We start from the raw sequence: 72,089 nt of genomic DNA on the forward strand, positions 1-72,089 counted from the left end.
TTTCTAGCCTCCTGTAATTTCTACCTTTTATTTTATTTTATTTTTTAATTTTTTAATGTTTTTTTTATTTTTTATTTTTGAAGGAGAGAGGCAAACCATGAGTGGGGTAGGAGCAGAGAGACAGGGAGACACAGAATTCGAGACAGGCTCCAGACTCTGAGCCCTCAGCACAGATCCCAATGCGGGGCTCAAACCCACAAACTGTGAGATCATGACCTGAGCCGAAGCCGGACGCCCAACCAACTGAGCCACCCAGGCGCCCCTTTACCTTTTAGAGAATATGTTCGAAATGAAAGGATCAGGCAACCACACTGAACTGGAAAGTCTGAAAGTTCTGGAAAGTTCTGAATGTATCAACTTTCTGTTATTTTTTCCCACACGATAAACATATAGAGTAAATGTAGAGTTGAAACAATAGATATTATTTACTTTTATCAAGTTGCTCCTCTTCTTCCCTTTGCCCCCTGCCTTCCCTCTGTGCTCCTGTTGAGGTTCCCTCCTGTACCTGTCTCAGTGCCTGTGATGAGGATCAAATGATCTCATGTACATGAACCCCAGTAATAAAAAAATAGATGGCCCCAGACATCTAAGGCTGCTACTGTGAAGTAATAAAACTAATTCCTTAAACCATAAAATCCACATAAAATCCATAATATACCACATACCCATGTTTCCTTGCACTCACATTTCTACATCCATCTTTGCACACACATGTATGATCTACAGAGAAGAAAGTTGTATCGCCCTGGGGATAGCTGTGTGTAAGGCACACTAATACACACTTCCCTGAGTCTTATTGAATCCTCCTAATAACACCATGCAATCCTGAATGTAATCCTCATTTTGCAGGTGAGGAGCTCAGAGAGGTAAAGCAATGGTCATGCTGCTTCTTCCACTGGATGTGATCCCAGCACCATGGTCCCAGCTACCGTTACCATGGAGTTCCGCTGAGCCCCAAATACTAAAATCTTGAACTGAAGTGTATGGGTTTCCATGCTGGGTTTTACTTTCCTAGGTTCTGTTTTGTTTTGTTTGTTTTTCCTTTCAGGAGCTACTGGCAATGTTGCTCAGTCTTCCTGCACATGGAGAAAAACAACCTTAGACTCCCATCTCTATTCAAATATTATTACAAATAATGTGCTCTCTAGGATTCAGGCTTCCTGAAAATTCACCTGTGAGGAACTTTGATAAAATAAAAAAGGAGATCATATTTTGGGACCAGATCTATAAAGAACGCCCCTTCTTTGGAATTAATTCAACAAAAAGTTAACCCTTGGCTTCATTTTACAGCAGGAAACAGCCTGTTTAGTGTTGGTTTTTCTGAAGGCCTCTGGCCCTTCCTTTGTCTACAGAGGGTCATAAAGGCAGGTGCAAGCAGGGAGTCAGAGAGCAGACAAAACTGACCTTTAAAGTTTTGTTTCAGGCCAGTGTGTATGACTCCCAAAAGCATACTGACTAACACAAATAACTTTCGACCTCTGCCCTCCTCACTTGTGTCCTGTCTTTGTGGATAAGGCATTCATCTTTGGCCATGACACATCTTTTTAAGAGGGAGAGACTGTGTATTGAGTTATTATGACGATTGTGACCTTCTTCTGTGACCTGTTATTTTTCTCCACACAATGAACATACTGAGTAGATTCAGATTTAAAATAATATATATTGTTATTTACTCTAACAAGTCCGTAGTGTTTCCTTCTCACCTTACCTCCCGTGTCTTTACCAAGCTGGGTTTTACCTTTGTATTTTGTTTAGTTCTTTAGAACCTAGATATGGGGCCAGAGGTAGGATGAGAGACATAAATACGTAATTCCCTGGACATTCAGTATTTATGAGATACTAACCACGTGCTCAGTGCTGTCATAGGTACTGGAGGAAGGTGGAAAGAATGTATGCAATGGCAGCCTGTGAAGATCTTGCTTCTGAGACAGAAAAAGCCTTGCTCACACACAGATTCTTGCTTTGTTCACTCCCGCTTTGCTGCAGTAACAAAACACCCCCAAGTCTCAGTGGTTTACAGCACTTCTTGCCATGGGCTATGGTGCTGCTCCAATGTACCCTCTCATTTCAGAACCCGGGCTAAAGGAACACCTCCCATTCAGGACATGCCATTCTCTTGACAAAGTGCAGAAGAAAGACAGCTGGAGGCATCTCCAGATTCTTCTCAAAACCTCTGCTTGAACACAGAATGCATTATGATGTCACTGCTTCACATCTCATTGGTCAAGCATATCACATGCAGAGCCCAAAGTCATAGGGGAGTGATGCACTCACTACAGATGGGGACCTGCATGTCACAAGGATTAGGGCCCTGTAGGAAGATGATGGTAAAAAAAAAAAAAGTGTGAGTAATATAAGCTATCACATCCAGAAAATTCTCATAATGTAATTGAACTGCAGCGGGTGGCACTGATGATAAACACGCTACAGGCAGAGACTCATAATGACAGCAAGAGAATGAGAGCAAGGAGAAACTGGAAAGGCAGGAAAAACTAGAGGACAGAGAAAACAGAAAAGAGGCAATGAAAACTTGGATTTTCTTCAGCTAAGCATAGCATCATGGATGGAGGGATGAGGAAGAAGCTCAGGTGGACATGCCATTTTTTTGCTGCCTAGAATCTATTCAGTCCCTTCCTAATATCACTTCAAATTGCATTTGGGAAATATCTCTTTTTATTTGTGGGACTGTAAGAAAGAATGGTGGGGGCCTCCAGAGTCGTCTTCACTCACTCACTCACTCACTTCCTTTTGTCACTGAGAAGTCAACTGGTCACCACCTACTTTTGACCCATTGGACTCTTTATTAGGACCTTAAATGATGAATAGTTTGCTTTCAGGACATGAGAAGGAGCAATGGCTGATTTATTTCCCACACTGTGGCCATGCTATCATACCCAGAAAGCTCCTTCACTCTGTTCCTGTCCTTTCTCTTGTCCTGGTCTCCACCCTTCCCATACAGTTTGGGAGGATCCCCTTTACAATGAAGTTAACCAGAATGGTTTCTGCAGCATGTGACCCAAAGGGTGCTGATTGATACAAGACCATAGACATCATGGGAAAACAAAACTCTATTCTTTCACAGTGTTTGGCATTGAAAATCAGGGGGGAAAACATTTATTACAGAACATGAATGAGGGTGTTAAGTGGCTTGTCCCAGGTCACTTGGTGGCAAAACTACATCTGTTGTGTGAGAGCCCCCCAGTGTGCTGGAGCTCCTTTCCCATCTCCATGAGTAGGACTGAGCCTGCTCTAGGAATCAAGGAGGCGGTGTGGAAGGGAGGCATTCTAGAATGGCTTGGGATGGTTCTGGATGGAGTGGAGAACATGCTAACTAGAACAGGAAAAGGGGATTGGTGCAGGATGATGAATGACATGGGCCAGAAAGATTCAGGAAAAAATTTGGAGTGATACTTACAAAGGAATTAGAATAACACAGATCATAATTATGCTAGAATGTTAAATGAAAGAGAAACAAGACATTTAATCTAACATGTTTTATTCTAATAGAATGAAAAACTTATGTACACAAGAGTTTGAAATGACTTGGGTAAAAGTATGAGTGACTTTTTTTCTTTGTTCTACTTTTATGTGGTATCTTATTCTTCTTTAACGGGCATGAATCACTTTTATAAAATGAGGATAAATTCTTTGAAAATTAAAAATGCTCAAGAGTAAACAACAGAAATCTAGGGATGCAACACATTTATAAACAAAATGCTTTCTGCAGTTAACCTCCTGATGATTTACATGTTTGCCATTTCTCTCAGAGAGATGAGGGCCCACATCTGCTTAATATCATCTCTTCCACTTGGTGCAAAGCTTTGGCTAATATCTGCCAGAATTGGGATGGGTTAAGAAATTCACCTGGATAAAAAAATACCACCTGGATATTTTCAGCTCTCTCTATACAATGCTTTCTTTATTTATGTGCCTCAGTAACAGCTTGTAGCACCTTCATAATGCCAGTGAGGGATACAGCTGTTCCTAAATTTAAGAATGGAGAGACACAAAGGCTTCTGAAGCCTGTGCTGTGGTCTCCCTTTGACTAGAAAGAATATGAGGGAACAATGTGTGTGTTGGCAGAGAGAGGTATTATGAAACAGCCACTAGAAAGCCAAGCTGAGACAACCTTCCCTTGCTCCTTATCACGTGCAAAACAATCTCTAATAGCTGCTATGGAAAAGGAGGCGGGGCCATTTAGGATGACAGCCAAACACCTGCAGATCTTTGAGATTATACCTCATTCTATGGTTGTGGATGAAAGTTTGGCCACTTTGCTTTCATTTTTTTTTCATGTCATTCATGAATTATATTTTCTGAGAGTGCTTTGAATTTCCACTGACTTGCAAATAAGTGTTTCACCTGAGATTGACACTGCATCTTTTTGACAGTTGTAGACTTCTTTCTTCAAGAACTTTTGCACTCTGAAAATTGATGGATTATACCAAGGAAAGCAACCTAGGAATATCAAAGTAGGAGAACATTAGTATATAGAAAGTGACCATGTTTCTCATATTCCCTGTGAAGCAAGATGCTCTAATACACCAGTCTCTAATCCCCATGCAGGGGATATCTAACATGCACTAGGTGTATCCCTTTCCAACCCCAGACCCATGCAGGCACCCATGCATTGCAACTCTCTTTGTTACTAAGCCAGAACTAGCCTCATCATGAAATGATTCTAGGTTGTTACTACCAAGAGACCAAGAATTGAAACCTCTTTTATATGCCTGACTTCTCTACAGTTGTTAAACCTACCTGCAAAGGGGAGGCTCCAAGTGGCAGAAAACTGCTAGTTGTTTGTCAACATTGGATCTTTCTTAGAGGTGCAAACATGGCTCCAACTCCCTTGTAAGGTCCGTGGCTGTGTGTAACTAAATTCTGTCCAATGGGACACAAGCAGAAAGGATGCCATTGTTCTCCTGGAGGGGCAGAAGGAGGTCTTTTCCTCCTCACTGGCCAAGAGCTATAAACTAAAGAAGCTCCTATGCTCCCGGAGATGATAGCTGGGCTTGAGGATGGAAAATGCTTACCTGGACAGTACATCTTACTCTGGATCATTAATTTAAACAGAAATAAGCTTCCACCTCATATCAGTCACTGTACTTGTGGTCTCTTTGTACGGTGCCTTAGCCTGCACCTCTACAAATGCATATAGCCAACGAGAGAGCCCCCTTCCCTGCTTGTGCGCTGTTCCAGACAGCCTTCCAAGATCTTGAGACTGCAGAAAATAAAACACAGTCATTTCTTATGAAAATATGCTGCTTTGGAATGAAGAGCTAAAAATAAGTGAGTGTAAGTAAGTAATAATTCAGGAAAAGAGGAAAAGGTTGACTCCATTCCTGCTTTTGACCTGCATGTGGGCCAGGAGTTTGAAGGAAAAACACAGCCATCACTAAACAAAGAAGTGGGGAGCCCGATACCCTGAGTACCTGCAAGTTTGTCATTTGCACAAGAATTTGCAGGTAATTTCTTTTTCTGATTAAATGGTGTCTAACCAGAAGTTACTTTTTAACACAAACTTTTTATTTGACTGTTTTTATTCTTGCCCCTCTAATTTTGTTTACTAACCCTCATGGCAACAACTTTCCTTGATATTGGAGAACGTGAGTGTCCCGAAGTCCTCACTCTGATAGACACTGAAAGATGGACATAAGGCTGGATTCATGACTCTCTAAAATTTATTTTTTAAAAATTCACTTATGGAGCACCTGGGTGGCTCAGTAGGGTGAGAGTCTGACTTTTGATTTCAGCTCAGGTCGTGATCTCATGGTTTTTGGGTTCAGGTCCCATGTCAGGCTCTGTGCTGACAGCAGGTCACCTGCTTGGGATTCTCTCTCTCTCTGCTCCTCCCCGCTCGTGCTGTCTCTGTCTCTCTCTCAAAATAAATAAACTTAAAAAAATCCACTTATAGCCCCTGATATTACTTTTTCTGAGTGGAGGAGGCTCAGAATGACAGACTGCGGTGAAGACTCCCTTCCCCGAAGAGGATGAGGGAAACGGGACCTTCATCTAAATGTGAACAGTGTTCCTTTTGCCATTATTGATTTCTTGTCAACAAGACAACAATCTATATAAATTTGTCACGTTTTCTAACACCTGCTTTTTGGACAACAAAGAATTGCTCACATTTTTTTTTAAGCCCAGCTGGGAGAGAAACAATGGAGAGTGAATGGGAGACAACCACATGGCTTCTCCTAATGATGGGTGCTTGCCTCACCAGGGACTCCAGGCGAGCAGAAGCTCCTGTTGTTTTATGTTTCTTCATGCAAATGGCTCAATGGTGATGCAAGAGAAAGTATCACTGCCCATCTGGTGGAACACAATTCTTGTTGAATGAGAAAAAGAGAAAGAGTTGGTTGCCTTCCCCCACCCCATGCCCTTTGTGCTATGTAAGAAGCTAGAAAGTCTTACCTAGAATCTGACATCTGAGTAAAACCTCAAAAGTCAATAATGTGACCCAAACCTGAACCTTCACAAACAAGTTTCCAAAGCCCAGCTGAGAAGAAAGGGCAGGTGCACTATTTGATTGCATTTCTTTTTGCCACAAAAGATCCTACTTGTTTCAAGTCACTCTATTTGAAGTGCACTTTTCCTGTTGTTTTAATTTGCGTGTGTGTGCAAACCTCCTGAGAACAAGGACTCCCGTTGGTGCATTCCTGTCCCAGAGGCTTAATCTTGATGTCCCTGGTTTATACCCTCTCCTTTCTTCATCTCATTCCCTGCCGGTGCTTCCTGAGACCATCTTCCAGATCATTTACCTGCTCTCAAAATCCTCACCTCAGGTCCTCTTCCTGGGCAGCCCTAAGATCTCTCTCTCTCTCTCTCTCTCTCTCTCTCTCTCTCACACACACACACACACACACACACACAGAACACACACAGGTACATTTAAAAAAAACTCAGAGCACAAGAGCAGCTATGTGAAAAGTCCAATTTTATTTTCAGTGACAACTATTAATTTCAGCCACCATTCATTCCATTTGATGTCTCCAGGAAATTAGAGCTAACTCAGCACCCCCACTCATGCTCCCCTGGGAGTGTATGTAGTTTAGGAGCCCCTAGCCCTGTACCTTCTACTGCTCCCACATCCTGTTAGGGTGAAGTTTATACCAATAGGGATTTGGGGTTCTGTGAAGCTAGGTGCATCAGAATTTAAAGTTTGTGGCTGTTGAATACATGCTCTTGAGGTTTCAGAGGTGAAGTCTATGTTTTTAACCCAGTGCATATCATTTATTCTTCTTGAGAGCTGAAACCAAAGGGATTGATTTCCTGACATCTATTAAACAATACCGAACCTGGTGCACTTTACCCAGGCCTCTGTTGCATTTTCTACTCCTAGAAGATAAGACCCTAAACCAACTAGATTATTAATTAAAACTAATGCTTGTGGGGCACCTGGGTGGCTCAGTTGGTTAAGCATCCGACTCTTGATTTTTGGCTCAGGTCATGATCTCACAGTTCGTGAGTTCAAGCCCCACATGGGGCTCTGTGCTGACAGTGCAGAACCTCTTGGGATTATCTATCTCTCCCTATCTCTGTCCTCCGACTCCACTTGCACACACTTGCACGCACACACACTCTCTCTCTCAAAATAAATAGAAACTTAAAAAAAAGACTAATGATTGTTCATCAAGACTCACTTTAAAGTCCCTCACTTTGCTGTGCTCACTAATGCAAAGTTGTTGTATCATAAACTGCCCACCCAGGCTCTAAAACCCCACAGATACCCTCCCATGACTTTGCCATTCTGAGACATGGTCAAAACTCTCAAGGCTGCTTTCTTGACGGACATGGTCCAGAACTCTGAAGTTTGCTTGGTCAACAGGTTTTTTGGGTGATCTCCTGGGAAGTTAGCTGTAGATCATTCTTCTTGCTACATGGCAGTGAGTCAATACAAAGCCCTATCCATGGGAAATAATCATCTCTGTACAGAAGTCAGTGATTTATAAAAGGACAATAGATGGAAGAAGGGCAAAATCATGAACTGAAGAAACAACACTTTAAATTTTTTAATGTTTTTATTTATTTTTGAGAGAGAGAGACAGACAGAGCATGAGTGGTGGGGGGGAGGCAAAGAGAGAAGGAGACACAGAATCCAAAGCAGGCTCCAGGCTCTGAGCTGCCCGCACAGAGCCCAACACAGGGCCTGAACCCATGAACCGTGAGATTATGGCCTAAGCTGAAACCAGACATTCAACCGACTGAACCACCCAAGCGCCCCTGAAAAATAACACTTTTATGGACAAAAGGGAATAAGTAGCAAAAGCACTAAAAGTAACCCCAACTTCAGAGTCTCTAAAGCCCACCTGTCTGCTACCCTCTTAGGGCACACTGACATCAGGCTGGTGAGAGCAAAGTCTGGTGAGCAAGACGGGATGGAGATGTCTGTGGGCATGTCTAAGACTGCACTAAGTCAATCGAGATAGAGAGTCATTACAGAGCTGGCAAGTCCTAAAGCCTGAATTTACTTTGTGTGGAGGTGGCTCTGCTGATAGTAGGTAACAGGGCCTCTGTAGAAGTCCATGACCAAAGACACGGGAGATCATCAGGAGGCAGTGAACTGCTGTAGCTTCTTTCAGAAGTGGATCATTCCCACCCCCACCCCAAATCCAACAACATGTCAGCATGCACACATCCCCTTTTGTACAATGAACACCAGGACACCAGGCATCAGTCTTGGTCATAGAGTCAATGTGGTGTGTGCATTTTATATTTAAAATCCACATAGTTTGGGGATGCCTGGGTGGCTCAGTTGGTTAAGCATCTGACTTTTGATTTTAGCTCAGGTTGTGATCTCACAGTTTCATGAGTTCGAGCCCCACGTTGGGCTCTGAGCTGACAGTACAGAGTCTGTTTGGGATTTTCTCTCCCTCTTTCTCTCTCTCTGCCCGTTCCCTGCTCATGCTCTGTCTCTCTCAAAATAAATAAATAAACTTAATTTTTTTAAAAAAATTAAATTCACATAGTTTTATCTCAACAAAGCAGCAGTTAGGATGCCATCCTACATTCCCTAATTTCCCCCAGCCCCCTGATTCTCAAATGTTGGTGGGCAGAAAAATCTCTTGGCATTTCCAGACTCCTTTGTCGGAGATCAGATGAGTGTATCTGGAATGGGGCCCATGAATCCATATGTTTAACAGTACGTAGGTGAAGGAACTCCCGGGGAGAATACAACTGAGGCTAAAGTAATATGTTTCTGAGCAGGGCCGACCTTACATCCAAGCTCTGATCCTGGCTGGCTGTGTGGCCTTGGGCAAGTAACTCAAACTCTCTGTTCTTCATCCACAAAGTGGAGATCTTGGTGCCCACTCCTCATGTTTATTGAAGCTAGTAACAGTGAGGCTCTTGTAGCATTTGTGCTTTTGTTTGGTATATATTCATTGTCCAGGAGCTCTGGCTCCTGGCTCTGGCTTTGAGCAGGACTGTGTCCACAAGGAGCAAATAAGGTATTCGAAGTCCTCAGGGCATTTGGCACTACAGAGGGCAAGTACTTGTGGCTTGAGGAGGAGAGCTCCAAGAGGGCTGGTCTTGAAAATGCTGGTCTTTCAACTCAGTCCCACTTCTCAGGCATCTGGCAGCTCAAAATTACTGATGGACAACAGCACCATGAATTGGGTTGGGAGGTGTTCCATAAGCACCAGCCAGGTGCAGTCTTGATTCAGGCTCTCTGAGTGGCAGATCCTATGCCTGGGGTCCTGGTGGGAGTAGCTTGTCAAGGACATGCTCCCACAAGAACCGGGAAAGGAGTGGGGAGCAGGACAGGAAGGGAAGAGAGCCAAGCGAGAGTGTGCTCTCAGGTGAGTCCCCAACCTTCAGCCTGATCCCCCAGGGACTCCAGATTATAAATGACACTTCAGAGGGCTTTTTTGGCAAGTAGGTGAGTGGTCATCTCTCCCTACTTTCTTTCTTTCCTTTTATTAATGTTTATTTATTTTTGAGAGAGAGAGAGCGGGAGCAGTAGGAGGGGCAGAGAGAGAGAGGGAGACACAGAACCTGAAGCAGGCTCCAGGCTCTGAGATGTCAGCACACAGCCTGACATGGGGCCCCAAACCCACAGACCCTGAGATCATGACCTGAGCCGAAGTCAGACACTTAACCGACTAAGCCACCCAGGCGCCACATCTCTCACTACTTTCAAGATGATCCAGTGCTGGTAAAAGGGACCCAAGGGGTTCTAGCCAGGTGCCAGGACTGACGGTTCACTACAGATGCCATCCCAGGAGCTTTGTGTCCACACCTGGGGCTTCTGCCCCATCACCATCCATGGATTCTGACTACTTGAGTGGATGGCCCACCTTAGTCTTCGAAATGGGGACCAGGATGGGGACCCATAACTCATAAGCTCATGTGAACAATAAAAAAATACTTGAAATGTGACGAGCCTGGGTGGCTCTGTCAGTTAAGTGTCCAACTTCGGCACAGGTCATGATCTCACGGTTTGAGCCCTGAGTCTGGCTCTGTGCTGACAGCTCAGAACCTGGAGCCTGCTTTGGATTCTGTGTCTCCCTCTCTCTCTGCCCCTCCCCTGCTTGGTCTCTCTCTCGCTGGCTCACTCTCTTTCTCTTTCTCTATCTCAGTCTCTCAAAAATAAATTAAAAAACATTTAAAAATACTTGCAATGTGAAGACCATTGCGAATCATTATATTATTATACCCATGGTATAGTAATTTTTTACTATTTTTTTGAGCTACATGGACACAGTCAGCCAGTTTCATGTGTCTGAGCCTGCCCAGCAGTTATGAAATAGAAGTCACCATTCATTCAAGTGTTGCTATGTGCCAGGTAGCCCTCCATACCCCTTATATTAATAACTCAATCCTCAAACAACCTATGACTTAACATTATCATTAGCCCTGTTGAGGGGATATCGTCAATAATAATAATAAATATCTTGGCCAAGGTCACAAAACCTAACATTTCAACTCAAGTTCAATCCCAGAAGTCAGGATTTTAACCCAAGTCTGTTTCATGAACCTGGCCGAGTCTACCATGCTGCTTTCAGTATTTGTTTATTTTTTTTAAGTTTCTTTGTCTACTTATTCACTTATTTAGAGCATGAGCAGGAGAGGGGCAGAGAGAGATGAAGAGAGAGAATCCCAAACAAGCTCCACACTGTCAGCACAGAGCCCCACATGAATTCTATCTATCTCACAAACTGTGAGATCATGACCTGAAGTTGAAATCAAGAGTTAGACACTTAACCAACTGAGCCACCCAGGCGTCCCCAGTATTTGGTTATTTACATGACTCTGGGAGCCTCAGAAGTAGCAGCACTTTCCTGTTCACTCTAGTATCCCCAGCATCTGACAGAAAAATTAGACATTCATACACATTTGGAAAAGGAAAAGAATCATTTTTAAAAACACCTTGAAACACTTTAGTCTATGATTTCACCTGGACTAGAACAAGCCCAACAACTACAGCAAATTATGAAAACCCAGCCTTAGCAACTCATTTGGTCAAAAGGGACTGAGTGCCCATTGCATCCCTGGCATCATGCAATGAACAATGGTGAAATCGAATACTTTTCTCCCAACCCAGATTAAGCTTAACAGACTGAGCACGGCTGTCTACTCTGAAGGCTCCTGGCTGCTCCCTGTGTGATCTGCCTCAGGCCCCTTGCCCTCCAGGTGTGCCAGGAGCTCTGACATTGACAAAAAAGAGACCCAAGTCCATCCTCTGGCCTTTAGCATATTAACAAGGGAGCTCCGTTCCTCCTTGGGTCCCCTCCCCCTCTTCCCTTCTTCCCCTGTAATTATAACAGGTTAATATCTCAGATTTATGGTGAGAAAAAAATGTGCCAGCATGGATAGTGTTTCAGAACTAATTGTGAGTCACCGGATCAAGTTTCTAAAAGTTGAATGCACTGTGGAAAATATTCTCTGACCACCGAGAATTAGAATCACTTCCTGTGTGATTCCTCTGTGACTTATAGCTTGTAACTGTTAACTATTTCTAAGGCAAGGAATTTGCTTCAAATTGTTTTTCTTTTTCTCCATTTTCGTTTTCCAATGTATCGACAAAACCACCATGGTGTATTTTTGTTTAAGAAGAAATAATATAAAAACATTCTCCTCTGTTCTCCTCTTGAGTTTGGTGAGTAATTATGGTGATGAATAATTTTCCATTCTCAGATAAGGATGAAAAGGACTCTTCCTTTCACATCCTGCTCCTGAAGTACAGGTCTGGAGGCAACAGGGAGTGAGTGGGGTTTCAGAATTCCCAGGGGCAGACAGCCAGTCTCTGGCTCAAGGTCTCCACCCCTGGGCCTCCATTCCTTATCTATGTTGTCTCCCAAGCTGAGACATTTCTCAAAGTGAAAAGGACACTCTTAGAATTAGCCTGGGTTAGCTAGAAGCTGATTTGTCTCAGGTAAACCTTGCTCTGATGTCACCATGATCCCAGGGAAACATAAGATTCCTCCCAGCTAAAACATCCAAAATTACAGGCATTTGGAACCCTACTGTGTGTCCCACAAAGGCCCAAGTAAGCTCCATGAGCCATCATTAGCTATCAAGCTTTAGCAGTAAAGGAGAAATGAACTCTGTAGGGGACATATCCAATTCCGATTTAAATTTAATCTGTGTGGTCAATTATTTGTATAATAATGGAGGAAAATAAAGACTATTTCACCAAAGTCAACTCTGTAATTTTAGAGCCTTTAAGACATTTGAAAATGCCTTGTGCAATTATGTGGCGCTTAATACTCAGATAATGGAACAATGAAAGATGTATGTTTGCATTTTGTAAAATTAAACTGTATGCAGTTATTTATCTTTTACCTTAATTGTTTGAGCTTGTTTCTAATGTAAACTGTTGTAATTTTAAATAAATACAATAGAAAAAACTTTCATAGGTATCAAGAATCCAGAGTAAATTTACTTTGCAAATAGGCTTTGTAGGTATGTTTTATGCTGAGGATCTTAAACTGACACTTTCATTCAAAAATCTTTTGAATTACTCACTGTTTGCCTCTTTGAGGTCAGATGGATTTTGAGGAGGCTGGATTTCACAATGGAGTTTGGGTGACTTCATCTTATTCCAAGTCTTGGAATATGGGAAATGTACAAAATTGGTGTGCTGGAAGGTTGGAAGTACATTCTGGATTGACATTCATGCTTTCATTTTTTATGTTCTTCTTTCATTCCTGGGTCCAATTTGGTCTCCTTTCTAGTCAGATTTCTCATCTGCTTCCACTTTGCTAGCTTTATATATTTATTATAAAAAGTTGTAAGTATCTGGGGGTGGGGGATGAGAGAATTTATAATATATGAATACATTTGCTAATATTTAATATGGTCAATATGAGCCAAATATACTATTGTTTGAATTCCAATGTTGTGGGTCTTTCTGATGTGATTGTCATACCATGACAACAAATGCTTGTATGATAAATAAAGACAGAAGGTAAAGCAGAAATGATTCCCCCTGGACTTCAGAGCATTGCAGGATGATGCTCAAGCACATCTTGATCGATATTTTATAACTTCAATGTCACTGAGTCACTACAGCACAGAGCTTAGAAATATAAACTTTGAAACTTGATACACATTCCAGCTCTGCCATTTACTCACTGTGCAACCTCAGGCATGTCACCTGAACCCTCTGAACCTCAGTTTCCTTATCTGAAAAATAAGAATTGTAATCATACCCAAGTCTTGGAGGAAGGGGTTGTTTGTTTTATTTAGTGAGATTTGAACATATCAATATATATATTTTTTCATTTTATTTTTTGAGAGGGAGAAAGAGTAAGTGCACACATGCGAGCAGGGGAGAGGGAGAGACAGAATCCCAAGCAGGCTCCACACTCAGCATGAAGCTGTATGCGGGGCTTTATCCCTTGACCATGAGATCACAACCTGAGCAGAAATCGAGTCGGACGCTCAGCTGACTGAGCCACCCAGGCACCGCTGAATGTATCAATATATTTTTAAATTAACAGTACCCAACACAGATTAAGCCTTCTATGGGTTATGCATCGGGTAAAGTTTTATTTTGGGATAATTTCAGATTTACAGAAAAGTTGTAAAAAATGTACAGAGAACTATAAATTTTTCTCTCTACTTGTCAATATTTTGGCATATTTGGATATCATTATTAGTTTTCTATTGCTATGTAACTACCTATCATAAATTTAGCAACTTAAACCAGTGCACATTTATTGTCTCACAATTTTCAGGGGTCAAGGGTCCGTGTACAAATCTACTACTGGGTTCTCTGCTTAGGGTCTTGCTCTCGTTTTCAGAGTTCTCTTCCAAGCTTGCTGGTTGTCCACAGAATGCAATTCACTCCATTGTGGGACTGAGGGACCTATTTTCTTGCTACATATCAGATGGGGATCATGCTTAGCTCCTAGAGGCCTCCTGTCATTTTCTGCCATGTGAGCTTCCCACAGAATGTCAATTTGACCTCCAATAGAAGAGTATTTCTCTGAAGGTTCACCTTTAGTTAAAGGGTTCACCTGATTAGTTCAGGCCCACCCAGGGGAATTTCCCTTTTGATTAACTCAGAGTTAACTCATAGTCTGTCTAATCATGAGAATGGTATTCCATCATACTCACAGGCTCTGCCCAGACTTAAGGAGAGGCAATTATATAGGCATGTACAACAGAATTTGAGAATCCTAGGGATTATCTTAAAATTCTGCCAAATGTATATTTTTCCCTGAATAAGAGTAAGACAGACATAATTTGTCATCATCCCTAAATACTTGAGGATCTTTTTCTGTGATTAAAGATGTTATCTTACAAAACTACAATATAATTGTTAAAATCAGAAAATTAAAATTGACACAATCATCTGCTTTAGAGACCTTACTTGTCTATTGCAAATTATCCCCAAATTGTCTTTTATATTAAAGAGAAACAAAAATCTAGTCCAAGATACAACCCACATGTTCCATTTATTTGCCATGGTTCTTTAGTCTCCTTTAATCTGGAATATTTATCTAGTCTTTAATTGTTTTTAATGACATTGACACTTTTGAAGAAAACAGCCTAGTTATTTTGGGGGTTGATACTTTTTCATAATTAGATTTAACGGATACATTTTTGCCAGGAAAATGGTAGCAGTGATATTCTGTCCTTAGATTATCATATCAAGAGGCACCTATGTTAGTTGGTCCAATTATTGATGATATGGTTATTTGATCATATGGTTAAGATGGCGTCTGCCAGGTTAGTTACCATAAAGTTAGTTTCCACATAATTAGATGAGCATTATACAGGAGTAAAGAGTTAAGAGGAACAAAGAAACACAATAAACTTTCACATATTGTGCACGGGCTTCAAAGCATGTTGAGGGTTAGCCAGTAAACAAGTCTAAGTATGGCTGTCTGTCTGCTAAGCAACAATATCCTTGTCTTTCAAGGGTTCTGCTGCTGGGTCATGCAACTCTTTCCTATATCAAAATTGTCTCCCTGTCTGAGAATGATTCTCAACAAAATATCATCACATCTTACTTTGTTTCATCAGAGACTACGTTCATGGTCTTAATCTCCTCACTGTCCTCTTGGAATGGCTCCAACCTGGCCTCTGTCCTCATCACAGCACTAAGAATAAGACAAGTCATGTCAAGGTCACCAACAATCTCTATGACACTAAATCCAATGGATGTATCTCTGTCTCCATCATTTTTGAGCCTTCAATGGCATCCAACACAGTCAGCTACAATCTTCTTGAAATGTCCCCACCCCAGCATTCTTTGGCAACATATACTATGGGTTTCCTCTTGTTTTGCTAGCTGTTTCTCTGGAGTCTCTTGAAGTCTTAGATATTCTCCATGGGGACCACCGGACTGACATGGTTCTGCTCCATGTGGTAAGTCATCCTCCAGCAGGCCAGCCCAGGTGTGTGTCCATGGCAGTAGCCCAGGTCACAAAAGAGGGAATCACAGCATGCGGTGTCTTAAGGTCTAGGCTCAGTTCTGACCCTAAAACATTTCTGCCACACTTCCTAGGCCACAGTGAGTCACAGGGGACATTGTATAGGTCAGCCTTGATTCAAGGGGAAGGGAAATAGATTTCATATCCTGATAGGATGAGCTGCAAAATCTCATTGCAGAGTATGTGAATACAGGGAGTTGGGGAGAATTGGAACCATTTTTGCAACTAATCACTAAATCCACTAACAATAGCCCTGGATGAGAATGGCCCTAACTATACTTCCTGCTGCTTCTGTATTTTTGGTCAGGTGTAGTTCATGGTTCCTACAGATTTTGACACACTCATGACATACACTCAGATATTCTCGTGCCCTTTTTTTTTTGCACCCACCATTCCTCCCCCTACCCGGTTTTATTGAGATATAATTGACATATAACACTATATTAGTTTCTGGTGTACAACATAATGATTCAATATTTGTATATATTGGGAAACGATCATCACAATAAGTCTAATTAATATCTATCACCACAACATAGTTACACATTTTTTTCCTTGCGATGAGAACTTTCAAGACCTATTCCCTTTGCAACTTTCAAATATATAAGATAGTATTAACTATAGTAACTACACTGTGCTTGACATCCCCAGGACTCCTTTAGCTTATAACCAAAGGTTCATACCTTTTGACTACCTCCACCCTCTTCCCTCACCTCCTACCCTGGCTTCATACAACCACCCATCTGTAAGTTCTATGAGTTCAGTGCACTTAACTTTCATGTACAAGTGAGATCATACAGTGTTTGTCTTTCTCTGTCTGACTCTTTTCAGTCTCGTGTGCCTTCTGATAAAGACCTTGGCTTCTCCCACACTTGTCCATGGAAATTTCCTGCTGACCCTGACCTCTGTGGATTTCTGTTTCTGCCAGCTCTGTATTATATTAGGTTGTAAGGTTATCAAATGATGTGGAGACGAAGCTTAGAGAGAGGGGCACCTTGTTGATACCCAACAGAGCTATACGATTGATTACATAGAGTTCACTTCTCCCACATCAGAATTTTCTAATTCACCCTATTAGCTCCAGCTCAAGTCATTCACTTCCTTTGTCATATTTATCAGTCCTAAGGCATAAAATAAAATAAAATAAAATAAAATAAAATAAAATAAAATAAAATAAAATATTTGGGGTGTTTTTCCTTTGGTTGAGAAACCCTCTGACCCTCTACTATTTATTCTTTGAAAAGACAGATTCACATTTACAAACCAAATGAAATTAGAAATGTAGTCTGTTTTCTTCAATGTTGTGCTAAAAGGAAGTTCAACCAAACTGGACACATTTTTGGAGATAGGCTTACTTGCCATGTCTTTTCTATTTATCATGGCATCCATGAAGGCTGTGAGACCCACTGGGGCATATATATTCCTTCTAAGTGTATCATTGGAATCACCTGGGTTGCTTAGAAATAATCATGGCTTGTCACCACCCCAAGGGATTCCAAGGGTCAGAATCACCTGTGTCTGGATAGAACACAATTATCTGTACTTTTCAAAATCTCTTCAGCCCCTGGAATTTTGATGATCAACAGGATTTGAATGAATGCTGCTTGAATTATCCCTCAACCAAAGCCCACCTAAATGCCATACAGGTGGAATGATTCCTTGTTCCTTTTAAAAAAAGTTTTATTTATTTATTTTGAGACAGAGCAGGGGGAGGGATCAGAGACCAGAGAGAGAGAGAATCCCAAGCAGGCTTTGCACCATCAGTGCAGAGCCTGACATGGTGCTCGATCACATGAACCATGAGATTATGACCCGAGTTGAAATCAAGAGTAGGCCGCTTAACAGATTGAACCATCCAGGCATCCCATTCCTTGTTCCTTTTAAATAAGTCAGAGAATAATGTCCAGAGTATCAGGCATGGTGACTTAGATTCTGCATCATGTATTCTCCGGGTAATGTTTCAGTCCAGCTCACCTTGATTCGTTTAGAGAATTAATCATGACCACATTGGTGACCCTCTGCCCTAGTAGAATTGAAAATTAGGAGGTGGGCTACTCTATAGGTTCAGGATAATAAGATTTCTTGTCATTCTACAGGAGATGAAAGGAGGTAGTCTACCTTTGGAGGCAGATGGGACAGACTGTCACAAAGAAATGATGGAGCTTTGATCCCAGGCATCATGAAAAGTGTTCTATGGCATCCGTGCAAAGGGAAAGAAACAAGTGGGATGTGATGCATAAGATCAAGTACTCTGTTAATAGTGCAAGATTCAAAAAGCTTTTGGCTTTAGGGTCTTATGTGAACAAGTCTCTTTCAACAGACAGGAAATATGTCAGTGCAGTTGTACCAGACTTAAAAAAAAATGAGGGTAGGGGGCCTGGGTGGCTCAGTTGGTTAAGTGTCTGACTCTTGGTTTCAGCGCAGGTCATGATCTCACTGTTATGAGTTCAAGCCCCACATTGGGCTCTGAACTGAAGGCATGGAGCCTGCTTAGGATTCTGTTTTCCCATTTGTGCCCCTCCCCTTCGCGCTCTCTCTCTCTCTCTCTCTCTCAAAAATAAATAAATAAACTTAAAAAAAATGAGGGTAGCATGTAAAATATGCAAGCCATTTTGTCAGAAAGAAGGAACTAAAACTCTACATTTCGATGTGGTTTTGTGTGTGCCGCAAAAACTTGAAAATTTACATAAGAAACTAGGAATATGACTTACCCAGTTAGAAGTGTGAACTCTTGATAGGGGTGGACAAGAATGGGACAGAGATATTTTTATTCTATCTCTTTTGGCATTTTTCTGGTTTCCAAACCATGTGATTTTAGTGCTTATTCAAAAATTTAATAATACTAGTCTTATCTATTGAGAAAATACCTAAAGAGGCAGTTCCTGTGAAGTCAGCAAAATGTTTACATTAATTGTGTTTTATCAATCACCACAGCATTTTTGTATGTTTGAAACAGAGTAGTGCAGATTAGCTCAAGACATATCTCACCAGGCTATGGCTGATGCTAGGAGCACATATGATTCACGAGCCCATCTTAATGACTCCTTCACGTGCCATGTTCCAGGGGAACACTGGTCTCCGGAATGCCCAACTCACCTGACATTCCTGGGTCACTCTCCTCTCCATAAAGCCAAGTGTTGGACAGATTTACAACTTAATATCCCTAATGTTGAAACCTTATAATACTTGTAACAGAGCTAGTGAGATGCTTAAAAAGAGCTCAGAACATTTGTTTCTTTCTTTCTCCCCCAGGGCATGGAGACTAGCTGGTCTCCCTTGGCTATATTGCACCTGTGGAGAGAAAGGATGGCCTTCATTATTCTCCTTGTGCTGGTGTGTCCTGTGCTTTCTGATATGTTAATATTTCCACAAAAAAAGCAAGTTGTAGCTCAATGTTTTGGGCAAACATAATCCCATTAGCAGCTGTCCCTCCCTTAGCGGCCACATCAGCCCTTTGCCATATCATCCTGGCTTCTTAGCACCCACAGGCCACAGTGCTGAGTGTTATGAAGGCAGCCTTTACTTACAGACCCATCTGGAACATCACAGGCACCTTCACAGATTAAAAAGCCTTAGAGTAAAATAACTTTCTTAGCTTCATTTGAACCAGCATCTCCAAATTCACTTTCTACTCAAGTCTTTTTTCAAACAACACCTGCAAGTACCCCAAGAAGCTCTGACCTAAATATTATTAACCTCCTCCAAGGAGACCGGGCAGGGGCTCCTTACCTCCCATGGGTCCTCAAATCCCAGGAGCAGCAGGCTTTCTCTGCAGTACAAAACACATCCTTAACTCGGTAAGTATTCCTTTCCTCCTGTCTGACGCACTTTGTAGAATATAAAGGTGGTGGGTCACACTTGAATAACAAGGACAGAGGCAAACCTTTAAAGCCAAAACCTCCCCTCAGGAAAAACAAAACAAACAAACAAACAAACAATAAACAAAACAGTGGAAGAAACAGAAATCTGACTCTGGTTGCCTATCATTTAAAGATTCCAACGAGCTTTCTTCTATTTGAGGGAAAAGCTCAAGCCTTGCTAAAAGTCTATAACATGTCAATACACGTTTTCAAAAGAAACCACTTCGCTTTTGACCGCAATTGCTTCCATCTTGGCCGTGTAAAAAGCCAAAGCGATGCCTTTTTTTTTTCCTTCTACTAAACCAATGGGAGACATTCCAGCTGGGTCCGCTTGCTCTGACCTCTGTGAAGGGCAAGCAGTCCTGTCCCTGTCACTTGTGCCTGTTGCCCTTGTAATGGATGGTGGTGAAAACCCCAGGCTGGCTGTGTCTAGACAATACAACTGAGCCAGCTGGGGAATGAGCAAGTCAGCACTGCCCATTGCCTTAGCAAAGTACCAGTGCATCCCTCCACCTGAGCTTCTGTGGTGCATCAGTTTGGTTGTTAAAATGACTAAAATTATTCAGTGGTCCCTGTTCCGGTTGGCTAAAAATGCCCTCCATTCAAGGAATGTACTGTGTGGTTTGCCACATTTGGGATTCTCAGCCTCTTTGGGGATGCTATCTTTAGCCTCAAACCCCACATCCATTCAGTGCTGTTAAGCAGATCTCCAGGGTGTAGGTGACAGTTCAAGCAAGGGTATTTTCAGATCTATTAATACCCCTTGGTCACCAAGTGGCATTTGTTTCCCATATATTTCCATGAAACAGAACAGCAAGGGCCAAGTTTTCTCTGGCTTATGAAAAGGGGCTCACTCTACTGAGACTGTTTGCCTAACTTAAAGTTAAAAACCTAATGGGTTTCTCGGTCCTGCTCGGATGAATTCATCCCCGGATGAATTTTTGATGAACTGGGAAATCACATCCTTGAGGCAGGGAACGGGGTGAAGTGAGAATTTAAGCCAGAACTCTGTGTATGCAGGGGAATGCACATGAGGATGTGGGGGAGGGGAGTGTTTTATTTCTACAAGTCTGTTTAACGGGTAGGTCTAATGGGGAAGAAGGAGGACACTACTAAGCTTTCCAGTTGATCCTGATTTTTCATGAGAACCATCACACAGGAGCAGTGAACCCTCCCTTTCTGAGAACAGCCACCAGGTTATTCCACTCATGACCTAGCGCTTCTAGAAGCAGGTAGACTTCTCTGCTGCTTGCCGACAGTACCAATTTGGGGTGGTTAATTTGGTTTCTGTTTCACACTCCTTATATGTACAGATGAGACTCCACGTGAAGATTGAGTGCTAAATGTTATATTGCATATCTAAGAGCAAAACATCTGGCGCAAAATGATCTTTCCATACCTCTTCTCCCCTCCCTCTTCCTCCCCACCCTCTCCCCCCCCCACTGCCCTCTTCTCCCCTTCCCTCATCTTTCCCTCCTCCCTCCTTTCCTACCTCCCTTCTCCCTGTGCTTCCAGCCTGCCCAATCCATGTCACTTGTCTGTAGTCTGTAGTGGTCTGAGAAGGTCACTGTGGAGGGGATTTCAGAGAAAACTGGTAGCATCTGCCCAATCCCTGACTCCACAGAGTGTCCATCTTTCTGTGGAACACAGTAGGATTCAGTTTTGTTTTTTGAGTTTAGAAATCCAAGGGCAGAAACCCAGCTGTCCAGGGACTGGAGGAGACTGTCCTGCTGAAATGCCACCCATGTGGCTGTGCTCTCCTCTCCGTTAGATGGCGCCATTTTACTGCAGTGCGGCCATGAGAATCCTTGCTCCGTTTCAATTAGTATTCCTTGTGCAAAAATAAGAAAATTCCTTCATTATGCTGGTGGCTGGTGGCAATGTGATAATTAAGGTGGTGCACCAGCATCTCTATTATAAACTCCATTTCTCACATAGGGTTGCAGCTCAGCAATAAAAACTTGCTAGCAAGGTCTTAACCTTAGGACATTTCAAGATAAACATTGCATTTAGCTTTTAGAGGGTCTGTCTTCTTCCTAATTATATATGTCAAGTGTCATCCAAGAAATTTTTTTTCTCCATGTTACCGCAAAGGAATTATGACTTTATGTAGGATTTTGATATTCTCAGCAAGGTATCAATTTGTGTTAAAATAAAATGCAAAATGTGAAAGATATTTCGATAGAAAATTGAGAGCAACATAATCTTTTGAATTTTGAGATTTGGGCTCCCAAAGATGGGTTGTGCTTAATCATTTCTATCACCTCCTCCTTTTTTTTTGTTTCTGGGCAAATCTAACAATGAGGCAAACCTAACTAACTTCTGAGACCATCAGAACATTCCTTTGGGAATTACCTAAATAATCCTTTCATTTCCTTGCTACACTTTTTCAGTAGCAACGTGATCATGGAATTAATGCAGAGGTAACTTCACACTCTCAGCCACTCTGTGGGACAGGAAAGGTGTCTGGCAGTTACACTCCACGTGCACCCAAGGCAAGACTCCTGGATGTTTTCAGAGCAATCCCCATTTCAGATATCCTGTCCACTTATTAAGCATGGTAGCAAATCATGTGTGTTCTCTTTTGGTCACAAAAATACCCGGTCAGATAAACATCTGGACCGAAAGGGGTTTCCAATCTATTGAACAATACCTGAAAATTTTCACCCCCTGCGCCTACATGAGCCACCCCAAGTAAAATCTCTGACCAATGATGGCTTTCTACTACCTGTACGGATGCTTCTTGCTTTAAAATGATTGACAATTGGAAGTTACTTAAATGTTTTCTATTTAATTTTCTGAGAGAATACCATTAAAATTGGAATTTGTGAATTAACATAAATGAGTAAAATCCTAGGTTTTAATCATTGATAAGGTTTCTCTGCTCTATATTCACTTTGTGTGATCAGAATAAAATGTTTTGGGGAGACTGGCTGGCTCAGGTTGGTAGTGTGTGCAACTCCTGATCTTGGGGTAGTGAGTCAGAGCCCCACGTTGGGCACAGAGTTTACTTAAAACAAAACCAAACTAAAGTATAAAATTCATCAACAAAAAAAAAAAAAGAAGAATAAAATGTTTCAGGTGCACATTTGAACTGATTCACATAGAATGATATCTGAATGTTTGATACTAACCTTGATGCTAGCTGTTATATATGTTAAATGAGAACAATTTGCTTGACTGAAGAGACTCAGACTTGGGACTAGAATAAAGCAGGTTACCGTTACAAGAAGAAATGTTCTAGAATTTGTGCCCCTGAAGAGCCCCAATGCATTCCAAGAGAGGTCATGCATCCTGGTGTTGGAGGTGAGACCAGAAGAGAGACTATGTAGGGGCACTTGGGTGGCTCAGTCAGTTGAGTGTCTGACTTCTGCTCAGGTCATGATCTCGTGGTTCGTCAATTTGAGCTCCACATCGGACTCATTGCTGTCAGCACAGAGCCTGCTCTGGATCCTCTGATCTCCATTCTCTCTGCTCCTCCCCCAATCATGCTTATCATGCTTTCACTCTCTCTTCAAAAAAAAAAAAAAAGAAGAGAGAGAAAGGGAGATTATACAGTGTCACTGAGGACTTTGCAAGGTGCTAAACAGAGAAACTGAGCGTGAGTGGACAGAGCTGAATGTCTTTTGTCTTCCATGATGGGGTGCTCCTAAACTAATATCACCTCTTATCTTTTCACTTCCTGTCAAATAGTAAGTTTGGATTTGCTTTTAAAATTTTTTTTCAATCTCAAAGTTTGGCCTCAACTTGAATTGCAGATGACTCATAGAGAAAGACATTGAGGTGTAGGGGTGTGGAGGTGATTACTCTGAGTGGCAGGTAGACCCCAAAGCCTTGTAGCGGGATCCAGAGTGAGTTAAGGGCTCCCTAAGATGAGCAGGGAGGTTGTCTGTGGCTTAGTGGCCTTTATTTGAGGTAAGGGATAGAATTTTGCACACTCTGTTGTGATTATAAGACACAGTTTTTTCTCACAACCCCAATTTCAAGCCAATAATGTGTCTGGTCAACTCTCAATTTTCCATGATTATAGACACAAGGATCAATCAATGACTATACCTCTCAGAGAGTACAGAAGATTTGAACTTGAACTTTCTGGAAGTGTCAACCCCTGCTACAAGCCAGAGTGAATTTATTGATTTTTTCCTCCTGGGCACCTTCTGGTACATGTACAAATGAGCAGAACCAAGAATGAAAGAGAGAAGAGAAGGACAGGAAACACATACAATTTGTTGTCTCTGCTAGTCTCTGTAGTTACATTGAAAAAAAAATGTTCACAGATGACTCATAAGAATGAGAGTAGAATTACTTTTGTTGTAACTGATATGGACGATGGAAAACAACTCTTTTCTCTCTCTGGTATTGGTTTCAGACCACAGTGTCTATTTACAGAGATAAAGACAGAAAGAGGGAAAGAGAGAGAGAGAGAGAGAGAGAGAGAGAGAGAGAGAGAAAGGGAGAGAGTGAAGCAAGCAAACTAGATTTTGAAATGTTAGCTTTATTGAAAATCAAGGTGGATGACCAGGAAGTTTCAACTGGGTAAGACTTGGCAAAAGGGAGGTGGGAACAGAGTAGAAGCAGGGTTGTAGTGACAGGGATGTCCAGAGAAAGTGGGGGTTAGTTAGGTATATGAAGAAGAATGATTGAGTCCAGGTTGCTGCACTGCAGTGAATGGCTAGGAAGAACATGGCAGCTGTCACTCATAGGTCAGCTAGGAAAGTCCAGAGAGGGGGAAAATGTATTGCTAAGAGGCTTTTGGGGATAAACTGCTATTCAAGTAAGTAAGCTGAAATAGAAACTAGGAGACCTACTGACATTTCAGAGTTTAAGTGGCTACAGATAGAGTAATTTTCACCTGAAAACATTGATGTGAAAAAGTGGAACCATTGTTGGAGACTGTACAAGGTGATTTTATAACCAAACAATGTCTATTGCTAAATTTACTTGAACCCTTAAGTTCTTGAAGATAAAACAAAATGAATTGTTCCCAACTTCACAGTGGTGAAGTGGTCTCAAATAATAGAAACAAACAAACAAACAAACAAACATGTAGTCCAGAAATGGACTTGACCCCCTTCTTTGCCAAACTCCTATTCATCCTTCAAGACCCAACTCTACATGTCTCACTCCTTCTGTGAAAGCATATTCAGTTCTTTTCTCATACCCAATCTTCCTTCTGCAGCATTTTGTTCATATTCCTTCCACTGTGAAATGTACTCCTATAGAACACTCACTAGATTAGAAAGCCATTCTTCTTGCTAGACTGAGTTCTTCAGGATGAGATCTTATTCAATTCTGTATTCTCAGTGCTTGGTACAAACCTCACATATAAGACTAGATAACATAACTAGACATTGGCTAACAGATGATGAATGTATACACAGACGCTGGAAAGCTCTTGCTCTATGGTTAGTCTTTTATACTTGAGTGGCTATGGAGAAATCACCAATGGCAAAAAGCCAGAAAGTTGTCATTGTGGCTGCTGCAGACGCTTTTGGCCAGTTTCCACACAGTAACCTAGTTTGAAGAGAATGCCCAGAAACCAACCTGTGTTCCAAAATGAATGCATAGAACTTCTTGGGGGGTGGGATATCAATCTGGTTGAGGATTTCATTCCATTATTTGCCCCAGGACTCAAGCCAACCCTGCAACTCTTGGAGTAAAATGACTGCTCATTTACAGGAAGCATTTGGTGGCTGGAGATGTGGTCAGTCAGCAATGTATTGTTCAGATACCTGGTCTCTGTTTCCTAGGAGATTGCACGTTAAGTACCTGCTGAATCATGAGCTTCCATTGGGTAACGATGGGCTTCTCTGACAAGATGTGGGAGGTTTGGCTGCAGCAGATACTTGGCACACACTTGACTGCCTGAGCTAAGATAGAGAGAAGGAAAGGGAAATGTGCAGCTTGACTCACTGAGAATATATTTTCATAGGATTTGCTTCCAAGGGTGTGTTCCCAGACCAGAAAGAGCCAAATTTTTTGCTTCATTCATTTGCTTTTTAGAGAGAGAGAGAGAGAGAGTGCAAGTGGAGGAGGGAGATACAAGGAAAGAGAGAGAGAATCCTAAGCAGGTCCCACACTTAGAGCAGAGCCCGACACAAGGCTCGATCCCGTGACCCTGAGATGATGACCGGAGCTGAAGTTAAGAGTCACATATTCAACCAACAGAGCCACTCAGACACCCCCTACTTCATTCATTTGTAATAGTTCTCCCACTCTCCCTTTATGTTATCATATGAAACTAACTCCCTTTTATTTCTTGCTGCCTAGATTTAATGACCTACTTGTGAGTGAAAAGCCAATGCAATGGCACATCTTCTAAACCAGGGGTAACTTTATAACAATCTACCTTAAAAAGGAGGTTAAAGGTCAATAAATGAAAAACAGTAAATCATGGGTCAGTTTCAGTGAAATGCAGGAAAAATTTTCAGCATGGCAGAGAAAATAAATTGGGAGATAGTTAAGCTATCATGAAGTCATGATAGTCAACCATGAAGCTTGAAATGTAAATATAAACCCAGATTCTGTTTTCCAAATGTTCTTCATTCTCCCCTTAAATAGTCAAGATAATTGTCTATGATACCTGAAATCATTAGCACTCCAAGACCCTGCAAAGGTTAATGGCAAGAACCAACAAGGACTTGGGGACTTCCACCTATGAAATAATGCTGAAGACTTCATTTGAAATTCCACATTTCTGCTTCCTAAAATAAGCAAGAAGCATTTTGGTAGGAGATATTTTAAAGGCAGGAGAACCAGTTGGCCAACTCAAGGAAGAAAAAAAAAACATTAAAGACTCATCCAGAACTTTGTGGATTTTGGTTGGTCATTGGTTTGGTTTTGGATGACTAGGCTGAAACTAAACTACCTGGGAATACAAAACTAGTTAAAAATTGGAAAACAGGGGCACTTGGGTGGCTCAGTAGGTTGAGTATCTGACTTCATTTTAAAAAGCTAGAAAACAATGGTTTCTTTAGAAAAAAAAAATTCTTTATCCAGCTATCCCACTGGGAAGCCATCCTCTTTCTATCTTGGGTCTTCCTTCTCCTCGTGTCTTAAAATTTCATACCCTCTGTGAAGCTCCTGAGAAATCTAGTTATTGCAATGCACCAAAGCATAGTACACTCATCCTTTATCTCTATTCTCTGCCTCTTTGCACGTGAACTTGGCTTAAAATGAAGTATGGTGGTCAGTTGACTCCTGCAGGAGAAGGGGCCCTGATGGCCACCAAATGTACTGCAAGCTTATATATATTATAACAGCAGTTGAAAAGTCAAACTGTTGATCAAATTATATAGTTGTTAATTCAATGCCAAACTAAATATATGTTATCTTCCCCACAAAATTGGTTAATTTAAAGAAATTAACTTTTTTTCAACAAAATGAGTAGACACTGATGAGTATTATAAAATATATTAGGATATCACATAGGTGGTACTCTAAATAATTTATATCAGAAAACATTAAAGGGCATGTTTTCAAAAAATATGTGATGCCATGGGGAAGTGCTCACATATTATTTAAAGGAGAAAAGAAAAAAAAAGAAAGCAAGAATCTACATACAATATGACCCTGAATCTGTAAAAATGTATATGTGTATATATCAAAATACTAATAATGGTGATATCTAAGCTGTATTTGCAAATCACCATGTATTACTTGTGTAAATAGAAAAGAAGCCAGAAAAATAATGTTCCCTTATTTTAACGAGCTATAAAGAAAATTATGACATGGGACTTTCTAAAGCTTTGCTTCTATTAAAGGAGCCTAATGGCTCATTGTATAACAGCATTTAATTATGAATATTTGCTTTAGATATTCTGCCTGTGTTTAACATAAATACTTTGCTTCAACACATCCATGTGTAAGAAGAGATCAACTACACAAAAATACAAGGGTAAAGTGAAAAGAATGTTAGACACCTCAGGAAATTTTCTAATGTGGTCCTTCCCCAGCCTTCATTCAGAATATGAAATTTCAGAAAGGATTTGTGAGTAAGAAACTGCTCAGCTTATCGAGGAAGAAAACATCTACATAAAAAATTCAACCTGTTAGCTGGGTTAGATCAAGTGCATGTCAATTCTATAAAACCACAAATGCAGTCTATCCATAAAATAAATCACACTACGATGTTTAAAAGTTGAAATTTTTCTTGAGAGTAGTCCTCTTTTCCTATGAATGAGAAGTAGGAATTCTTTCTTTTTAACACATCTTCCAGGAACCATAACCTATGTGACCTCATTTCTTTGGAAGACGGTTTCATCTTCCCCCACCACCAAGTCCTACGTATGAAAATGCGGCCTTCCCCGTGGTGAATAAAACCTCATTCGAATGGGTGCACACTCTCGCTCACATTTTGAAATATGTTTGCATAAGAATTTATTTATGGCTGAAAAGGTCCGTGAGGTTTCCCCCGCCCCCCGCCTTTTACTCTCTCAGGGATTTGTGATATGGTGCCTGCATTGAGTCTATCACATAAGCTCATACTCAGGCAGACGCCTCTGTGTCCTGTGCCTTTACTTCCCCATATGCCAAGTGGTCATCCTGATTCCTTCCCCTTCTTTTTTTTGAAATATATTTTTAATGTTTATTTCTTTTTGACAGAGGAAGTGTGTGTGTGTGTGTGTGTGTGTGTGTGTGTGTGAGCGGGGGAGGGGCAGAGAGAGAGGGAGACACAGAATCTGAAACAGGTTCCAGTCTCTGAGCTGTCAGCACAGAGCTTGAAGTGGGGCTTAAACTCACGAACCATGAGATCATGACCTGAGCCGAAGTCGAACGCTTAACTGACTGGGCCACCCAGGTGCCCCTGTCCTTCTTAAGAGAAATGGGGATAACAAGGCAAGAGACCTACAATTTATGGAAACATTTTATATGGTTGTCTTAAACTTGCAGATTTAACATTTACTAAGGGCCATGCATTAATTGTTCATTTGCAGAGGGACAAAGTTGAATAGGACAGACTAAGAGGCTGGTGTATAGAAGCAAACACTCAAACTACTGAATCAAACCAGCTGCACACCTAATGACCCCACCTGCCTGGCTTTTGCTGTAATTTGGTGCTTATTCCAAAAATTCCCAGAAATGTAGTGGTCACCTCATGAGGCTGGACAAGGAAACAGGGGTTGCTGGTTATAGAATGATCACAGAATTGATGGAATTCACTTTCTCCTTTAAGTGATATAGTACTTGGTTGAAATGAATTGGGAGACATTATAATCTATGGTGGTCTTTTCAAATTTAGGGATGTGTGACTGCCTCAGGATACATTTCTCTCAAATATAAAGATTCCATGACAAATGACTCCATGATAGTAGGGACAGAAAATAATTTAACTTTTCCCTCTAAAAACTGTTACCTAGGTAGAATTCTAACATGAAGGAAACAACCACCTCTTAAGTATAAAGCCTGCTTTGTTTGTTGACTTGCAAGACTTCTGCCAATTTAGGCAGAACTAAACTAATCTTTGCAGAAATCATGAGGTTGGATGCCATGGTGAGCCTGACTTCGAGCCCTACCTGCATACAGAGGAACACCTGGAAGGGCATACCTTAAGAATAGATGGAGCTTGGGTCCGTTTAACGAGCGATGTATAGGGCAGTCAGAACAGCAACTGGGCACATTGCTAGAAGCCAGAGACATGGCCATCCCACCCAGCTTTCCTACTAGCTCTGGATTTCTCTGGCTAAGGGGCTTCCGAGCACACCACTGGAGGTCTGAGTTAGACTTGGGAGCACCTGCCTGCAATGTTCTGGCTTCCATTTCTTGGCAAGCAGAGGTAGAATAATCCTATCTCATCAAAAGGAATCTCTAATGAATGGGCTCCTCTTCTGCTCAACCTCACCTTCTGCCTCCTTACCCCCATTCTGTATGGACCTCAGCTGCAGGGAGGATGGAACTGGAAGCCAAAAAAGAAGGAAACTTGCATCAGTGCATAGAAAGCTCAGCCACCTGTCTAAACGGAATGTTTCCGCCAGGCTGAGGTGGAGAGACAATGCCTCCAGCTGTTGGGGTGGGAAACCCATCATCCTTCAAGGGAAGGGCTCACTGGTGTTGGGGCTGGGGATAGGCTGTGCATCAGTTCTGAGACTGCCCCTGGAGAGGAGGTGTGGAGGTGTTGGCTTGAAGTCCTGCCTCCTGGGTGCAGACCCTGCTGGCAGATTAAACAAGGAGAGGGTTGTTTGTGTGGACAAACAGAACCCAGACGGAGGTCCCAGTGCGGGAGGAGCCCTATTCCCTTTCATCCTGGGTGGGATGGTCGACTTGAAAACTAGGAGACTGTTCGAGGGAGAAGATTCCCATACTTCTTGGAAGGGTAAACACTTTTCAGGTTCTTTCCCAAGGGTTGACCACCTGTGTGCTTTCCCATCTATTCATCCTTTCCATCAGCATTCACTGGGTGCTTGGTGCACAGTGTTAGATGCCGGGGGTGGGGAGGGGGAGGACAATATAGCTTGGCCTCTGCCGGCACAAAGCCCTTACTCACCTTCCAAATCTTCATAAACCGTGCCTGCTCCACCTGGTTCTCTTTTCCTGAGATGTGATTCCCAAACTCAAGGACCAGAGGTGATGAGCACTGCTCTCACCTGGCCCTGGGGAATCAGGTGTTGTTGACTGTTACTAAGTCGTAGGAAGCTAGGATGGGAGAGACCAAGAGTTAAGCTGGTCAACACCCTTGTTTTCAAGTGGGGCCTGAAATCAAGGCATGCAGGAAATTCAAGGCAAGTGAAATCAGACCCATCTCCCTGACTCCTGACCTAGTACTCCCTGCCCTGTGCCTGGTGCATTCCACCTGCAGGAGCCTTCTCTCTACTGGCCCAAATGTGGCTGAAAGTTTTATTCAAATATGAACAGAAGGGAAGTACTCATTTAGACAACTTCTTACTGTAGTTACTATTTGTTAAGTAGTTTTGGAAGACACAGCCTTTCCCCTTAAATAGTTCAGCAGCTAGTAAATGTACTAAATCAGTAGTAGCCAAATCTCCCTTATGACGATGCCAAATGCCACACATGCCTTCAGTATGAAGATTTGTCTTGAAATAGGCTTTTTCTCCTGAGACCAAAAAATAAATATGCTTCCAGGGTTTTCTTCTCCGAAGCATTTGTTTCTTTAAAAAGCAGGTCTTATGGTTACATGGCAAATTCTAATGATGATTCTCATAAATTATTAGGTACAATTGAAAACTAAACATATAACTCTTCTTCTCTCTTTCAAAGCAGAGATACTAATTTTTAAAAACAGTGTTATGAAATCTTATATTTTGTATTTCTCTGTAATCTCCATACTTCTTACTCTGTCACAGAAAGGAAAAATGAGTTAACAACAACATTTGACATGGAATTTGAACTGTTTTGAAATAATTTCACTCATTTGATCCTGAGGAAGTTAGGAGATTGGCAAAAGAAGCATTTTAACCCCAATTTTTGGTCTTCAGCATTTTTTAAAAAATTTCTTTCTTAATGTTTATTTACTATTGAGAGACAGAGAGAGATAGAGCATGAGCATGGGAGGGGCAGAAAGGAGGAGACACAGAATCTGAGGTAGCCTCCAGGCTCTGAGCTGTCAGCACAGAGCCTGACGCGGGCTCCAACCCACAAACCGCGAGATCATGACCTGAGCCGACGTCGGACACTCAACTGACTGAGCTACCCAGGCGTCCCTATGGGCTGCAGCATTTTTTAAAAGAAGAAATATATTTAAAATTTCAGGGGACTCCATATCATCCAGCAAAGTGGTGGCAATGCCTGCATTAGAACTTGGGCCTTTTGATGATTAGTTTAGAGACCTTGCTGCTCAGCCACATTAAATGTACTGCCGTCATCTTGCCATTGGTCTCCTTTGAAGATACTGCTGTGTAAAACTTTTGATTACAATAGCATATCAATATAAGAATAGACAGGTTAAAGGAACAAAACAGAAACCTAGAGAGTCTAACATGTATAAAAATCCAGGATGTGATAAGAGTAGGTTTCAAAATGATAGAAAAAGAAAAAAAATAGAGCTAATCATATAATTCATTAAATATGAGGGAAAAATAAAATTTAAAGTCCTATGTAATATCAGACATGCACTCACATGCATTCCAGATGAATTATAATTTCTTTAAAAAAAGATAAACAGTGTCATGAGTTCTTTAAAAAAAAAGATAAAAACAAAGGGGATAGAGGAATAGATAATTTCACGAGAAGAAAGTGTTGTGTAAGCATAATAGCAAGCAGAGATAGCCACCATGTAAATGAGTGCTGTACTGATTATGTAAAATATCAAATTTCAAAATACACACACATACTACGATATACATAGCAGACAAAAGACTAATGTCTTCCCTATATAAAATATTTTATAAATAATTTTTTTAAAAAGAAAAAAAGAACCTTATTGCACTGTTGGTAGGAATGCAAACTGGTACAGCCACTGTGGAAAACAGTGTGGAAGTTCCTCAAAAAGTTAAAAATAGAACTACCCCATGATCCAGTAATTCAACTACTGGGTATTTACCCAAAGAAGATAAAAACACTAACTTGAAAAGATATATGCACCCCTATATTTATTGCAGCATTATTTACGATAGCCAAAATATGGAAGCAGCCCGTGTCCGCTGATAGCTGAATATATATATATATATATATATATATATATATATATATATATATATAGTATACATATATAATGGAATATTGCTCAGCCATAAAAAAGAATGAACTCTTGCCATTTGCAACAACATAGGTCTAGAGAGTATAAGGTTAAATGAAATAAGTCAGTAAGAGAAAGACAAATACCATATGATTTCACTCATATGTGGAAGTTAAGAAACAAAACAATGGAACAAAGGGAAAAAATAGACAAACAGAAACAGACAATTACCTATAAAGAAAAGACTGATGGTTACCAGAGGAGAGGTGGGTGGTGGGATGAGGGGAATAAGTGATGGGGATTAATAATTTATTTATCATGATGAACACCAGGTGATGTATAGAATTGTTGAATCACTATATTGTACACCTAAAACTAATAGAACACTATGTTAACTATACTGGATTTAAAATGAAAATAGATACATGATAGATAGATACATAGATAGGTAGGTAGGCACATCAGTAGATCAGTAGTTTTGGCGAAAGATAAGAACAGGCAACTCATCAAAGAAGAGTAAGAAATGAATGATAGATGAAAACAATGATCTCATTTGTAATCAAATTTCAATAATTTCAAAATTTAGCATTTGGATGCATATATTCAACGTTTATCCTATAAAACTGGCCAAAACCATTTTTAATGAATATTCCCTTAGTAGAAGTGCAAAAAAAAAAAAAAAAAAAAAAAGTTAAGCATTCATGACAGCTCATGGAAATGTAAACTGGAAAAACCATTCTTAGGGGTAATTTTACGATAAATATAAAAGCTTTAAGAATACATTTTGTAGGGGCACTTGGGTGGCTCAGTTGGGTAAGCATCCAACTCTTGATTTTGGCTTGGGTTATGATCTCAGGGTTCGTGGGTTCAAGCCCCGCATAGGGCTCTGTGTTGACAGCAAGAAGCTTGGTTGGGATTCTCTGTCTCCCTCTCTCTACTGCCCCACCCCTCAAAAATAAATAAATAAACATAGAAAAAGAATATGTTTTCTATTATCCTGGAGTAGCCAGATGGGGCCCAATGTACTCACTCGGATCCTTATAAGAGAGGGCAGGAGAATTAGGAGAAGTTAGTCGAGAAGGAGAAGGGAGGATGGAGGAGAGATTCACAGATGGAGGAAAGAACCCCAGCCAAGGAATGCAGACAGCTGCTAGAAACTTGGAAAGGCCTGACACAAATCCTTCCCTAGAGCCTCCAGGAGGGAGGTAGCCCTGGTGACATCTTGATTTTAGAACTCTGACCTTCGTAGCTGTAAGAAAAGAAATTTGTGCTGTTTTAAGCCACTAAAAAATGGCTTTCTCTTTGAAGTAGGATATACGATGTCAGGATACGAGACCCTCCTAAGGATTCAAAGAGGTTGGCAGAGAGATGTTCACTGTGGCATTGGTTATAATTGGGAAAAAAAGGGAAACAATCTAAGTATCCAATAGTAAAAACATCTAACAAATCGTGGTGCGTGTGCACAAGATTGGAGTCACATGAAGATAGTAGATGTCATGTTGTCAACAAACACTTAATTATGGAAACAATTTGCAATGTATTTCTAAGGGAAAAATTACCAGACTATGTGTATTTCTTCATTTATCCAACACGTTAAATGCTGGGCTTAATTACATAAATAATAATAGTTTATATCTATATGTAAAGAAAATAGAGAAAAGACAGGAAAATAACAAAGATTACTTTTAAGTGTTGAAATCATAAAGAAGAAAATGGAAATCATCCATAATTCTACCATTGTTCACTTTAATAAACATGATACTTTGTAAGTCAGAGTAATAATGAAGATTTAAGATTTAACATGCTTTAAGATGTTATGTTTTTTAAGACCATATTTTTTGCTCTTTAATATGGCATGCTTTAACATCATGCTTTTTTTCTGTTATAACATGCCATGGTTTTTATTTTGCAAAATGCCTTTCTCTAAGAGTTTAATAAGAATACAGTCAATTGATAGAGTTCCAGTTGCTTTCTTTGCTTTTTCTCTGCTCTTTTTTTTCTTTTCTTTTTTCTTTTCTTTTCTTTTCTTTTCTGTTCTTTTCTGTTCTTTTCTTTTCTTTTCTTTTCTTTTCTTTCCTTTTCTCTCTTCTCCCCTTTCTTTCTCCTTTTCCTTTTCCTTTTCCTCTCCTTCCTCTCTCCTCTCCTCTCCTTTCCTTTCCTTCCTTTCCACTAATTACCCTGAGCCACTTTGAACTAATTACCCTGAGGGTCTGTCATCTGTCCTCCATCAATAATCCACTGAAAGTGGTCTCCTAAAGATCAGCAACTATTGACCACTGTGAGCTCCATCAATTTCCCCCACATCCTCCACCTGCATTTCCTCTTTGAACCAGGCCCCCTGCTGATTACCTACCAGCTGCAGAAAATCTCTCTTGGTTTCTTTATCTGCTACTGAAATTTGCATACTGCTCAGGGTTATGATGCAATATTTATCTTTTCTAACCCCTTGTCTCTCATATGTAAACTTACTGGTTCTTTTAGTTACAACTATCTTTTCATATATGTGACTTCTTTTTTAAATTTTTTTTTTCAACGTTTATTTATTTTTGCGACAGAGAGAGACAGAGCATGAACGGGGGAGGGGCAGAGAGAGAGGGAGACACAGAATCGGAAACAGGCTCCAGACTCTGAGCCATCAGCCCAGAGCCTGACGCGGGGCTCCAACTCACGGACCGCGAGATCATGACCTGGCTGAAGTCGGGCACTTAACCGACTGTGCCACCCAGGCGCCCCTCATATATGTGACTTCTAAACTGGAGTCTCTAGCTCATCTCTCTCCTGAATGGATACAACCACCATTTCCTCATCCCCATCACCAGCCCTCACCTTTTATCTCTGACCAATTGCCATAACATCCTAACTTGTCTTCCTGTCTCTAGCTTCATGCCCCTGCACCCCCCCCCCCCCCACCTTCTGCAATCATAATTCTAAATCAGGTGTGGTCAGAGCTCCCAAAGACCCAGATCAAAACTTGGGGCATATAAGGAATAGCTACTCTCCCTTAAAACTCTGTACAAACATCTTCAGGAAAGCCAAGAAATATTTTTAGAACTTAAGAAATATTCAAATCTGTGATGGCTGTGAATATGAAATGTGCCCCCCCCCTTCCCAGAGTTGTGCAGTGCCCGACTTGTACAACCATATGCAGGGTCTCCGGTACTGGTCATACATTCCATAGTCACCACATCAGAACAAATAGATTGAAAGTACCTGTAAAGGTCATTGATCCCAATACTTTAGACCGTCCACATTTCCAACAGTCTTTTGGGCCTGCGTGAACATCTCCAGTGACTGGGAATATGCTATTTCTGAAAGTATCTCTCTGTTTTCCCTTATTGAGTACAGAAAATGAACGTGCTGCCTCTTGAGATTGTATTTATTGGTAAGCTGGACATACTTTAGGATCATTTGGAACAAGAAATCAGAATAGGATAGGGGTAAAGGGCATAAGTTGAATAATCAACAGAGCTATGTCAGAGTGGTTTTGCTATTTGCTAATTGACCTTGAACAAATTCCTTAGTTTCTCTATCCTTAGCTTCTTTATCTTGTAAAATAGGGATAATAACATCACTGCTTATCATCTCCTTTTAGGATTTTGAGAATTGAATGAGGTGATTCCCATAGCAAAGATGTTGTTAAGGTGCAATGTTAACTACCAGGCATTCATTTGCTCCTGCCCAGGTAGATTTATTATTATTATTGAAGTATAAATGACATAGAATGTTATAGTAGTTTCAGGTGGACAACATATCACTTTAACAATTCTATGTTTTACTCAACACTCACCTTGGTAAGTGCAGTCATCTTGCAAGATGCCCAGGTAGTTTTTTCACATTTTCTTCAACTTTCTGTATCTTACATGATGGGTGGCTCTTCCCAGGTCCTGAACACATTCTTCTCAATGCAGCCCCTCAGAACTAGGTGTCTGGACTTTGGATATCTCCACATCTCAGAGTGGTAAATTCACCCCGATTTTCATTTAAGACTCACTATTATTAATGCAACCAAGAGTTTTGGTAGATGTTGAGAGAGCCACATGATACTTTCAACTTCTAAAGCGTTTACAGAAGAGGAAGCTCCCAGGTGCTTTCACTAATACCTGCAGCTCTGCTATATCAAAGATCCTCAGGCCTGTTTTCCTCTTTCTGTGCTGCAATCCATGACTTCCAAGCCTGCTGTTAATAGCATGCACAGTTGTCCAGCATGTGGCCAAGCAAATTGTGTGTGTTTGCCTGTCTCCTTTTAGACTGTGAGTTCCTCAAGGTGTCTTATTCTCTTCCTTGTGACCTACCATGCCCAGCGCATCACAGATAACCCACAAATATTTATCACATTTTAGCTCGGTTTTGATTTTAACCTTTACTGCCTTCATGGGTAGAAATAGTCTGAGATGGGGAATGACCTAATTTGAGTTAATATTCATGTGTTTTCCATTTGTTCCTCAGAATCCTATGCAATTCTCCCTGACAGCTTGTCTTTGGCTTTCTAACAGTCTTGGTGGTCAGTTTTTGTTTTCTTTCTTTATTTTATTGTTTTTTTAAGAGCTTTATTAAGATATCATTCACTTGTGATGAGCACCGGGTGGTGTATGGAAGTGTTGAATCACTAAATATTACACCTGGAACTAATATTACACTGGATATTAACTATACTGGAATTTAAATAAAAACATTTTTAAAAAGATAGAATTCATATACTGTAAAATTGATTCAAAATGTAATGTTCAGTGGCTTAAGGACTTGTGCAGCTATCACCACAATCTAATTTTATAACATTTCAGTCCCTGCTCCAAACCCCCAACCCATTAGCAGTTATTCCTCATTCTACCGCCAGCTCCAAGATCCTTGGCAATTGCTAGATATGCCTATTCTGGATATTTCACAGAAATGAAATTATATACTATGTGGCCTTTTGTGACTGGCTTCTTTTACTTGCCATAATATTTTCAAGATTCATCTGTTTTGTTTTGTTTTGTTTTCTTTGCCAAGTAATAATCCCTTGGGTAGATATGCCACATTTGTTTACCCATTCATCATGGTTCCCACTTTTTTAGCTACCACTTTTAGCGCTGGATGGATCTAGCCTAAAGAAGGCTCCCAGGAAGACAAGTAGAGAGTAATTTTCATACTCTAGTAAATGGCGTATTCACCAATGCAGCAAGGTCAGAGATGGCCCATGGCTTGCCCATGTCCTCATCTGGGAACTCAGATCTCTGTCTCTTGGTGATTATTCCTTCATTTCTTAGTTATTATTATTATTTTTAATACTAAATATCAATATTCAATTTGTTGTAGACACACTTTACTTCCTGAAAACTCTGTAACTCAGCCTTGAACATCTTTGAGTGTGGGAAAGAATGGGCCTATTGACTTTGTGAGATCATTTACTCAACTGTGAGCCTCTAGTTTTTTGGTGTTTTACAACCACTTCAGACCAGAAACAATGCTGTGTACAATACTCTAGGTTTCTATGTGTGTGAACACAGAATACTGAAGGAGAGATTCTCAAGTGACTTATTTCCTTAAATATATATTACTCCCCCACACATGTACTATTTTTTCTTACTCTTTTTCTACTGTAGACAATATGGCAATTTCCTTTCAAACACTGGAAAACCTGGCCATAGTTTTGGTAGTAATGAGATGCTTTCTCCTTATTTGTGTTAGTTTCTCAAACTCCCACTCATTTAACCTCAAAAAACCTCAACTTAACTCTGACCAAAGAAGTTGCTAAATACGCTTAATCATTTGTAATTACTACTTGTAATTATTTGCAAACTGTACCCAAATAGGAAGTTCCTATAGGATCTGCTATTAAAGCTTTGCATTATTCTATGTGGTTATATTTTTTTTTGAAAAAGAATTATTTTGTAGGCTATAAAAGCAAATGTATAAACGTGTCCTATAAGAATGTCCTTTTATATTCTAATTAAAAAGTATTTGTATCTGTCAAATAGTTTTCACTGTTTCTTTTCTCTGACTCAAGATATTTTTCTGCTCTACAGTGGGCAAAATTTCCAGACTAGCTCCAATGAAAAATAAATACATTTTAGAATATATTAATATATGCTATGATATTATATGTATCAGATATAATAATATATAATATATATATGCACACATATAAAATCCCCATCACCTTTCTGTGTACTTTGCTGTAAGAGAAAGTAATCTCATTCTGCTCCTTCATTTTCTACAATGAATTTTGGGGTGTGAGCAAGTGGAGGTGAAAATATCAATACAGATGCCTGCAATTGTCTCTAAATGTTTTTCTGCACACTCAAAAGCCTCATTATGAACAGAAGTCTTATGTTCCTTCACACACTGATGAATGTTGACTTAGCTTGAGAAGAAAAACTAATTAAAAATTTTGTGGAAAATGCAAAACATGGTTGATTCAAACAGCCAAAAGAAATTATCCCCCTGTAATGTAAACTACCTATGAAGTGTGGAAGTTCCTCGAATCAATTATAGTTTTTAGAAACCAAATAAATGATCTTCATCTTGTGCCCAAATGATGAAACAGAGGTTTGGTGGAAGCATACTTCAAATTCAAGTGTTCACACTGGTTTTTAAGATTTTACTCTTTTTAATTGTTAGGTAGTTAAAGACTGAAAGTAGCTAAACAGGATGTTTTAATTCATGGTGATGGAATAAGATTCATGAAGTCAGATTTTATTTTATTTTGTTTTGTTTTGTTTTGTTTTGTTTTGTATGTTTTGTTCTTTCTTCTTCACCAACCCCTCATTCCAGAGTTTCATTTTGGAGTTTAGCAGAGCCAACTGCTTCCCAGCCCTGTTCTCACCAACCCTGTTTGCTGAGCTCCACGGGGTTTGCCCACAAGTTCTACTTGAGTGAATCGTATTTGGACAACTGTATATTTCATGTAGGTCTTTGGCAATGACTGGGCCAAGGTCAGTTTTAGATCCTACTGAAATCATACAGTGACACTTGAGATAAACAGAATGTTTACTCTCTCCATGTGAGCTGAGGCTGATATGTAAATTTATCCTTATTCGTTCATCAAATTTGCATTTCTCCTCTTAGCCAAACATGACAGGGTTCCAAATCAAACAGTTTTAATGATGGTCAACTCTTTATGACCGATGGCCATATCAGAGGAAGAGAAATAGCAATTTAGATTAAAATGAAAAGCACAGCCACAACATAACCCTCCTCTCTAGGTTAGTGGTAATTGGATGAACTTTCCGTACAAGAGGTGTTTTGATGCTTCACTGCTTAGCAGTAATTACCACAGTCTTCCAGCTTTGTGTGTGCCAGTTCAGCCCCATGTTATCTGCTATGAACACACTGCACTCACCTATCACCAGTATTTTTTTTTCCTGGCTGAATAAACCAAGTACCTTTAAACAGATCCTTTATGTTAAAAAAGGAAGAAAGAAAGGAGGCTACAAAGGGAAGGCTTGATCTTTTCTGCAAAGTGGCTAACGCTAGCAAGGAAGAGATTTCTTGGCTAATGCCAAGAAGAAGATGCAATAAATAATGAAGAGATGCAATAAATAATGACAGTATCCAAAGTGGAATGTGAAAATCAAAACCTTGGTTTTTGTAGGCAAGGGCTGTTTTCCTTAGAGATTATTCTGTTTCCAGCATGTAGTTCTACAAAGGCGAATGGCCCTGGGGCAGGAGCCTGTGTTCCTCACTTACTCCAAGGTGAGCAGGAATCTCATAGGTAAGAAGCCCAGAGTATCCAAATAGCCTCTGGCCCCATGAAAAACCACTACCAGAGGCTTAAATCTCTCTGATGCAGTTAAACAAGGGTGAGCCTCTGAGAACGTGAGGGATAAAATTAGTACCTGTGTTTGCTCTCCATTCTTTCTAAACAAAAGGAACTATTTCTGTGTTATGAGTTTGCAGAACACAGAGGGGATTAAGCAATGAGACCACACAACTAATTCCTCTCAGGCTGGGGGCTGGGTTAAAGACTAGGGCCCAGCCCCCAAGAGCAGTGACAGCCCACCGGTTTGTTATTCCCTCCTGAAATTCGGGTGGTTTGGGCCTTGCTCAGGGAGGAATAGGGCTGGATGCTCACTGCATAGCCCTTCTTATGCTGTGTTTTGTTTCTGTACCAAATGCGATGTTAGCAAGTTCAAAGCAAAGGGTCTTGGAGGCAGGCCGCACAAAGAAGAAAAAGTGACATTCTTTCGGGGGCTCCCGGATTCTGCTTCCTGTAAGGAATAAAAAATGAAGACTGTTGGCTCTGAGCCTTGCTAGGTTACTGAAGATCTCCCACTTGGAATGTCAGACACATCAGTAAACGGCTTGATCCAGCAACAGAGCTAACATAATTCACACCATCGATATAACAAGACGAGTGTCTCTGCCCAACTTCAGTGCTTGTCTTATGAAGAAGAAGACAGAGAAAAAGAAAGAAAGGAAAAGAGAAAGCAAAGAGGCAAGGGGGTGTGGGTGAAAGGCGGGGGACACAGTTTCCTTTTCAGTGTGGCTGTCAAATGGCGATCTAATTGTGGCCAGGCTGCAGGAGAGCAGATAGCTTTTCTGAAGCCTGCAAGTATTTCTGCCATTCATGAGGCCGAAGGATGCCACACACAGTCTGTTTGTTCAACATAAGCAAACAGATTGTAAACTGGCTGATAATTTTTGTACTGACAATGTCATTTACAGCTGTCAGCCTTTCGTCTGCCTTGTTTGCTTTATTCAAATATGAACCAAGTGGACCTCCCTTCCAGCGCTTTCTTCTGCATTAAAATCACATCCATTCCCTTCCAAGCTGTCTTATCTAAAATTCATTGGAGGCCAATCAGTTGGCTGAATGCTTTGTTGTTTCCATGGAGGCAAGAAGTCTAGTGTGGACTTTTGGGGATTAGGAAGTTTCAGATTTATAGCCTTGAAGTGTGCATTTCTTTCAGTTAGGTTGGCTTCTTTTGATTGCATAGAGGCAGGAAATTTAAATGTAATTTTATGTCTGAGCCCAGAAGAGGTGCTTACGAAGTGTCATCACGCTAGCTTGCAGCTTTTTGCACCAACACTTGGTGTCTCCTCCTCTGATTTAGTCCTTGGAATGTGCCACCTTTGGGGCACCTATTGGACTTCTTGGCTCCCCTTCCCCCCACCCCCACCCCCAGGTCATAATAGCTCCTCTGCTGGCCAGCACCACTAAGTCTCACCTCCTCTCCAACATAGCCTGATTTGGGTTGCCAGCTTGCTAGGGCATCACCCACAAACCTGGATGCCTCCTCTGTTATTAGGGAGGTCCTAGTACTTTCTGTTAAGAATTCCCACCAGACCAGCTGTCTGGTGGCAGGCAGGTGGCTGCAGATACTGCCACTTTGCTGAGTGGATGAGGCATATCCTTAAAAACAAAAAACAAAAAACAAAAACAAAAACAAAAACAAAAACAAACAAGGGTTCAGCATGGTCACCTACCTCACTGCATCTGGTGCTGGTAATCTGGCTGTTGCATGCTCCCAGTTTCAGGAGGCACTCAGCTGTTTGTACTTCAGTCTCATACTTTAAGGACAGCATCAACCCAGAGGCAACTTTTCTGACAGATCGTTTGCTGCCTTCTTTGGGAAAGAGTGATCTTTCAGAAAACCTGTGATTTCTTGGTCAGATCCCAAGTACCACGGCCATGTATTAGACAATCTATTACTTAAGTTGGAACCTTTAAAACATAGTACCACTGGCTGATGTACTCTAATTTGATTTATGACCATGGCAAGATGCTTAAACTCTCACCTCCTCAATCTTTAAAATGGGCCTAATGTTAACCCCAATAAACGAATACTGAGAATAAACCATATGTATCAAGAAATGAACCACAAATGCTTTTACATACTCAGGAAAAGTGTTAAAATCCAGCCCACCTCAAATTTGCAATTTTTTCTTTAAGTCGACTGCAACCAACCTCATATATTTGTTTAGTACCAAATATACTAATGTGTTTACTATGTGTTTAGTACCAAATATAGTTTAGTATAGTATAGTTTAGTACCAAAAATAGTTTACTATATGTTTAGTACCAAATATACTAATGTGTTTACTATATGTTTAGTACCATATATTTGTTTAGCTTAAGAAACAAACATTCTAATAGATGTACTGAATGGGTAAGATGCATGAAGTCATTTGAGAAGAGTTTGAGATAGTATCCGATCTCATGTTAGATGGAATCTGGCTGGAAATATAACAAAATTCAAATTTCAGAGAAAAGAGCTTTCCATGGAGGCTGCTAACTGGGGACTATTCATTCTATTTAGTAAGAGCCATCTATTGAAAAGCTGGTGATTTTAAGTGATAACAAGTATGCTATTATAAAATAGACTATATTATTTCCTCTTATGTGAATAAGTTTGTTGTAAGGACTGTGTTGTGATATACAGACATGTCTATTCTTTCTCTTTTTTCAAGTTTATTTATTTTGAGACAGAGAGAGAAACACAGCACACAAAAAGGGAGTGGCAGAGAGAGAGAGAGAGGCAGAGAGATAACCCCAAGCAGGCTCTGTGGTGTCAGTGCAGAGCCTGATATGGGGCTTGAACTCACAAACCGTGAGATCATAACCTGAGCCGAAATCAAGAGTCGGACACTTAACCGACTGATCCTCCAAGGTGCCCCAAGATGTGTCTATTCTTTAACACAGAAATTTATTACCAGTTTATGGTCCCAATGGTTATGACATGTCCCTGCTAACTTAGAAGGCCACTATCTTCCTTGCAACTGAGTCTTAATTCCCCAGGACGCCAAAAGATCCCTTCTTGGTGAGAAAGCATTAGCCTTTGCTTATCACCTTTAAAACTTAAATTCTACTCTGGTGTGTGTGTGTGTGTGTGTGTGTGTGTGTGTGTGTGTGTACGGGGGGTGGTATTTAGCAGGATGTTGTCAACATCCTGCCATTTAAAGTACTGTTGAGATTATTACAATTTTAATACTGTTAATTAAAACAGAGCTGGTCTATGTACTAAGTTTTCCATTAAATGTAGATGCTACAGAGCTGATCAATCACTAAAGTATAAATCTAGCACCTATCCCTCATCATATAAAAAGCACAGTCCTATCTATACCCTTTATATGCAGCCCCCAAAGCAAGGAGCTGGAATACTGACATTTTGACACCAAAACTCAATTGGTGACTCCAATTGACATGAATGGAACTGAGAAGTGTAAAGTCTTTGTTATTCTGCATTCATCTGCTGCAGAAATATTTATGTTTGATTACAGGATTGCTCCCCTAGACCTCACAGGAGATGCTATTAAATACATGCAATATTACCCATCTTACCTTTTTAAAAGTCTTAAATTGCTAGATGTTGAAACACAATTTGGATCCAAGGGTTTTGGACAGTGTCGTGCATACCTGTTAAAGTGTGTCCTGTGCAACTCCATGGAAAAGTAAGGTAACGCTCATCCAAACCATTAAACTTTGTGGCTAATGGTGCTTTGCTGTGAACAAAGAAGGACATCATAATTAGCAAAGGAAGATATCACTCTATTCATATACAAGAATGTAGGGAGGGAATGAGGATATAAGTTGCTACTATATGAACCAATTTGGCCTGAGCAGTTGACAGCATCAGTTTAATGTCTGGCACACAGTAGGTGGAGGAAAGAGAAAGAGAAAGGATAATAAAACAAATCAGACCAAATCGAAACACACATAGAAACTGAATAAAGGGTGCACGGTATTTCTTTGTACTATTATTGCAACACTTCTATGAGCTTGAAGTTAAATCAAAATATTTTTTAAGTCAATAAAACCTCAAGGGGAACAGCAAAGAAAGAGAAAAAAGAAGACTCTTGTTGGATGTTTCCTCTCCCTATTTCAGGCGGCTGAAGCTGAAGCAAGGAAACAGGAGAGGCACAAGAAGGGAAAATAAAAGAGAATGGAAGAACAGAGAAGGACAACTGGATGGTAGGAAAAAGAAGAGAATCACAGCCAAGAACCGTGTTTTAATGTAATCTAACTCTAGGAGTAGCTTACTGAGTACCCCTTCATCTGTGCATACCTCAGTTTTTTTAATCTGTAAAATGGGAGTAACACAGAACCTACTAAGTAGGACTGCCATGGAGACTAAACAAAGAGTTCAGAACATGTTTGGGATGTAGCAAGCTCTCAACAGACATTGGTCATATTTACTGTTGTGATGCTAATTGCTGTTATTATTGCTGTGTCCAGGGCTGGTGTGCCGAGAGCTCCACATCCATTACCGTTTTTTTCTTAATATCCCTAAGAAAAACTACTTCGTGGGCAGGTGAGCAGGTGAACAACTAAGCTAGTCAGTCCTTCCTCCTCCTCCCTCTATGGGCATTTGCCCACAGGTAGTGGTGTCCTAGTAAATGTATAACAACAACTGACTCTCTGAAAAAAAAAGTGTCTCTGTGTGTGTGCCCACATGCATGCATGTGTCTTTATTTGTTTAGTGTATATTTCACTGGTATAATGAATGGGTAGTATGCAATTTACAAATCATAATAAAATATAAAATACTCTTTATTTTAAATTACCTATAGCCAATTGATTCTAAAAGAATGCTTTTGTTGATTTTGCTGAACTTTTGTATGCATACCCAACCTATGATTGTAATTCAACTATGAGTTTTAAAAATAGGCTACAAATCCTTGGTTACTACTAGATTCAATAAAGAAGCTGTTCCTCTCATCTATGAGCAAGTGTAGCTCCAACATGAATGTCATGTGATATCTTTTGTTGCTATCAACTACTAAAATGAAAAGTAAACCATAAAAACATGTGTTAGAACTTCATTTATCTGTCAAATGGCCTAAGTGGCTTCTTTACTGAATTGGAGAATAATTTTCAGATACTGGAAGAATATTTCCTCAAATGTGTGTGCTTTACAGTACAATGTCTATAAACACAGTACACTCTGAAATGTAATCTGCTCCATTAGTATCTTCTCCAGCACTTTCTTAAATCTCGTCCACAAAACAATAAATCAAGCTCTGATCAGTAGCATTTGTCAATTGTTGTGGTTAAATACGCTCATCAGGGCAGACTGCAAGCTGCCAACATGATGTCACTAAACAGAGATTTGGGAAGAGACACCATAGTACACCATTATCTAAAGGTTGCATAGAGGAGGTAACGTGGGAACTTGAGGTTTGAAAAATGGGTAAATTTTTACAAACATAGGCAAGGAAAGGGCACTTCAGGCAAAAGATACATCTAAAGTAAAAGCCAAATAGAAAAAACATTTCAATGGGGTGCTTGGGTGGCTCAGCCGGTGAAGCGTCCAACTCTTGATTTCAGCTCAGGTCATGATCTCATAGTTTGTGAGATGCAGCCCTGTGTCAGAGCTTGGGATTCTCATTCTCTCTCTCTCTCTCTCTCTCTCTCTCTCTCTCTCTCTCCTCTCTCTCAAAATAAATAAATAAATACACATTTTTTTTAATTAAAAAAAAATAAAAACCATTTTGACCTCAAGAGACTTTGAGAGACCAGGTGGGAACATGGAAAGGAAATCTGGAGTCAAACTCAGAAGGACTCTAAATGACTTTCTTATTCTAAGGATTTTCCTTTTACCTCATAGAGGTTTTGTTTTCTTTTGTTTTTGTTTGGTGGGGGATAATTTGCGTGTCTGTATCATTCTGGTTTATCGTTTTGTGGAATGGAGGCCAGCAGGAAACAAGATGGAGAGTGTAAAATGATCAGATTAGATCTTTAAGGACATCACCCTAATACGCTGGGTCCTGGAAGGGTTGGGAGCTGGCTAATGAGGTGAAGGGAGTTAGGAATAATTCACAAAGCCAGCACCAGAGGGAAGGAGACCCTGTACCAGGTCACAACAAGGAGACTATGGGTTCCAGTCACCAGGATCAGACCTGAGTTATCTGGGCTTGCCATGTAGAGGCGGGTAGTGACATTTTCTAATGAATGAACAGTTGAAATGAAAAGCTGGGAGTGACAGGAAGAGATCTCAAGCAAGTGTATTACCTGTGAAACAGCTTCGAAGAACATCAAGTTCCATATGAACACAACACATTCTTGATCAAAGTAGGTAAGCCAAGATACTATCTGATTAACCCAGGTCTGATGAGAAGTTGAAAACACTGATTGCAATCAACAATCTTTATAGGAACCTCTTGAAGTAATGTGGATTTATTGGCAACTACTTCTAGTGACTTTTGACAGTTTTACTGGATAAAATAAAAGAATAGAAACTAAAAAAAAGGTAGTAATGTGGATATCAAGAGTTGTTTTTTGGAATCTTGGTCCCATTTTTTTCTGGATACCTCTTTTTTCCTTATCATTCCAACACTAACATCATTCTGTCACTACTCCCAACTCAAGGAACTAATAATATGTAAACAGTCTGGAAAATGCTTTTATGTAAATTCCCAATTTAAGAAATGCTTCTAAGGAATCCATCTGGGAGCAATTTGGGTTTTTATTTATTTTTATTTATTATTATTATTTTTTTAATTCTAAGCTTCCTTTTCTTCCAGGTGGGGACAAGTTGGGAAGGGTTCTAGTGAATTACAGGAATTCACACTGAATCCAGATTTTGAAACATATTAAATGCTGTGAACTTCCCTGTCTGAACACCAGGCATGACTCAGTATGAAAGTACTGAGCTGCTGGATGATAAGAAGTCTGTGTCTGTAGGTCACCATTGTATGTACAAGGCCAGTTAATCATTACAGGTTTCTCTGCTAATCACCACAGCGGGGCTGACCACTGGGGCAAGCAAGGGATGATGGATTAATACCCAAGCCCCGGCAGGAACTGAACTCCACTGCTTTTATTCTGAAGCTGCTAAGAGATAGCACCTCCGCATTTGCCCTTATCAAATTTTATTCTTCTGCTTCCTTTAAATCAATAAGACAATGACTCAGTTGTTTGCTTCTTGGTATTACCAGTGGCAACTGCCCATTTCCAGGCCTGTGGGTTTTGATCGGATGCTCCAGGTCTTCAGCTGTGGCAGGGGGAGGGGGGAAGGGGAGGGGGAGATTGGGGCAGAGGGATGCCAGGTTTCACTGCAAGATGCAATGGGTTAATTTGCCAAATTGTAGCTCCTAATTTTTTCGGAGTCCAGGAAACATGACCCCACTTATATTTAAAGTCAAGGGCTGAACTTTCAAAGACCACTTGTTAAATATCTAAGCCCCCTCCTTACACTGAGATCTCTAAAACAAGATGTTCCATGTTGTGAAAAGTTTAACATAAAGAAACATGAACACAGCAGAAATGTATCGCCCAGTGAATTTTCACAAACCAAGCACATCCAGTAACTGGCGCCCAGATCAAGAAACAGCACGTGGCCAGCTCCTTGGAAGGGCCAGCGGTACACCTTCTAGTCACTTCACACTTTCGAAAAGCCCCCACCATCTATCCAGCAGCATGGATTCATTTTTGAATTCTAAAAAAGTGGAATCCCACCGTATTTGCTCTTTTTTGCCTGGTCTCTTTTACTCAACCTTATCTTTAGAAGATTTAACCGTATTTTTGTGCTTACTTGCACCTTACTCTTTATCATTGCTGTATATTGTTCCATCGTATGAATATGTTTCTACTTATTCATTCTAAATATGTTTTTTGCCTTCAAAACATCCAAGAGAGGAATTTTCACCACACCTAACACATTCAGGCTGTGAATCACCATTTTTTTAAATCCCCTTTTTATTATCTTCTCCCTCTCCCATTCCAATCATTCCAATAAATTTTAATGATCTTGCAGCTTCATCCTCCTTCCCCTCAGATTCACCTTGCAAACATCCCCTGAGAGCACTGATCTGACCACATCTCTCTCCACTCAAAACCTTTGCTGCTGTAATTTCTTTACCCAGGTACCAATAACCCTCCATGGCTTGGCTTTTCTTTGAAACACACAACCTGTGGGGTGCCTGGGTGGCTCAGTTGGTTAAGCATCCAACTCTTGTTTTTGGCTCAGGTCATGATCTCACTGTTTGTGAGATCAAGTCCCATGTTGGGCTCTACACTGACAGAACGGAGCCTGCTTAAGATTCTCTCTCTCCCTCTCTCTCTGTCCTTCCCCCCCACACTCTCTTTTTCTCTTTCTTAAAATAAATAAACTTAAAATAAAAATAAATAAAATAAATAAATAAAAGCACATAATCTACTTTTCTTTCAGGGACTCCAATCAGCATTTTCCTGCCTTATGGAACTTGTTCAAGGATTTCTTCAGTCTGGACATCACTTACAGATTGTCAAAAACTGCCAACCCATCCTTGAAGACCCAGCTCATGTTATTCCCAACCCCTTTCCTCAGGTTGCCTCATATCAAAGTTTGTTCTGTAAGGGTCTACTTCTCCTGCTTGACTATGAACTTATGAGTGGCTGAGATCCTCACATCCCCTTCCAGGTTCTCAGTTTTGTTCAGTATCTGCTCAATGGCAACAGCCTGCATGTTATACACCCCATCACCCTGGCTTCTTTCCACACCCCTTGGTTACTGTCCACCTCTGTTTTCTAGAACAATACCTATGGGAGGGCATGCCTTTCAAGGGCTGCGGGTCATATAGCGATGAGAGAGGAATGAAAAGCTATGCTGATGACCAGTTATAGAAGATTCATGTCCAGCTTGTTCTCTGAAAACTCCACTGACTATACTTTCTTAAGATTGTTCTCCAGAAAGAATGAAGAGCAAAACAGCGGGTATACAAGCAGCTAAGATGCCAAAATTGCATCCAATCCTGCATGTTTAATGTGCATGGAGGTGGCCAAGGGAAGTGAGGAAGGATATACATAGGAGAGGGAAGAGTGTGAAGCATAACAGAACAAACTTTCTACCACTGTTGTTCTATGTATGCATAATAGTCCTTGGTGTAAGAATTTTGTCATTATAGGGGCACCTGGGTTGCTCAGTCAGTTAAGTGCCCGACTTCAGCTCAGGTCATGATCTCACAGTTCATGGGTTCTAGCCCCGTGTGGGTTCTCTGCTGTCAGCCCAGAGCCTGGAGCCTGCTCTTGATTCTATGTCTCCCTCTCTTTCTTCTCCTTCCCCTCTCACAGGCTCTCTCTTTATATCAAAAATAAACATTTAAAAAAATTAAAAAAAAGAATTTTGTCATTTTACACACTGAAATATCACAGCTACTTTATTTTTTATCTCACACTCCTAACACTTCATGTGACAGATAATTCTTTTTCCCCCTTTATGTTTCTTGAGGCAAAAAAAGCAAAAGCAAAAATAAACCATTAGGACTACGTGTGACCAAGAACTTTTTCTGACTTGTGAATTTATGTGAAAAGTCTTATAATGGTAGAAGATTTAAATAATATGTAATTATACAGTCAATTAATCCCCTTGTCTGAAATTAATATGATTATATACAATAAGAACTGCCCAGAAAAATGTACTCTTGGTCCTGTTGTTATGTATTGTGGAGCCCATACCATATCCATTGATTAGATTTTCTCTAGGGTCTGGGAAAAGAATTTTGATAAAAGGCTCTCAAACTAGTTTTGGAAGAAATCAGAATGACTTTTCTTGAAACCTAGGAGATTTACTGAAAAAAAAAATCATCCAGAGAAGAAAAATGAAGCAAGGTATCCAAGGTAGAAAGTTAAAAACTGGCCAGTCACATCAATGATACGTTAGCTCTCAACACATCTTTCCTCCTGGCATGTGACCTCAAGATTATAACCTTAAGAGAATGAGTTCTAGGAAAATAAAAGTAATCAAGAATTGGCTGGGATTTCTATTGCATTTTAAACAGCTCATTCATATTCTCCTTGCACCCTAAAAGACCAACTCAGAAGCAGTGATGAGCATAGAGCAAGAAGCCTCTGGAAAAAAAAAAGTCTTGAAATGATAAATGTAATGTTTCATGTCAGCAACTGGAATTTTTTTGCGGTGTTACTGTCTTGGCCTGCTGACAACATGATTTAATGGCCTGGTTGCTCCATGAGTTGATATGGCAACCATGGAAAATGCCATAAATATCTCAGTTGTAGACGTGAATGGTATGTTTACATTGTGTGTGGTGTATTGTATGACATGTGGTGGCTGTTGTCCCATCCAGTCGGAAACGTCTGGAATTGACAGACATTTCTTAGCATCATTTGGGCTAAAATGACTCTCATGACAGATACTTTATTGCAAGTCCAGAGCTATGTATTTTTGTCTGTATTTGAGAAATTAAACTCAGTGTTTAATGGGTCATGAGGCCTTAACATAGTGTTTTATGTACCATGAGCCACTTCCTATGTTAAAATTGAGACAATGTTAGATTCTTTATGCATTTAGCATGGTCACAAGTGATTAGGACATTTATTCAAGACAGAATCTGAAGAAAATGTCCATAGATTTACTTAAACCCAAATCCTAAGGTTGGAAAGATTTTTGAAATAACTTCTATTTCAATTATTTTATCCCTTAGACAAAGCAACACAGACAATGCTTATTTGTTTCTCATTCCAACTTCTCTATGAAAAACAAAAAAAAATACATATTTCTCTGTGCTTAGTAGATTTTTGTACATTCAAAAAAGTGGGAATCATGTTTTAAAAAGAAGAAAATAATCTGAAACAGATGTGTTGTATTGTCAATTCCCCTCAAAGACTACCAGAAAAACCTACTTATGAAGTAAAACTATGTGTATAAGGCCCACTTCGTCTTATAGAAAGAAAAATGTTGTCAGTGAATAATAATCAAATTTGCCACATCTGTAGTAAGGAAGAACATCACTTTGGTGGGTCTTAATAGTGAATTAAAATAAAAATTAGGATAGGGTATCAATAGCATCTTTAGGGCCCAGGCTAGATGATTTTTAAGGTAGTTCTTCCCATTTGGGGAACTGGTTTGGACTGGATAGAGTTTATGATGCTATAGCTTTGGATTAGTTGGCATGGCAGAGAGAGCATCTTGAAGACAGTCTTCCTAAGAAAGCTCTTAGTCTTGATAAATAAAATGTTAAGTGGTTTATGGCCTTATTTTCCAGAAACAGATTCCTGGAACAAGCAGTTAAACTACTCTTGCTTGGCCTCAGTGTTATTTAATATAATGACAGGAAAGAATGACAAGTTTTTAAGACAGGGTCAAGAAATGATGTTGGTTTCTACTCTCAGTTGCCTTCTGACTGTTAATTTCTTTGGGTCTTGTTATGCCATTCATTTAGTCATTAATTCACCTTTTCACTAATCATATATTGAGAATTGGCTGAATACATATACTTAGAATACAAAGGTAAGACTTGATGGGCATCTGGGTGGCTCAGTCAGTTGAACGTCCCACTTCAGTTCAGGTCATGATCTCACCATTAATGAGTTCCAGGCCCACGTTGGGCTCTGTGCTGACAACTCAGGGCCTGGAGTCTGCTTCAGATGCTGTGTCTCCCTCTCTCTCTGCCCTTACCCTGCTCGTGCTCTCTCTCTCTCTCTGTCTCTCTATCTCTCTCTGTCTCTCTCTCTCTCAAAAATAAATAAAAACATTTAAAAAAATAAAGGTAAGACTTGATATCTGCCCTCAAGGAACTCACAATATATATTCTTGGGTCCTTTTAATGAGTTACTGTTCTGTTAGGCTTTTTTAAGTTGAAGAAACCAAAGCATGCTCAGGGAACCATGCATATGCATATTTATCATGAGTGCCCCCCAGAAAATTAGAAAGCATAAGAAACTATCTCAACAGCCCCAAAACCAGATTTCATGGAGGCCAGAAACACTTTTGGCTACAGTTAGGTCTACTATAGTAGCTCAAGTGATCTGGCAGCCATTCTGGGAGGTCCCATCTCATTTCCTGGAGGAAAGGAGTGATTGGTTGATTAGCCACAATCTAGGAAGGATGGAGTACAACTGTTTTCCCAGATTTTCAAACCAAACCAACCCATCAACCAGCCCACAGACAATGGTGTCCCTAGATCAGTGCCAGGAGCCAGTTATGTGTCTTTAGATCATGACAGAATCCTGGCCCAATCAACTGTGGCCCATAAAACAGGTTACACGACAAAGTATAAGAAATCGCTTGGGGAGTCTTTGCTCTCAAAGTCCCTCACCTGGAAGGCCCTATTACAAAATATAGAACTTAGTAGCAGAAGGGATTTCCACTGCATGCATTTTTCCCCTTTATAGGTAATGTCTCATCAAGCTCCACTTCCTTTAGTTGAAATCCAAACCATCACTGAAGTTGAACATAGTTCTCTTTGTTAATGTTATTTTGTTGCTTTGTTTTGTTTTGTTCTGTGTTTTGTTCTATGTACCTTATTAGATGCATAACAATTGTGGAGAATATCTCAATGAACCAACAGATAGAAATAATCAGAGAATTGAAATAGGAACTTTTTCAAAGCTTAGTCTTTCTTTTATCTTTTTTTTTTCACTTCAATCTTGGTTTTGCAGAAGAAGCAAAATATTGTCAGTGAAGAATAGACAAATTTGTCACATTTTAATTTGAAGGTAAAGAATTGCCTTCAATCATTGACCTTTATTTCTTTGTCTTGGGATCAAATTGTAACTATGGAGCCTGGTTTAACACGATGCCTGAGAGAAAGGGTTTAACCTCATTGAAGGTAAAGGAGCGTTGTCCTTCTCATGCCCATCAGGTATTGATGTGTTTGGTTTAGGGACTCATTCATCACAGCTTCATCAGCAGTCATCTGTCACATCAGGATGGGGTCTTTGCCTCCCAGACTTCTAATTTACCTTGCTCAAAACTCAGAATTAGCCTTAAAAAAATGAAAACCACTCTGTGGTTTTCCATATGTACCACATGGAGGCCATTTTTAATGTTTTGGAGGTGCAGTGCACAGACAACTCCTTCCAGTTAGACTGTTTCTGTCATTTGGGATATCTTCATTGTGAAAGACCAAGTTTTTAAGTCACTGTCTCCATAGCTCACTTCTGTGACTTCTAAACTGACACTATTGTGGGAAGTATAGAAGCAGATTCACAGTTAAAAAGGTTAAGTACAGTACGCAGATGCAAAGAAGAAATTCCACTAGAAGTAAGGATACCCCAGTAGCAATGGACACACCAAGCACCCAGAGTGTGGTGTCTAATACCATTCTCCAGTAAAAGAAACCAAGACTCCTTGGAGAAATGGCTGATTCTCACACTGGGGCAGAGAATATGCAAGATCAACCTGGAGCATCTTGGAGTGCCAAGAAACAAGGAAGTGCTTAAAAACAACAACAACAAACAAAGCACACAATGATGGAGGGATATCCAAAGGACACAGCCCGTGGAAAGAGCTCCCAACAGCCAAAGCTGGAACAGCGTGAGCAACAAAATATGTAAAATATATTAGACTATAACCCAAAATACAAAATAAAAAGCCATGAGCCTGTATTGATATAAATGTAATAAATCAATAAATGAATTAGAATAGACAAAGCTCCCACACAGAAAAATGCTGAACAGTTTTTGTAGATATCCTGATCCCCAGAAGATGGAGTATAAGCCCTCACTCCTTAAGTATAGGCTGCACACAGTGACTGCCTTCCAAAGAATACAGTATGGAAAGGTGGACAAAGAGGAACTTTATGGTGGGGAAAACACAAACACCACCTAATCCAGTCAATCACAGTCCATAGTGACAGTGTTGCCATTTCGATAGCAAGCACCCTTGATATCATGTGATGAAAATAGCACTTTACTTCTGTGATTTTCTTCCCCCCCAGTCCAAACCCTATTGGAATCCTGAGTAAAACATTAGGTAAATCTCAAATAATGGGCATTTTGCAAAATGTGCTGACCAGTCATCAAAAGCAAGGAAAGTCTGAGAAGCTGTCATGGACAAGAGGAGTCTAAGAAGACATGGTAACTAACTGTGATGTGACATCCTGGACAGAACTGTGGAATAGGAAGGTGCCATTAGGTAAAGACTAAGGAACCCTGAATAAAGTATGGACTTTAGTTCATAGTGTGTCAGGGTGCCTGGGTGGCACCTGAGTGCCTGGCACCAGGGTACCCTGAGTTAAGCATCTGATTCTTGATGTCAACTCAGGTCATGATCTCATGGTTCATGAGATTGAGCCCTGAATTGGGCTCTGTGCTGAGCATGGATCTTGCTTGTGATTCTCTGTCTCCCTCTGTCTCTGCCCCCTTCAAATAATAAATAAGAAAAAAATAATAATAGTGTGTCAATTCTTCAAAATTATCAAAAAAGACAAAAAATATATTTTTGATTTTCCAATTTATCTGCTCCTTCTCACTATGCGTCACCCCTCTGAGTAGTAAGAATGGAAGCCATCATAACTCCCAGTCAACGTCTTAAAACAGCCCCAGCTATTCTTTTGTGGCTCTGTGTTAAGCACTTTTGGGACCAAGCAAAAATAACTTACCTGCTTGTTCCACGAATACAGGCTCCTCAGAAATAATATTGTGAGTCAACTCAAATAGTTTACTTATCAAAACCAGCAGCTTACTCAAGGAAAAATTTGCTTCAAAACGCTTATCTTGTGGGGCTCACCAATCCAAAGCTGCTAAGTCATAAAGTCGGCCCCATCCCAGACTGCTCCCTCACCCAGAGAAACCTTCCTTCCCTAAAGATCACCCTGTGCAGACTCTGACTTCCTCATTCTGAGACATGGCTGAGATCACTGAGGTAATGTTCTCTCAGACTGCAGTACATCTGAAAACCTGGGTTTGTTGCATCAGTAGGTTTTCCTGGGGTCTTCTGGACATTGACAATCAATAGTAACTGGGCAGAAGTAATAAGGAGGGGGCAAGAGAATTTAACCTTGTCTTTAAAGGTGTCTCAGTATCTTCCACTTTAACACAAGCTCATTTCAGGTCAATATTCAATTGAATCAAAGTTAGCTCCTATCAGGGTAGCTCGTAATCCTTTCGCTAGTCCTGTCCCAAGATGGTGGCTATGGGTGGTTTTGGCTTTGGATGCTTGGTGAAAGAGGGAGAAGCTGATCCTCCAGATCCTTGCTGTCCCAGAATTTGTGTTGCTGACCAAATCTGCAGCTTATGGATGTATGTCTACCCTCCTTTTGAGCATGCTGAGTAGTTCCCCCTCTCTAGCCCCACAAATTCCCTGAGCTCCAGCTTTACCTGCCAATTTGGTCTACAAAGGATTAATCTCAGCTAGAGAGTATTTTGTCTCCACCACAGTTGTGGTACCCCACAGACCCAACATCCACCACAGACAGCTGCCCTCCACACTTGCTGTGAAGCAGGCAAGGACTTCTGTATCCTTCCTATAGTACACAGCAACTCAGGTAGACTCCAAGGTTAATTTAGGCTTTATTTCTGCCTAATCAGTCTGATGTGTCATTGTCATTCAACTGTGGTCATCCCTCATGAACTCAGGGCCTGTCTCCGTGCTCTCCAGCCAGGGTTTCCAGTTTTTGGCTTTTTTACCCTAACCCCTCATCCCACCAGATTTCCAGCCACACAAGGAAGATCACGTCACAGGTCACTGACTACTCACTTCCTTTTGCTTTGACTGTCTTTCCTCCACACTGACCCTCCCTCTCAGAGAACTGTTTCCCTTTACTGTCTGTCTGGAACTTCCCTGTATCAGAGCCTCCCACTGTAAGGTGACACGGTGACACTCATGGCATCTGTGACAGACACACAGATGCACCACTCAGATCCTCCTTCAAGAAAGACCTGGTTACCCAGCCTCAGAGAATGTCAGGGAACTGACAGCCTCCCGCTGTTTATACCCTTAGGTTTGCCATTGCTCTCCAGCTGTGACACTTCTATAAGGGGGAACCTCAAACAATGACTGCACAGGAGAACCAGAGCACATACATTTCCTCCCAGTGAGGGACCAGTCTGTGAGCCATCTTTATGCCAGAGCTCCTTGCTGGTCTGACAGAAAACTTCTCAGAGCTGTACTGCTATCTGAGGCTCTACCTTCCCACACTTCCTTCCTTCTGCTCTCTTTTCACAAGTCACAGACCTGCATCACAGTCTGGACTCTTGCAGTCAATGCCTGCTTCCTCTCCACTTTGTCCTTCACAGTTGTTAACCACAATAAACCTCTTGCTCTTCTAACTTCTTCTTGGTGTCTGCTTTCTGGAGGACCCAATAACCAAGTCCCCAGGCAGAAGAGTCCTGATGGCAAATGGGTGAGAGGGAATACAGTTTAGGAGGAAGCAGATGAAAAGTCCACAGGACTTGTAATTCCACACTTTGTTCACACCTGGTGATATACAATTAGCTCTTTATTATTGTTATTGTTATTAAATTCAAGTTAGTTAACATACAGTGTAGTCTTGGTTTCAGGAGTAGTAGCCAGTGATTCATTACTTATATATGATATCCAGTGCTCATCCCAACAAGTGCCTTCCTTAATGCCCATCACCCAACATCCCTCCAGGAAATCCCAGTTTGTTCTCTGTATTTAGGAGTTTCTTATGGTTTGCCTCCCTCTTTCATTTTACTTATTTTTCCTTTTCTTTCCCTATGTTTATCTGTTGAGTTTCTTAAATTCTACATATGAGTGAAATCATATGATATCTATCTTTCTCTGAGGAAAAAAAAGCTATGCTGGATATTTTCTTTTTGTCTTCTATATGCAATACCCACCTTTCCCCACCCTCCTCCACTGGAAGGAGCCTGATTCTCTTCTGCTTCTGGCTGGGCTTGGCCAATGGGAACCACCAGCAGGAGACTGGACAGAATCTTCCCAGGTCTCTCCCCACTGAGGGGCCATGGGTGGGCTTGTCCCTCTACTGAAGGCCTGATCACTTGTCAGTGGGTGGTACCTGCTCAGGGTTCTTTATGGTGGGGAAAACACCTGCTTCCTCCCCTAGCCCCTTCAGGACCAGGAGCCCTAACAGTTCCTCATTGTTGTGGTCCTGTGGAACTGCACTCTTCCTGGGGTTTTCCCCTACACAGTTAGATGTGCCTGTCAGGAAGCCAAAGACAGTTTTATTGAGTTATCCAAATTCATTTGGCATAAGCTCCTTTATTCTGTCAAGAAAATTCTAAAATTTTGAGTGTGAAGATCCTACTATTTCTCAAACACTAAGGGAAGTCTGGGTGGCTCAGTCAGTTAAGCATCCAACTCAATCTCAGCTCAGGTCTTGATCTCAGGGACATGAGTTCAAGCCCCAAGTTAGCCTCTGTGCTGAGCATAAAGCCTACTTAAAAAATAAGAAGGAGAAACATGAATAAAATCATTAGGTTCTATTCAATGAATGGGTTGAGATATTGAAATAGAATCTATCTGAACCTCATTCTAGTTATTTTAATTTACCATAAGTAACATAGAAACTGTCAGAAACAATAAACAATCATATTAAGGCTTATTAAAGTTCAGCATACTATATGAAATAAAATGTCCCATCTGGATGAAAAGTCTCTCAGAATTAACAAATGGGATCCTTCTGATTAATATAATTGTTTTCAGTCCTTGAGCAAATATCTCCACCTCAAGTGGGACTCTGATTTCTCCCATACATTTCAAGGGTGAATTGAAGAAAGTAATTTAAGACAGTGCTTCCAAAATTCTTTATTTCTTTATGTATATTTTTATGTTTCTTTGTTTTTTAACTTTTCCTTTGAGAAGTTAAGAGAGCTTTGAACTTTCTCTCAGACACAGTATGAACATACCCATACTTACAAAATAATGGCTGTGGTTTCAGAGAATTTTGGAAAAGCTTGTGTACTATAGTTCTTGAGCTTCACATTATGAAGTTTTGGACAACAGGCAGGTAAGAAAACAGCACAACTCTAGAGGACTTGGTTTGGTGGACCGCAAGCTGGTGTAGACACTGGTGCATATAGCACACCTGCACACACATACATGCACATACAATGCCCACAGTTCAACAGCAGAACTCTGAATATTAGTCAAGGAAAACAAGACACCAAATATATATAGGTACATCTGTGTGTGTGTGTGTGTGTGTGTGTGTGTACATGCACACACACCAAAATGCCATTTTTTAAATGTCTTATTTATTTTTGAGAGAGAGAGAGAGAGCAGGGAAAGGGCAGAGAGGGAGACACAGAATCTGAAGCAGGCTCCAGGCTCTGAGTTGTCAGCACGGAGCCAACGTGGGCTCTCGTGAACCACGAGATCATAACCTGAGCCAAATCAGATACTTAACTGACTGAGACACCCAGGCACCCACCCCCCCCGCCATGTCATTTTTAAGTAAACACTTCAACAACAACAAAAAATCTGTTCTTATTACACAAATTTATAGTTAGCAAAACCCAGTCTAGGATTTTCTAGCAGACTTTTGGCTTATTCTAATGCTTACCCAATTCATAGAGACGATGTCAGGAAATTTGAGTGTTTTCACTAGAAAGTACTACATGTCTCTTAAAGTCAAATATTGGAATTAAAATCATGATCATCACCCTTTTCTGGTGTTTGTCCCATCTCAACCTAGTGCAAACTTTCTTGGTTTACATACAAACATTTACAAATTGCCTGGGCTGGAAGCATGAGTAATGTTGATGATTTCTCTCCCTCACCAATAAATCCTAACAATTATGTCTCAAAAGCATCTGAGATGTGCTCTTCCTTACTCCCTCTTCCAGGTTATTCATTATTCAGCCCTTCACACATACTGTAAAAAGTGATTCTATTTCCTCACTTCTTTTCATTTTCACACCACTGCTGGTTATCTTACTGAAATGCACAGCTGATCTTGCCATTGACTACTCCTGCTTGGAACATCAGAAGCATCCTGTCTTTATCTCTTCCAGGAAGAACGTCTAAGCTCTTCACCTCCCAGGGTGTGAGGAAGCTTATCACCTCAGCCCCTCTCCCCTACCTGCCCCCTGTTTATACACAAAGGCACAAATCACTGCTGTTTCTCAATGCTGCCTGGTTTTCTCAAGCCTTCATGTCTTTCTACCCCATGCCTTGACTTCCATACACTTGGATAGGGCTTGGATAGGTGTGCATAGATGCCATGTCTTCAGCAGCCCTCATTGACCATGCCAGAGCAACTAATCGCTCTCCTTCCTGCTGCAGGAACACCCTGGCTTCTGTGATAGCATTAGTGAAAGGTGATGTAGATGTTTGTCTACACCCCTCTGGGTCCCCAGGATAAGATCTGCTCCCTGAGGTGGGGCCAGATATCCAGCTAATTCAACTGTGTTTTCCTGATGCCCAGCATATGTTAGTCACCCCAAATTTATTTATTGATTCAATAACTCAATGAATTTCTATATCCCTTCTTGAGAAATACTGTCATTAATTACTCTAACATTCACATTAAGACGAAAGACCAAATGATCTTATTGAATTACTTTTTATACATTTATAATATTTCTATGAATTAGATTATGAGTTTTCTGTTCTGGTTAGAGGCAAATCAAGAGGTGATGGAAGTTAGGGGCGCCTGGGTGGTTCAGTCTGTTGAGCGTCCAACTTTTGCTCAGGTCAGGATCCCGTGGTTCCTGAGTTCGAGCCCCCCATCAGGCTCACTGCTGTCAGCAGGGAGCCTGCTTGGGATCCTCTGTCCCCCTCTCTCTCTTACCTCTCCCTTGCTTGCACTCTCTGTCTTTCAAAAATAAATAACATAATAAACATTTAACATAAATAATATTAACATAAATAACATTTAAAAAGAGGTTACGGAAGTTCTATTCTACTCTATCTCTAAGGTTGTTCTAAAACTCAAATCCCTGAAAGCTTCAGTGTTGCCTACGTCCTACGCAAATACATGTGCATACATGCACACATACATGGACATGCATGTGCGCATATGAACATGCATTCATACACATGCATGCTTGCAGCCACATGTGCATTTGTAAACACATAAGTTTGCATGTGGAAGCAGCTAGAGGTGCCTCTGCAAAAACACATTTATGGAGTGCTTGGTTTACTCTTCGATGCTAAGCTGTTTCACATATATCCTCAAATTTAATATTATCACAACCTTGAAGACCGACATTATTTAAAATGTGGGTGTGTTTTATAGATACAATGAGGCCTAAAATGGTTGACTAGCTTGCCCACTGCCAAACGGTCATTGCAGGGAGGCACTGGCTTTCCTGAGACAGTGATGTAGAAATCCATCTGTTCTCCACCTAGATGCTTCCCATGAATGCATTCTACCCCCTGCACAGCATCTTTCTCCCACTCTCTGGTCAACTGATACAAGTTAGCTTCCCAGTGGGTTTGTGTTTCCCACAGCAGGTTTACTGTTTGGTGAAAAGTAGCTAGGGAAAATGAGGACAGTTCAGGCAACAGAATTATGGCCTTTGGGACAGGGGTGAAGGACACTCTAAGGTGAGAATGCAAACGTGTACCATGATGAGGATTATAGGGAATTGACATCAATTTATTGCTACATGAAATGCTAGGCTGATGCTGGAGCATTAGAGATGGAGAGTGCTAACATTTAACCGACCTGAAATTCACTCCAGAATTAGCTGAAAAATCAACATGTGTTTATTTTATGTTTTTACATTTCATACATATATATGTACATAAATTTTATATATTCTGTTCAAAGAGTAAAAACACCTAAATCTAGAGATGTTAAGCACACACACACACACACACACGTATTTTTTCCCCTTATAAGTATTCACACATTCATCCCCAAATTATGTTTTACAGGAAAAACTCCTACTTTATTATCACTTTTTCTATTGAGGTATAATCACATATAACATTATATTAGTGTTAAGTGTACAACATAATGATTCAATATTTTATATGTAGAAAAATGACCATCACAATAAGTTCAGTTAAATCCACCTATTTTCTAATAGTCCTAATAATGACCTCTTCTCTTTTTACAGATCAAATGCTAATTGCTTCTCTGAAGATCACATGCTGTTTTCAGCTAAAGCAAATCAGAAGCATAAAGCAACTGGACTGCTCAACTAACTCACTCTAATAATACCAAAGGATGTCTAAATTTTGCTATGGTTACAAATCTGCCCACACATCTAGTGAGGAAGACACAAACGCTCCAGCAGCAATGAGAGGAAGAAACAAATTTCTAGAATGCATTTCTTCATTACTAAATTAAATAAATAATGCAAAGTAAAGCAAAACCAAAAAACAAAACTAAGGCCTTGGAGGTAAATCCAAAGTCAACTTTGAGATCTGGGAACACCATGCAGTTTGAACAGTTTAGGAAATGTATTTAAGTTGACTATTGGTCTAAAATGTGCATTCATAAGTTAATCACTGACAGAGCTTGAGATACTCACAAAGCCTCTGTGAATTGCCTTCAAATCCCTCCCTCAGTGACAGGGAGTACAGCCCGTCCAGTCCACTCTGAATGTCTACCACTAGTGATAAAAGAGTGGGTTGGGGATGAGTAGATGACTCAGGTGAAAAATGCGTAGATAGCAAAAGGCAGATAACAAACAGTACTCCTCAAAAACAGAAGAGCCATTTCATGCATTTCCTTTATCCCCATAACTTCCAGCTTTTTTTTGTTAGCTCAATTTGCCATTAAGTATGCAGGGAAAACATTTTATTTCTGTCACTGGTGCTGCCCTGAGACTCCCAAAATAGAAGGAGCACTGGATTACTGGGAGCCTTGTAGCCATGGTTCCAGCTCTGTCCTGAGAGGATCTAGCTCTGTGACCTTGCTCCAGTCTCTGAATCTCTATGTATCTTGGTTTTCCTTTCTGCCATGGGCTGGACTAGATGGCGGAGGAATACCTAAGCCCTGTCTGCATTAAAAGCTTTACCCAATGATCTTTCCCCAACCTCTTCTCTCAGTTGTACCATCCAGAAAGAAGAAAAGCTAATGTTTCTTCGGCTCTTGGGTTTGGATGTCTTCTCATTTTGAGCCCAGGAGATGCATCACTGAACAGGAAGTACTGACTGGTGTTGCGGAACAATTCCCATGGTAGCAAGAACTCCTCCAGTGACTCTTTCTTACTAGTCTCTGGAGGTGTCAGCTTGGAGAGCTCATTCCAAGACCATTGAAAAGTTTCCCTCTTCCGGCTATAGGACATTAAAAACTTATAAAACTTTTTGGTGGAAACCATTTTAAAGGCTTAATTGCTACTCTGCCTTTTTATACAGAATACCTCAAATCTGGATTAATTTTTAATGGCACCTCAGGACCATTTCCATTAAACCTTTAATTATGTTTGGGCATGTTATGGACTGAATGTTTCTGCCCACTTAAAGTCTGTATGTTGAAGCCCTAATCCACATGATAGTACCTTTGGGGGGGTAAATCAGTTTAGATGGTGTCACGAGGGTGGGACCCCATGATGGGATTAGTGCCCGTATAAAAGGAAGAAGAGACACCAGAATTTCTTTCCTCTGCCACATGAGGGACACAGTGGGAAAGCAGCCATCCTCAAAACCCCACTTTTCTGGCACACTGATCTTGGACTCCCAGCCAGGAGGCATAGATGTCTGTTGGTTAAGCCAGCCAGCCTGCAGCATTCTGTTACAACAGCGTGTTAGTAAACATTTTTCAATGCTTATGTGCATCAGCCTCTGCCCACATTTGGAAATTTGCTATTTCCAATAAGGCCTGAAAACTCAGCAGCCTGAGTTATGGCCACCATGTGCAAAATAGAGAAAGCTGGCTCCAGCAAGTGGTCATCAGCGTCCTCACTGAATTGAGGGAGTGTGCTGAGGCTGTGGAGAGGTCATCTTTTTGGCTACTAAAGCACCTTCTGCATGGTGTGGCAGTTCTTGAATCTTTTCTGGTGGACAAAGCAGGTCATCAGAGGTGTGTGCATGAACAGAGGCCTGGCCCCGGCTTCTTAGATGTTTGCTTATCCTCAGTGGGGACTGTGATGGAAATCTTATGAATACTATTGGGCTTGCTCTCTCTGGCTGGTTTTATAATTATTTTGCCTTCTTCTAAATGATTTCTATTTATCAGATTAAATGAAGCGTCATGAATGAGGATGAGTCTCTGATTTAATATCTTTCATTTACCTGAATTTATCCCTTGCTGTGTAACAACCACCCCAAAGTTAGTGTAAAACCACGGAAATTGTTTGTTGTGTTCTCACATGGCTCTGCGACGTGACTGGACATGACCTGGCAGGTCTCACTTGGGATCTTCCGTGCAGGAGCATTCAGGCAGCAGCTGGGGCTGGAATCGGCTCACAAAAGACTCAAACAGCCAGGGATCTTCAGGCCTCTATCTCTGTCTCTGTGTGGCCTCCCTACAGGTTTCTGTCTGGGGGACCAGGGCTTCTGAGGTGGGTATCCTGAGAAAGAGCACTAGGTGGAAGCTATACTGCCTTTTTCCACTGGCCCTGGATGGTACACACCTCACTTCTGCCCCATCCTATTCATGAGAAGTGAGTCACTAAAGCTAGTGCTATTCAAGGGGAGGGATTTTCATGCCACCTCTTGATAAGAGGTTTTGAAGAGTGTGGAGACATGTTTAAATCATCACACAAGTCAATATTGGGCCTTTGACCAAATCTCTGACACATCCCTTCCTTCTTGTCAGAGCTTCTTTTCTTTTCACCATGGGTCATGAAAGGTAGAATCAGAAAAAAAGCTAGAAGATCGTTGTCATCCCATTTAGTCTTTGAAATGCCTCCCACCACTGCTGCATTTGTACAGGGAAAACACTGAGACTACATAGTCTGAATCATCCAACCCTTCTTTACAGCAGTAGTGCCCCAATTTTCTATGGAAAATTGTTTTCTATGGAAAACAAAGAATTAAGTGACTCAAACTACAATTCCCACAGTTGTTCAGAGGGACTGGGTGAGAGTGATGGGTTTTCTGCCTCTGGGGTGTCCATGCTGAGGCTAGATGCCAACTTGTTTGTGACATCAACGGTATTATGGAGGGTTTATGGTGGGTTGAGTGTTGGAGGAGAACAGTGGTTTCCAGACCATCCAACATCCCCCAAACTGCTGTTGTAGGTAAGGTTTTCCCTCTTAGATGGAGATTCATGTGCAGGATGTTTATGAGGAAGAAGCTTTAGGACCAGAACCCCTGGAAGGAAGCCACAGTGGGTTCTACAGGGCATTCTAAATGGAGTGCCTCTTCAGAGTGGTCTTGAAAAGGCCTTTGTAGACATGTGTCAATGGTCTTTAGTTGCTGGTCTGAAAGGGGCATGAGCTGGACTCTCGGTAGGTCACACAACAAAGATGGTCCGTTGGTGAGCCTCCGAGCAGCTAGGATTCCTTCCTTACAAGGGTGTCAGGCAGCTTATCATATTTATTTGTTGTGAATCACAAATGACAGGGCCCTTGTCCTTGGAGATTATGATTCAGTAGGCCTGAGGTAGAGCCTGGGCTTCCATGTTTCTTTTTTTTCTTTAAAATTTTTTAAGTTTATTATTTATTTTTGAGAGAGAGAGCATGCAAGTAGAAAAGGGGCAGAGAGAGAGGGGAACAGAAGATCTGAAGCAGGTTCTGCACCAATAGCAGAGAGCTCAATGTGGGGCTTGAACCTACAAACTGTGAGATCATGACCTGAGCTGAAGTCAGACTCTACCAATTGAGCCACCCATGTGTTCTGGGAATCCACTTTTCTAACAGGCTTCCTGGTGCTTCTTAATCACAGTGAGGTTTCCCCATGCACTGGCCCTATGGTCATGATGCTCTCCTGAGGTTGACAGAGAGGTTCCAGGATGCTGAGTCTGAAGGTGTTTCCTTGACTGAGTGTTAGAATGCCGAAAGTCACATGCAGCCAAGGTGAAGATCAGTGCCTTGATTATCTAGACATCCCAAGCCCACCACTGAATTGTCTGAGAGAGAGCTGGCAGAAGGTCCCAATTCTTGCCTCCTACAGCTGGCGAGTTCCAGCCAGCCTTATCACCCCCGACAGCAGGCTCTCAAGGAAGGCCCACTGAATTGAACTTTCAGCTCACTGAATTGGCTCATTCCCCAGCCGGAGAAAACAGCCCTATTATAAACACACAAAACTTGAGCTGGGAGCTGGAGGAGGAGTTACAGCCTCTTGCCTAAATCCATCCTGCAAAATTGACTTTTCTGTCAGTGAGAACACAGCTCTGCTTTTACTTCTCCTGTGTGCTTTGGCAGTTTCACTGTGGCTGTAAAATTTATCCAAGGAAAACTGGCATTTATCTTGGGTTCACTTGCACCCGGCAAAACTGATAAACAGATGGGGGCTTGCCAGGCCACGGTTAATTTGGTTAACACTTTACAAAATACCAACGTCACCCTTTATTTCTGCTGGGATTATTTATGGTTAACTGGGAAGTTATTGGTCTGTTATATTCTAACAGGATCATTCACACCGTTTAAAGGATTTACTTCCCAATTTGGGGGAGACACTATCCAGTATACAGTGAGGGGAGGGAGTGGAGAGTGTGTGTCCAGGTTGGAAAGGGACCTCTAGCACTGCTGGTAATAAAGGAGTAAAATAGCTCCACTGGGTTTGCATATGCACACACAGCACACTTCTCTGTAAGGCTTGTGGAGAAAAAGAGAGAGAATGAAAGAGATAGAGAGAGAGAGGAAAGAAAGAAAGAAATCAACAAGCTCTGATTGTGAAGCTTGCAAAGGGGATCAGAATTCAGACCAAATGTCCCACCCTGGTGTCTCAGAGTTTTTTTTTTCTTTTGTGTCCCAGCTAAAGGAACTGGGAGGATCAGAGACCTCATCCCAGCTCTGTTTACTTTGGGAACAATCGCTGATGTATGAATAATAATGGCTCCCTGTGACCAGGACTAATTGAATTGCAGCATGCTGGCGCAGTGAGGGGGCTTCGAGGGACCAGTCCATCACAGAGGCTTCTCAAGTAGCTATGGACAGTGATTGATGCCACCGAGCTTCACAGTGAGCATCCTTGAACACCTAAGAGCAGGGGTATGAACCTGCATTCTGAGTTTCTATTAACCAGGGCCTCCCAGGGAGGAGGGAAATGTCAGGAGTCAAAGATGGGTTTGCAAATTACAAGGGAGGAGGGGACAGACTGTTCCCCAATCTACCATTTTTTCACCTGATTTTAAGTGAGTCTTGGTGGTGGGGATGAATGAGAATGGATCAGCCCGGTGACCACACAGGCCACAGTGGGGCTACCTCTTGCTGAAGCCAGGCGCGTTGATAGTATCTGGCTCGGTTGGGGTTCAGTGCCAGCCCCTGTCTGGAAAACAGAATGGGCAAAACAACCAAAGATTTGTCCCTTAAGAGGGTGTTTTGATGCTAGCACATGAGGTAGAGGGGAGGCAGAAGACAAGAGGGGGCAGTGGAAAAGAGTCTATGGCCATGTCTATATTCTAACAATGGATCACACAGGGACCCTAACATTTGGCCGTCCTGGTTGTCTGCTCTGTGTTTACACAGCCCTACCGTGCAGCTGGGACCCCGGGCTCAGTCGGACTTTGTTCTCATAGCAAGAAGTTGACCCCTGGTGAACTGTGATCGAGAAGCTTACGCTGCCCACCAGTCTCTCCGGTGGTCTAGACACAGTGGAAGTCGTCCAATTACAGGGTCACCAGTTTCCATGTCTGCATGATTTACCCAGGCCAAGCCCCAGACTGGTACCTTTTATGAGAGGTGTGCCTGCTGCCTTGGTTTTTCAGCCAGCAGTGGCTGGCTGGCAGGGGGCCTGCTTCCCTTGTCCATCCCCACTGGGCATGCACCCACGGGGGAAGCCTGGGGATCCATGCTTGTCAGGTAGCCAAGATCTCAACATTTTAAATTCCCCCCACAAACACTTCCTTATTAGTTTTTTTTTCATCCACTGACTGTGCTTTAAAAACGAGTCATAGGATTGATTTTCTAATATTGCTGTGAATGTTAGGACAGACATAGGATTTCAAAAACAAAATAAATCTAGGTGGTTTAATGGGGATGAATTATCATTTCTTTTTTTAATGTAGCCAACTCCTTCCAATGTGCACACATCTCTGCAACAAAAGAACTGGACCTAAATGGTCTGTGTAAGAATAATGTTGCTCATTAAAAATAAAATTAGGCATAGTTGTCACTACCAATAGTTATTTTACTGGGGCACCGGGGTGCCTCAGTCGGTTAAGCATCTGACTCTTGGTTTTGGCTCAGGTCATGATCTCACAGTTTGTGGGTTCAAGCCCCATATTGGGCTCAGGGCTGACAGCACGGAGCCTTCTTGGGATTCTCTCTCTCTCCTTCTGTCTCTGCCTCTCCCCACTTGCATTGTATCTATCTCTCTAAAAATAAATAAATAAACATTATAAATAAAACTATTTTACTGCACATGAGCTTCCCAGCCCCCATTTCCTGTTAGAACCACTCTCAGTGGTTCAGTCATTAAGCATCCAACTTAGGCTCAGGTCACGATCTCACCATTCACGGGATTGAGCCCTGCATCGGGCTCTGTGCTGACAACTCAGAGCCTGGACTCTGCTTCTGATTCTGTGTCTCCTTCTCTCTGCTGCTCTCCACCTTGTGCTCTCTCTCTCTCTCAAAAGTAAATAAACTTAAAAAAAAGAGAGAGATACTCTCTGCCCATTCTGACATCATAGAAATAACTTCTATTTCTATTTTACTTATCTATTTGTCTGTCTATAAATTTGTATATCTTGGTGAATAAAATGAAACCAGGAGAGGAATTTCTGTCAGGTGTGTGAAGGGAGCAGTTCCTAGGTCAGGCAGAGTGAGGGCTCTGTTTCACATGGCCAGCCTTCTTCAGATAATTCTGAATCTATGCAGAAAAAAAATGATCTTTCTGGCATATCCTGCTTCCTAACCCCACTTGACCAAACAGAGAATACAGCCGAGGAAAATAATTTCCCAGGGCTTGTAGCAAACATGAAATATTGTCAATCCTTCAAATCTGGGCTGTTTTAGTTCCAGGTTCCCAATCCCCAGCCCAGCCTAGTAAACAAACTGTGTGCCCACTCTGGTGTAGGCCACACTCCTAGGGTTAAGATATTCCACCTAGAATCCCTCCACTCTTTCTTTGCTGATATTCATGGCCGCTATTCTTGTGCTTTGAATACCAAACAAAAGAGACAGGGCTGGCTTAGTGGCTGCACAAGTGAGGGAAGGGATGGGTAAGGAGAGGCATTTCCCCTTCAATTTGTATCTAGAATCAATATTCCAAACCCTTGCCAGGAAGCCAGGATCTTCCCTTTGTTATGGAGCAGGAGAATTTATCATGAAAGATAGCTGAAACCGATGTAAGTTCTAGAAAGACTGCAGAAGACAGCCTTCCTGTGTTGGAGACTGTCCAAACCCTGGTGATTCACTCCCTTTGGCTCAGAGGTGAATGGTGTCTCGTGCTTGAGGGGCTTTGAGCGAGACCACCTTGCAGCACCTTCATGACCCCAATACTGCCCCATTACAACTTTACATTTCGGATCTAGATCAGCCACACACCACTGCTCATCCACCCAGTTAAAATATGGCTCAAAGAGTTATTATTTAAGGGGAAGATGGTCAAGGGAGAGGAAGAGCTACAGGAAGACAGCAAAGATTTCCAAAAGGAGAGAAGAGAGTAACTGAAAGAGAAGACAGAATGGAAGCAAGGAATAAGCCTTTTTTTTTTAAATTTTTATTTATTTTTTTAATATAGTTTATTGTCAAATTGGCTAAACTGTGCTCTTGGTTTGGTGGTAGATTCCGGTGGTTAATCGCTTACATAAAATACCCAGTGCTCATCCTCAATGCCCATCACCCATTTTCCCCTCTCTCCACCCCTCCATCCACCCTCAGTTTGTTCTCTGTATTTAAGAGTCTCTTATGGTTTGCCTTCCTCTCTATTTGAAACTATTTTTCCACTTCTCTTCCCCTATGGTCTTCTGTAACTTGCTCAAGATCCACATATGAGTGAAAACATATGATATCTGTCCTTCTCTGACTGACTTATTTCACTTAGCATAATACCTTCCAGTTCCACCCACATTGCTGCAAATGACATGATTTCTTTCTTTCTCATTGCAAAGTAGTATTCCATCGTATATATAAACCACAATTTCTTTATCCATTCATCATTTGATGGACATTTAGGCTTTTTCCATAATTTGGCTATTGTTGAAAGTGCTGCTATAAACATTGGAGTACATGTGCCCTTATGCATCAGCACTCTTGTAACCCTTGGATAAATTCCTTGTAGTGCTATTGCTGGGTCATAGGGTAGTTCTATTTTTAATTTTTTGGGGCACCTCCAGACTGTCTTCCAGCGTGGCTGCACCAGTTTACATTCCCACCAACAGTGCAAGAGGGCTCCCTTTTCTCCACATCCTCACCAGCGTCTGTAGTTTCCCGAGTTGTTCATTTTAGCCACTCTGACTGGTGTGAAGTGGTATTTCAGCATGGCTGTGATTTGTATTTCCTTGATGATGAGTGTGTGAGTCATTTGTCTGTTGGCCATCTGGATGTCTTCTTTAGAAAAGTGTCTATTCATGTCTTCTGCCCACTTCTCCACTGGATTATTTGTTTTTTGGGTGCTGACTTTGGTAAATTCTTTATAGATTTTGGATATGAACCCTTTATCCAGTATGTCATTTGCAAATATCTTTTCCTATTTCGTAGGTTGCCTTTTGGTTTTGTTGATTGTTTCCTTTGCAGTGCAGAAGCTTTTTATCTTGATGAGGTCCCAATACTTCATTTTTGCTTTTAATTCCCTTGCCTTTGGAGATGTGTTGAGCAAGAAATTGCTGCAGCTGAGGTCAAAGAGGTTGTTGCCTGCTTTCTCCTCTAGGGTTTTGATGGTTTCCTGTCTCAAATTTAGGTCTTTCATCCATTTTGAGTTTATTTTTATGGATGGTGTAAGAAAGTGGTCTAGTTTCATTCTTCTGTTGCTGTCCAGTTCTCCCAGCACCATTTGTCAAAGAGACTGTCTTTTTTCCATTGGATTCTCTTTCCTGCTTTGTCAAAGGTTAGTTGGCCATACATTTGTGGGTCCAATTCTGGCTTATCTATTCTATTCCATTGGTCTATGTGTCTGTTTTCATGCCAATATCATACTGTCTTGATGATTACAGCTTTGTAGTAGAGGTTAATGTCTGGGATTGTGATGTCTCCTGCTTTGTTTTTCTTCTTCAATATTACTGTGGCTATTTGGGGTCTTTTGTGGTTCCATATACATTTTAGGATTGCTTGTTCTAGCTTTAAGAAGAATGCCAGTGCAATTTTGATTGGGATTGCATTGAATGTGTATATGGCTTTGGGTAGTATTGACATTTTAACAATATTTATTCTTCCAATCCATGGGCATGGAATGTTTTTCCATTTCATTATGTGTTCTTCAATTTCCTTCATAAGTTTTCTATAATTTTCGTCATACAGATCTTTTGCATCTTTGTTTAGGTTTATTCCTAGATATTTTATGGTTCTTGGTGCAATGGTAATTAGGATCAATTCCTTTATTCCTCTTTCTGTTGCTTCATTATTGGTGTATAAAAATGCAACTCATTTCTGTACATTAATTTTGTATCCTGCAACTTTGCTGAATTCATGTATCAGTCTCAGCAGTCTTTTGGTGGAGTCTTTCAGGTTTTTCCATGCGAAGTATGTCGTCTGTGAAAAGTGAAAGTTTGACCTTTTCTTTCCCAATTTGGATGCCTTTTATTTAATTTTATTGTCTGATTGCTAATACTAGGACTTCCAATGCTATGTTACCAACATAAACAACATAAACAACAATGCTGAGAGTGGACATCCCTGTCGTATTCCTAATCTCACGGGGAAAGCTTTCAGTTTTTCCCCATTGAGAATGATATTAGCATGGGGTTTTCATATATGGCTTTTATGATGTTTAAATATGTTCCTTATATCCCAACTTTCTTGAGAGTTTGTATTAAGAAAAAATGCTGTATCTTGTAAAATGCTTTTTCTACACCTATTGACAGGATCATATGGCTCTCACCCTTTCTTTTATTAATGTGATGTATCACATTGATTGATTTGCAAATATTGAACCAGCCCTACAGCCCAGGAATGAATCCCACTCGATGATGGTGAATAATTCTTTTTATGTGCTGTTGAATTCAATTTGCTAGTATCTTGTTGAGAATTTTTGCATCCGTGTTTATCAGGGATATTGACCTGTAATTTGCCTTTTTTGTGGGATCTTTTGTCTGGTTTGAGAATCAAGGTAATGCTGGCTTCATAGAATGAGTTCAGAAGTTCTCCTTCCATTTCTATTTTTTTAGAACAGCTTGAGAAGGATAGGTATTATCTCTGCTTTAAACGTCTGGTAGAAATCCCCAGGAAAGCCATCTGGCCCAGGACTCTTATTTAATGGGAGATTTTTGATAACTGATTCAATTATTAACTATTTATAAGTCTGTTCAAATTTTCTCTTCCTTCCTGTTTGAGTTTTGGTAGTGTGTGGGTGTGTAGAAATTTGTCCATTTCTTCCAGGTTGTCCAGTTTGTTGGCATACCAGTATTCTCTGATAATGCTTGTATTTCTGAGGGATTGATTGTGATAAATCCATTCTCATTTGTGATTTTATCTATGTGGGTCCTCTCTCATTTCTTTTTTAGAAGTCTGGCAAGGGGGGTAATCAATTTTTATTTTTCAAAAAACCAACTCTTAGGTTCATTGATATGTGGGGGGATTCTATATTGGTTATTTCTGCTCTGATCTTTATTATTTCTCTTCTGCTGGCTTCCAAGTTTCTTTGTTGTTCTGCTTTTAGCTCCTTTAGGTATGCTGTCAGATTTTGTATTTGGGATTTTTCTTGCTTCCTGAGATAGGCCTGGATTGCAATGTACTTTCCTCTTAGGACTACCTTTGCTGCATCCCAAAGGGTTTGGATTGTTGTGTTTTCATTTTCATTTGTTTCCATATATTTTTAAATTTCTTCTTTAATTGCCTGGTTGGCCCATTCATTCGTTAGTAGGATGTTCTTTAACCTCCATGCATTTGGAGGCTTTCCAAACTTTTCCATGTGGTTTGTTTCAAGTTCATAGCATTGTGATCTGAAAGTGTGCATGGTATGATCTTAATTATTTTATATTTAT

The sequence above is a fragment of the Acinonyx jubatus genome, chromosome A3 (assembly GCF_027475565.1).
Source record: "Acinonyx jubatus isolate Ajub_Pintada_27869175 chromosome A3, VMU_Ajub_asm_v1.0, whole genome shotgun sequence".
In the NCBI taxonomy this organism is placed as follows: domain Eukaryota; kingdom Metazoa; phylum Chordata; class Mammalia; order Carnivora; family Felidae; genus Acinonyx; species Acinonyx jubatus.